General features: G+C 43.7%; 1 protein-coding gene across 1 annotated transcript; it reads left to right on the forward strand.

Moving 5' to 3' along the window:
* The first annotated feature begins 3975 nt into the window (after window positions 1-3975).
* Window positions 3976-44335, forward strand: FBXO28 (F-box protein 28). Its single transcript, XM_089685067.1, has 5 exons — window positions 3976-4156; window positions 23888-23997; window positions 28023-28161; window positions 33404-33599; window positions 39064-44335. Exons 1-5 carry the CDS (start codon window positions 3995-3997, stop codon window positions 39453-39455), a joined length of 999 nt encoding a protein of 332 aa, XP_089541193.1. The 5' UTR covers window positions 3976-3994; the 3' UTR covers window positions 39456-44335.
* The last annotated feature ends 27754 nt before the right edge of the window (window positions 44336-72089 follow it).

The raw sequence follows: 72089 nt of genomic DNA on the forward strand, positions 1-72089 counted from the left end.
GGGCAATCTGGCGCTATCTGGGAGGGGCGCTAACACTATCGGAAGTCGCCAGCGACACTGATACAGTGATCAGTAAAAATTGGTTCACTGATCAGTGACACTGGTGACAGGGCAGTGAAGGGGTTAACTGGGGGGGGGGCGATCAAGGGGTTAAACGGGATTACTGGTGTACTGGCGGGCAAACTTGCGCTATCTGGGAGGGGCGCTAACTCTATCGGAAGTCGCCAGCGACACTGATACAGTGATCAGTAAAAATCGGTTCACTGATCAGTGACACTGGTGACAGGGCAGTTAAGGGGTTAACTGGGGGGGGAGATTAAGGGGTTAAATGGGATTACTGGTGTACTAGTGGGCAATCTGGCACTATCTGGGAGGGGCGCTAACTCTATCGGAAGTCGCCAGCGACACTGATACAGTGATCAGTAAAAATCGCTTCACTGATCAGTGACACTGGTGACAGGGCAGTGAAGGGGTTAACTGGGGGGGGGCGATCAGGGGGTTAAATGTAACCTAGGTGTGTTCTAACTGTTAGTGTAGTGCTTTGTACTCACTTTTACTGTGTCTTCTTCTCTGTCTGGAACGGAATGTGTCCAGGCAGAGAAGAATGACATCATATCCTGCCCTGTGTAAATGTCAACACAGGACAGGATAGGACAGGGACCGATCATCTAATTTCAGCCAGAAATCACTGGCTGAAATCTAATGATTGATCCCTCCTGGATCGAATCGTGTCACCCGCGGGTCGGCGGGAGCGCGCGCGCGCGTGCCCCCTACCCGCGAAAGTGTTGGGAGCGCGGAGCCCGTTTTAAAACATGCTTTTGCGCTCCACTGCCGCCCTGCACATGCATATATACAGTGGCAGGGCGGCAAGCGGTTAAGTTTCTAACCTTTTTTTTAAAATTAACTTTATTGCTATCACATAGGGGACAAATAGTCCTCCATGCCATAACATAATTGTAGTGACAGGCTGTCTAGACGTCAGGGATCTGAGGGCCGGGTTCACACCATAAAAGGTGCGTTCAGGCGCACAGCTTCGCACATTCCTGCGCAGTGTGTTTTTAAGAGCCCATTCATTTCAATGAGCTGATGAACGTGCAAACCTTACGAAGGGCATGGCTTTTAAAATTGTGCTGCACCAATTACATGAAACCATGCGTTTTGGTGGACCCGAACATACCCAAGTTTATGATAGACATGGGGGTGTCATCAACCCCTTGGTGCCGGTGCCTCCCAGCCCTTTAAGGGTTTCAAAAGCCGGGAGGCAGGGCAGGGTTTTAGAGTCAAGTGACCGCCGTGATTCGCTGTCACATGATCGGGAAAGGTCCTGATCGAAAGAGGAGATTGGGACCTTTCCGTGAGTACTGGACATGTGTGCTGGAAGCGCGCAGGGCACGCTCTCTCAGCACATATGTTTTTCTTAATTGCAAACAAATGTGCGGCCGCTCGGTATCAAGGCCCAGACGCCGGGAGGCCGCACATTTGCATGCGGCCGGTGCGAAGAGGTTAAGGATGAATGGTACCTGTGCATGTCTGCAGCTGGCAGCACATTCCCATGTAGAGCGGGAAAATGTGCGATGTTGGGCATTCCTGCACCACAATTGTTGTTACCCGGCCCTAAGAGAACATCAGGAGTCAACAATGCCTTGAAAAAGTATTCATACCTCTTGAAGTTTTCCACATTTTGTCATGTTACAACCAAAAACGTAAATGTATTTTATTGGGATTTTATGTGATAGACCAACACAAAGTGGCACATAATTGTGAAGTGGAAGGAAAAGGAGAAATGGTTTTCAACATTTTTTACAAATAAATATCTGAAAAGTGTGGTGTGCATTTGTATTCAGCTCCCTTCATTCTGATACGCCTAACTAAAATCTAGTGGAACCAATTGCCTTCAGAAGTCACCTAATTAGTAAATAGAGTCCACCTGTGTGTCATTTAATCTCAGTATAAATAAAGCTGTTCTGTGAAGCCCTCAGAGGTTTGTTAGAGAACATTAGGGAACAAACAGCATCATGTGGGGCAAGAAACACACCAGACAGGTCAGGGATAAAGTTGTGGAGAAGTTTAAAGCAGGGTTAGGTTATAAAAAATATCCCAAGCTGTGAACATCTCACAGAGCACTGTTCAATCCATCATCTGAAAATGGAAAGAGTATGGCACAACTGCAAACCTACCAAGACATGGCCATCCACCTAAACTGACAGGCCGGGCAAGGAGAGCATTCATCAGAGAAGCAGCCAAGAGGCCCATGGGAACTCTGGAGGAGCTGCAGAGATCCACAGCTCAGGTGGGAGAATCTGTCCACAGGACAACTATTAGTCGTGCACTCCACAAATCTGGCCTTTATGGGACAGTGGCAAGAAGAAAGCCATTGTTGAAAGAAAGGTATAAGAAGTCCCGTCTGCAGTTTGTGAGAAGTCATGTGGGGGACACAGAAAACACGTGGAAGAATCTGCTCTGGTCAGATGAGACCAAAATTGAATTTTTTGGCCTAAAAGCAAAACGTTATGTGTGGAGGAAAACTAACACTGCACCTCACCCTGAACACACCATCCCCACCGTGAAACATGGTGGTGGCAGCATCATGTTGTGGGGATGCTTTTCTTCAGCAGGGACAGGGAAGCTGGTCAGAGCTGATGGGAAGATGGAGCCAAATACAGGGCAATCGTAGAAGAAAACCTGCAAAGGACTTGAGAATGGGGAGGAGGTTCACCTTCCAGCAGGAAAACGACCCGAAACATACAGCCAGAGCTACAATGGAATGGTTTAGATCAAAGTATATTCATGTGTTAGAATGGTCCAGTCACAGTCCAGACCTAAATCCAATTGAGAATCTGTGGCAAGACTTGAAAATTGCTGTTCACAGACGCTCCCCATCCAATCTGACAGAGCTTGAGCGATTCTGCAAAGAAGAATGGGCAGAAATGTCCCTCTCTAGATGTGCAAAGCTGGTAGAGACATCCGGGGGGTGAATACAAATGCCGCCACACTTTCCAGATATTTATTTGTAAAAAAATTTGAAACCCATTTATCATTTTCCTTCCACTTCACAATTATGTGCCACTTTGTGTTGGTCTATCACATAAAATCCCAATAAAATACATTTACGTTTTTGGTTGCAACATTACAAAATGTGGAACATTTCAAGGGGTATGAATACTTTTTCAAGGCACCGTATGTCTCCTCTGCACTCCATTAACTCCTTGCCCAGCCACAGCAGCCAGGGAAAGTGACAGCAGAATATGGACTGACAAAATCTGTATCACTTCCAGGTTCTTTTTAGAAAGAGGAAAATAGTGAATGTGCATTTGCTGGTCTCCTTCTCCTCTACCCACTGCCGTGTGGGCCCCGGACCAGCAGGTGGGATAGTGGGGTACAGGAAAACATGGCAAGGGGAGGGTTACCTGTTCAGGGGGCTCCATCTTAAAGCCAAATGTTGGTGTGTGTAAACCCCCTTCCCCTGCCACATATCGATGGCAGCAAAAGGACTAAATACAGCATTGGAAGCATTTTGTCAACACTTCCTGTAGTGAGCAAAGCTGCTCTGAGACCTCAATGTTATCATTCCTGCCTGCGTGCTTTACAGAACACCTCCCCCCTATGTCATGAAGATGGGGAGAGGAGGAGGTAGTCTGTAGTCCTAACACACTTTCTGTTCTAGGGTGACAACGTTGCTCCTCCATAGACAAAGTGCACTGAGTGTTGTCACCCCAGGACAGGAAGTGGGTCACTGGCAGGTAAAGGGGAAAAATATGCTGACATAATGTAACTGAGCAGCCAGAAGATGTGAGGGCGGGTAACCCGCCAAATATCTTTATTGGTTTTGTGTTTCCATCTTGTGTCCCCCCATAGAGAAGCCCTCCACAGACAGGGCAGTACGTTCTACCCCCAGACACAACGCAGCCCCGCCCCCTCTGTATTAGGACGGCGGCCGCCTCAGTGGCGGAAGTGACGTCAGCCGGGGGCGGGTGTTTGCGCTGGAGGAAAAAAGATGTCGGCAGCCGGGGAGGAGAGGGGGAGCGAGTGCGGTCCGGGGGGCTCCTCGTCCTCCGGGGGGTCCCAGCAGTGCAGCACTCTGCTCAACCTCCCCATCGTGGCCATCGAGAACATCCTGAACTTCCTGAGCTACGATCAGATCAGCCAACTGCGCCTGGTGAGAGAGGGGAGCCGGCCGGGAGGGGGCGCTGTGCCTGCTTAACCCTTCACTGCATTCCCCTCCCCCCACCTATCTATCCAGGAGCTCAGCCCACTGCACCCCCTCCCCCAATGCCCCGTCAGCTGTCAGGAGGAAGAACCTACTACCCCTTCTTTCCTCATAATAACCCCCGAGACCTGCTCCTCCCCAATGCCCCCTACACCTGTCATGGGGCAATACTTCTCACCCCTCCCCCTCATACCCCTTACAGGAAGCTCTGAACACTGCACCCCCCCACCTGCTGTGCTGTATATTTACCTCCCCTCACCTGCTGTGCTGTATATTTACCCACCTTCATAATACCCTCTGCACCCTCCAGCAGCCAATACTTATCACCCCCCTTCCCATAATACACCCACCTACCACTGACAGAGGTGCACACCCCCACTGCTCTGTATTACCCATCCCCCTTGAATAACCCCCCTGCACCTGCCATAGAAGAGAATATATATTGTCCCAGTTCTGTGTTCCTTACACTTTCCCCTCCCCCTATCTTGCAATCCTTTCTTTCCCACTGTAAAATGTGGACGCCACCTTTTTTCCCCCTTTTATATAGACTGGGGGCTGTGCCCAGAATGTGGCATAGCCTGGGGGGAGGGGCCTGCTTCCTGCAAGTGGCATAACCTGTGGGGAGGGGCCTGTGTGTGGCATAGCCTGGGGGGAGGGGCCTGCTCCCTGCAAGTGGCATAGCCTGGGGGGAGGGGCCTGCTCCCTGCAAGTGGCATAGCCTGGGGGGAGGGGCCTGCACATGGCATAGCCTGGGGGGAGGGGCCTGCACATGGCATAGCCTGGGGGGAGGGGCCTGCACATGGCATAGCCTGGGGGGAGGGGCCTGCACATGGCATAGCCTGGGGGGAGGGGCCTGCACATGGCATAGCCCGGGGGGGGGCCTGCTCCCTGCAAGTGGCATAGCCCGGGGGGAGGGGCCTGCTCCCTGCAAGTGGCATAGCCTGGGGGAGGGGCCTGCAAGTGGCATAGCCTGGGGGGAGGGGCCTGCAAGTGGCATAGCCTGGGGGGAGGGGCCTGCAAGTGGCATAGCCTGGGGGATGGGCCTGCACGTGGCATAGCCTGGGGGGAGGGGCCTGCACGTGGCATAGCCGGGGGGAGGGGCCTGCACGTGGCATATCCTGGGGGGGAAGGGCCTGCACGTGGCATAGCCTGGGAGGAGGGGCCTGCTCCCTGCAAGTGGCATAGCCTGGGGGGAGGGGCCTGCTCCCTGCAAGTGGCATAGCCTGGGGGGAGGGGCCTGCTCCCTGCAAATGGCATAGCCTGGGGGGAGGGGCCTGCACGTGGTGGGGCCTGCACGTGGCATAGCCTGGTGGGAGGGGCCTGCACGTGGCATAGCCGGGGGGAGGGGCCTGCACGTGGCATAGCCAGGGGGAAGGGGCCTGCACGTGGCATAGTCGGGGGGAGGGGCCTGCACGTGGCATAGCCAGGGGGAGGGGCCTGCACGTGGCATAGCCCGGGGGGGAAAGGGGCCTGCTCCCCGCCTGGGGCACAGCCTCGGGGGGAGGCGGCCTGCTCCTCACATGTGGCATAGACTGAGCGCCTTTAGTGGGGTTTATCAGGAAAGTTACTGGCAGAGACAGAATCTGACTAGTAAAGCCTCGCTCCAGTCATTTAACAAAGCATTTGCAACCCAACAACAGTTTTGCCTGTGGTTTGCAATCCCTTTCCTACAATATAGGACATCAAGCTGCAAAAGGTTTGCAAACATTTGTAACCTAATTTCTGGTGTGTTTGCAGTAGTTTTTTTTTTTTATTTCTTTATTTAGGTATCCTGTACACTTTAGAGACTCTGTGACTTTTGTAAAGGGTTCGCTCCTCCCCAGCTATACTCGCCTTATCTGCGCTCCATCACAGCTCATGCCTCCCCAGCCTCTGAAATCCAAGGATGCTAAAAGTAGTAGTGATGTCACTTGACTGGTCCTGTAACAGTTCTTGGGCCTTGCGGGTGGCTAACAAAATGGTAGGAGATGCATACTCGGAAGCACCAGGTATTGTGGATGAAAGCAGGAGTGGTAAGGTGAGTATAGGGTGCTGGGGGAACATTTACAAAGTTACTAACACTTTGGCCTGGATAGGTGGGATGACAATGTTTCTTTAAAGCAGAATTCCACTTAGAATATTTTTTACAATGCAGTGCATGGATCAGCTGCTCGTCTTTTCCAAGGGTGAGGACTAAGCTCATACTCATCTGACCCACCAATCCTATGGAAAACCGCGCTTCCTTTACGGTCCAGGGGTGGACTGTTCCTGTCTGTGGAACGTGCATTGAGCGTGCTGACGTCAGGAACAGCCCAGTTACCTGACCACGGAGGGGGGGAGAAACAAGCCGAAAGGACCGGTCTTGTGCGGGGAGGATGGGCAGGTCAGGTAAGTATATCTTCAATGTCCTGTCCCCTAGAACAAAATGAGCGATTGACCCGTGCAGTGCTGGCACAGCACCTCTGCACGGGCCAAAACATTTTTTCCTGGATTTATGTTTTTAAGAACATTTGTGGCGAGAGAAATACAAGGGTTTGCATTGCTGACATCCTGAGAATACTCAGCTGCCTGGCTGTCTTGACTCAGTGGTTTTAATTCTTACACTGACATGAAAGCAGTATAAATAGTTTTGGCCTTCACAGGCTGCATTGTTGTCCCAAACCAGTGACTTGGAACAAATGTGCAGTTTGCATTTTCAAAAGATCAACAATGGCAGCCTAACAATCCTACATCATTCTCTTGGTTTCCTTTATGGTGATCCTATCATAATAGACGGCCATTGCTGACTTTTCCCTTTAAGTTTCATACGGCTATCTAGCTGGCCCTTCCACTTCCATTTGTTGATACAATAACCAGGAACAGGCACAGGCTTTTATTTATTTTTGTGAACATTTGGACAACTAGCATTTTCAGGTCAACAGCGACCATCCACAGGCTTACTTTAAAGGATAAATTCTCCTTTGTAAAAAAAAAAAAATTAAAAAATGCACATCTTTTTGTAGGTAAAAAAAAATGTACAGTTATTTTTTTTAGTAGCCTGTTTCACATCTACAATCAGCAGATTGTGGGTGCAATCTCAGGCTCCTGCAGATTGTCAGTGTAGCAGGCAGGCAGTTACTGAATGACAGGAAGCATCGGTAAACTGCCTAGAGTGCTCATCAGCGCCACGGTAGTTCATTGAGCACTGCAAGCTGTCAGTCGCAATGGCCGATGTTGGTTGTAGTTCTCCCATTCACAGAACTGTGTGAATGAATGACATGGCTGGGTAGGTGAAGCTTCGCGTGGCCACGGTGGTTTTTTTTTTTTTTTTCCTAAATTGTAACAGCAGGTGTGGGGAGAAGATTCCCTGCCCGCTGTGACAACAGGGGATTTGTGAGGTGTGGGGGCTGCTGCATCAGTAACATGTTGCATGTTACACCCTGAATACAGGTGTAACATGTTAGAACCTTTGAACTTATTTAAAGTAGAACTATGACCTTCCACTAAAAAATGTTGCACAGTAAGTACATCTGCACTTGCGTTTCCTTAGTCCTGCAAACGTCCACAAATACCTGTTTCTGCCAGTGAAATCCATCTAATTCAGCTTCCTGTGATGGAGTGGCAACTATGCTTCACTGCTCCTGAATTCAGAGCAGGGTTGTCGCATTTATGTAGGCTTCTCCTGCTTGTTGAATTGACAGCACTGCCTCTGTAGCGGAAATTTTCCACTGTGAGCTGCAGTGTCTGGGAGGAGGAGTGTGTGAGATGCAAATCTGTGACTGAATTTGAAATTTGTTTAGTTTCTTGTAGTGGAGCCTTTAGATTGTGGTGGAGAAACTGTGGCCCTCCAGCTGTAGCGGAACTACAAGTCCCATCATGCCTCTGGGGAATCATGCTTGTGGCCATGAGTCTTGCAGTGTGTCATGGGACATGTAGTTCCACAAGAGCTGGAGGGCTGCAGTTTTCCCACCCCTGCATATGTCCTTTAGGAAGTAGCCTTGAGCAGCCAATGTGGTGGATAATGAATCAAGCTGTGATCTGCAGTAAATCTGCCTCATTTCTCCAGTTTTCAGCTACTGTTCTGCAGAGTTAAAGGATAAGTTCATCTTTGGGAACAAGTTATATGCTTCACCCGTTTTTAGGAGACCTGCATGGCATCGGTGATCTACGGATCGCTGGTGCAATGCTTTTCAGAATCCTGTAGACAAAAATAATAAATGCACATTTTTTTTTTACCTGCAAAAAAATGTGCATTTATTATTTTTGTCTAAAAGGTCAACTTATCCTTTAATATATCCTCCCCCTCCTTCCACAATATGTTTGCCCTTTTCCCCAGAATTATGACTCCTGAGATGAAATTCATAGGCATGACTAATATTACTACATCATTTCCTTTTATCCTCCTAATAAGGTCTCCTTTGGAGGGATCAGCCAGCCGTCTCGGGTGAAGGTGTACTAAGGGTCTCTTCACACGGGCACCATCACATTTTTGTGACTGATGAATGTGGATTCAGATTACATCAGTTTGCACAACTGTCTTCAGTTCAGTTTACATCAGTTTATATTCATTTAAATCTACATCAGCCTACATCTGCTTTTGCATCAATTTTTTGTTAAGCCCCGATCACGGGCTGGGCTCCATTTATATCAGCAGGAGATCTGTCCACTGATCAGAGCAAAGCAGGCAGATGACACTTCCCTGTCTGCTCTGTTTATGCAGAGGGGACACATACACAAGCCCTTCTGCTGTATGGGCAGCCTGGTGTAAACAGACTCCGCAGTCTATTTACACCCAACTACCCTCTGATCCGCCTGAAGTGTTTTGTTTTTTTTTCAATCGGATTGGAGGTAGGTGGGTGTAAAGGGGCACAAGTCCTTTTACACCCACCAGTCTATAGGGATGAATGGAGGGTCCGATATGGTCCGCCTGAAATACTGACAGGAAGACCTGATCAGACCCTTTGTGCGAAAGGGGCCTTCATTGTTGCAGAAACAAATCAGGTGACAAAAGTATAAACAAAAAATGTTCCTTTCCATAAAAATGGACATAAAGGGATATAAATGGATAGCGTTCGTTTACATCCTTCAGATCTGTCTAAATGGAAAAGGACCTGCCTTGTTCTGGTTAAAAAGAAAGACACAAATGTAAATGGATCACCATCCATTTACATCCGCCTACCCTGGACGTACATTGTAGTTCTGTCTGGATCTGTCTGAAAAACTGACTGAACACCCTTGTGAAAGGGCCCGTAGAGGTCTGCGTAGTAATGGTCGTGGAAATGTATCAAATTTGTTGCAATGCCCTGCAAAACAGTAGCCATGAGATAGATTTATGCAGGCCATAGACGGGTCAAAAACCGTCCGTTTAAAAAAAAAAAAAAAAAACTAAAAATCGGTCGTCCAATAGGCCGACATTACCACCATAGGTAAAAAAAATCAGCCAATTTTCGGCCCGTCTACGGTCAGCATTTAATTACGTCTGTCCCTTGCAGAGAGCTCCACTATTATATTTGACATGAAAAAGTATTGCGGTTGCAACAATGTATCCATTTTGGATACAGATGTTTTTATTCGCATACAAATAGATACATTGTTGCAACCGCAATATTTTTTCATGTCAAATATAATAGTAGTCTGGAATTCTTCTTTTTCATCTTCGTCTTTTTCCTTTTTCTTCTTCTTGCAGGCCACGGCTCGTGTGCAGATTTTTTATCGGTAAAACGATCGGCCGATTTGCCCATCATCGCCGGAAAAATCGGCCGATCAGCAAAATTGGCCAATTTTTTTCCAACTTTACCGATTAAAAAAAAAAAATGTGCCAAAACCCCAAAAAACGGCTGACCAATTAACCCACTAACGGTGCAAAAATTGGCTGATTTTTTTTTTTTTCTGGCCGAAAAATCGGCTGATTTTCAACCCGTCTATGGCCTGCATAAGGTTTGGTTCACACTACTGCAACCCACGATGTGACTTTCCCTGGTGACTTCGGTACGACTTTGATGCGCAATTTTCATGCTATGTAACTTTGTTAGGGTAATCTTCCTGTAATGTCAGATTCAGATCCCATCAATATAGATGAGGATCCAAATTGGAAGTGTCTTCTATTAAAGTCTATGGGCACAAGTTGAATAGAAGTCGCCTTGAAATAGTACAGGAACCTTTTCTAAAGTTGTAAAGGAGTGGCTTCAGTAGTGCTAATTAAGACAGTTCTCATTGACTAACATGGGATTTCACTTGTCATGTGCCTCGGGGTCTCACAAGTTGGATCCTAAGTTGCTGCAGTGTGAAGTGAGCTTAAGGGCTTGTTTACACCAGATGCAGTCAAGTGCATTTTTAAACCCAGTAAGCATGCATATGTAAGAATGTGTATTTCACTGAGTCTCCATAGTTTCCATGATTGTGCTTTCTGTGCATTAAAAAAAGAAGTAGCGCACGTTGCATTTTTTGCACGAAGAAACATCACAAACTCCTGTAGATGCAATTCCTTGAAGGAAAAAAATTGCACCTCAAACACACTGCAAATATGACAAAAATGAACCACAATTAGGGCTTGTTCCCGCTAGCTTTGCTCTTCGACAGGCAGTGAGGAGTCGATGTATTGCATTGCATGTGGTTGCGGGGCGCTTGCAGAACAGCCCCATTCACTTGAATGGACTTTGCTCAGCTGGCGTTATGCCCACCGAAAGCAACGGGACATAATTCCTGCCTGTGTACACCACCTGCTGCTGTAGCTAAAGGGAGAGTGTTTAAAAATGCGGCTCAACCGCTAGTGTGAACAAGTCCTAAAAACGCATGTAAAGGAATATACAGAATTGCACATTGAATGCAGTAAATGTAGTATTGCAGATTGATTCATATGCCCATCTGCTACTCAGAAATAGCACTTCTATAAATCATGCCGCTCACCACTACGGCCAGGGCACACCCCTTGTAGTTTGCTTATTGGTGACTACAGAAGTGCACGTTGCTGCAGTAAAGTGTATGTTGGTGCAATGGCAGTGAATGCAGAAAAGTGGCAGGGACAAGAGACGTTATTTATTATTATACAGGATTTATATAGCGCCAACAGTTTGCTCAGCGCTTTACAATATAACGGGAGACAATACAGCAACAATACAGTTCAATACAAGAGGGATAGGAGGGCCCTGATCCTTGGAGCTTACAATCTAGGAGACTCTTACTCTTTGATTTCCCCACCCCGGTGATGTAATTCTGGTGTGACGGGTTAATGGAGCCAACGGAGCTGTGACAAGCATTTCACAAGAGTGCCTGACTATTGCCAGCCATAGATGGTTTGAAAATTGGCCGATTTTTCATCCGAAAGATTAATTGGCCGATTTTCGCACTGTTAGTGGGTTAATTGGTCGGCTGGTTTTGGGGTTTTTTGCACTTTTGGATTATCGATCATGTTGGAAAATTTGTGGAAAACGACCGATTTTCACGGCAATGATGGCCAAATTGTCTTATCGTTTTAACGAAAAAAATGTACGCATGAGCCGTGACCTAAAAGAAGGAACAGAAGTTTTGGCTGTTATATGGGGTGAACTTTATGACTTGGTCGGCCGATTTTTGTAATCGTTGGTGGTTACGTCGGTTTAACGAACGACCGATTTTTCGTTTGTTCGAAAAAATGTGCGGTTTTCGAGCCGTCTATGGCCTGCATATGTCTGCCCTTTACACCCAGCTCCTCCATTCATGAAAGCCATACTACTACATCTTCTAGGAATGAAACAAGGTCTACGAATGGAGGACTCATGGATGATTGATTGAAAGGTCCACCTCCTCCATTCGTAGGGGCTGTAGTACCAGTTTTTATGAATGGAGGAGCGGGGTGGAAAGGGCGGGCATAGTCAGGCACTCTTGATGAGTGCCTGTCACAGCTCTGTCAGCTCCAATAACCCCCCCCCCCCCACACCGGAAGACTGTGGTATCAGGGATGGGAAAGTTGGAGGAGCAGGATTTCTACAAAAAGAGGAGAAAGCAGTACGGCATTCACATGGCATCAATCAAAAGTAATGTCCCTTGTGCTGATTTTTTTTGGGGGGGACTGAGGTTTTAAGTGAAAAACATCCATAAGTACAGTGCTAAATCCACAACTAATGTTTTCAAATCTTGCCGAGCTGACTGTCCAGGAGTGCAGGGAAGTGTTTGCAAGCACACCAAACTGTTACAAATGAGAGACATTCAAACTAATAAATCCACCTCACTGTGTTTTACTCTCTCTGAACCTTGCCTCTATTTTTGCAGAAGGGTGACTGCAGGAGGGGAGAGGCATTCTGCCACCCCCCCAACTCTGGGTTTTTCACCTTATCTCACCTTTCACTAAATCCTATTCCCCCATCCCCAGAGTTTCTATCCATGAGGCGCTCCATTACACAAAGCAGGGGCTAATGGACTGCATCTACCTATATCTGTGCACAATGTATGCTACAAAATTTGATCTGCACAATCTTTCCCTCCCATGACATACAAAATACATGACTAGGGCATCACGTTTATGTCCTGAACAGCATCTTTAATCCTAGCATTGTTAGACCGTTCCAAGCAAGATACAATATTGCAGGGCAGTCCTTTGCAAATGAAAAAGGCACCAAAGTTTTCTGCTCAAAGACAAAATTGCACTTTTAGAATTCTTTCACATTTGTCGTGGAGTTTGGTGCCCTCTGAAAAGAAGTCTGTTTGGATCACTTTTCAGAGAGTATTTAACAGGCGGTGAGGTGGTTATTGCTTCCTTACCTATAACTACCACACAGCAATCGCTTGCACTGCACATGGTTACAGCACTGCTCCATTGAACTCAGTGGGAGAGGTTTACAAAAAGTGATGCTTGTCAAACTCTGCACCTTGATTTAAAAAAAATGCAGTGGCATGTGAACAGCTCTGTCTGGCTGTTATTTTACAGTTTGGGTGAGGGGGTGCTAAAACTGTGATTCAGCCTTTCGTTTTTACCGGCCCCTGATTGCGCATCTGAAAGAGACCTAACTCTGCACCCGAAATGAAAATGCTTAAAAACATTGTGGCTGCAGCATATGAACAAACCCTGTCTGGTTCCTAGTTTACAGTTTGGGCGGGCAGCAAAATCGTGGCTCAGTTGCTTGTTTTCTCTTTCTCTGAAAGGGACCCTTTAATATAAGGACCAGTTCATACCTTTTTACTGAACCACACAGGAACATAGTCCATATTCCTGTGTGATTCAGTGCAGTGCGTTTTTTTGGTTTTTTTTGGGGTTTTTTTCAGCCCAATGATATGAATGGACTGGATCGCACCAAAAGTAGTGCATGCGCTACTTTTAAAAACGCACTGCAACCTGATCTCATGGTAATGTGGTACTGTGCAATCTGGTAAAATCTGACACACGTACACTTAGTCTGTTTTGATCGCGGTGCAGGAAACGCACACAGAATGTTTCCCAAACCGTGTTCTGGTGTGAATGAGGTCTAAATGAAAATAGGTAACAGAACTTCAAATTTATAAAGTTCTACATTACATGTGATTTCTTTTTTTCTTTTTCTTCTTCTTAAACCACTTCTAGATTGTATGTGACTCGATGAACCACTCGGTTTTTTTCTGCCGTCTCTTTTCTGTTTCAAAATGTCACTCATGTGAATTTAATATTCAATAACATTGTAATGTTTTATCTTTGAATGGAAGATCTCTGTGCAATCCCCATTAGTAGGACAGCAGCATAAAGTGAGAACAATAGTGCAGGAATGTTGCCCAATGTCTCCTACAACATCCACAGCTCCCTTTTATCCTTTTATTGGTATAGTATGGGAGGATGTATACCCGGCCTCATCTAGAATGGCAGCATGCAGCTCCTTCAGTTAGAAGACACCCAGGTAGCCTCTGTCCTTGCAGCATCTGTAGAAAGATACACAGCAGGCTGTCATTGTTCCTATTTCTGAAATGGGGACATCTTTGAAGGGACCTCTGATACCGCTGCAGAGGGGGCTGAAATTACTGCACTTTCCTTTTCAGGCTCCAACGCAGTAAGAATTCCCATTGCCCTGTTTTTTATCCCAGGGGTAGTGTCTCTGCAGTTATAGGGATATTTTCATCAATTATTTTATTTCAACAAGTAAGATGATTTACCCCAGTTGTTTTCCCTGCAGTAGGCTGCGGTGAGGTTGGTGCCTGTAATGCACCCAAAAGTAATCGTCATTTTTAACGGTACATTCACACTTGCAAATGCACCCTGATGGCGATTACATGCGAGAAACCCCAGAGGACGTTCCTGCGATTAGCTGAGTGTAGGCAGCTCCATTGAAATCAATGGGGGGCTGCTGACTCTCGCAGCTAATCTTCTCCTCTTGCATGTGATCGCTGCTTGAGTGGTTACATTTGAATGGGTGAGATTAGCTGCAGGAGCGATCAGCCACCCCATTGCTTTCATTGGAGCTACCTACTCTCAGCTGATCTAAGGAAGCCCCGGTGGGATTCTCACATGTGATCACCAGTAGGGTGTATTCACAGGGTGAACCCTAAAGGCCATTTTCACTTTTGCAGTCAAATTTGAGAAACCCCTCCCTATATTTTTTTGCTCCTATTCACAGCACAAATATTTTATCTTTCAATATTTTTATTGAAAAATTGGTATACACAGAAATAGAAACATTGCCCACCTACATGGTGAGATGGGGTGAATATACATATTCATAAAATTTATAGGCACGTGAAAAAACATTAGTTGATGATGTTGTAAACAGGAAACACCAAATCCCCACAGGGTAGCAAATGTTCCATCAGTCAGTAAACATAGGCAGTTCCATATAGATTTAACAACAATAAGAAAACCAAAAAAGAAGAAAAAGGATTAAAAATAAAATAATCGAAAGAAAAGATCCAGGATAAGTCAGGGGGGAGAAGGGTAGAGAAGAAGATTAAAAAAAAAAAGGGAGCGAGAGAGGGTCAGCCGTGGTATTAAGTAATAGAGATCTATCTGATCCGTGGTTCCCACGTCACCTCAAATCTAGAAGCATCATTATTGACAATGCTGGTATGTTTATCGTTTATCCTTACTAACAATATTTGAAATAATTCTTACTTTTCTTGTTGTTTTAAAGCAAGTTTATACAAGCTGGTGGGATTAGAGGTACAAACCTGGGGAAAGGAAAGCTAGGTGGGCATTTATGTTAGTAAAAAGGTGTCCAGCATTTTTTTTTTTTTATTTTTTTTTACGTTATTGCTATGTGAACTGAAACCTGTAATGAATAATAAAGTAGGTGTTATCCTGATTTGGCAGAAAAAGTAGAAATACACTTTAAAGATAGCATCATGCTATAGCACTGTGCCAGCTTCTTAGCTTCAGGCAACTTCAAAGTGGATTAGATGGTTTTCATCTCTTGCTTATTGGCAGTGTGCGTGTGACATTTTCTATTTTTTTGTGGAAAGGGCAGTTGTATGCATGTAAACTGCCTCCCCAAACAGTGGAACATGTACAATGTGCAGGGCCCATGGGTCCAAATGTAAACAATTTTGCACTTAATGTTGAATTACACTTCCAAAGCAAATTCAAGCATTTGGATCTCCAGGAGCACTATTTCCAAATGTGCAGGTATGCATAGCATTATGGTACATGTACTCAGCAGAGCGATCCCCTCCAACAGTGCTGCTCTCTGTCGCCGGTGCTTTCATCTTCACCTGGTCATCTTCTGGGTTTGGATTCTTCAGCCATCTTGATTGGCTGGGACGGAATGACGCAACTCTCATTCATGCGCACAGGAGTTGCTTCATCACAGAACAAATTCATGCTGAGACTGTGCACTGAGCTGCGCATGCGTGGTGCAATGTACAATTTAGAAAAAAGTGCTGAGAGACAGACCTACAGTTACTTGTAATAAAAAAACCAAAAAAAAACCAAAAGCCTACCTTAATAAAAAGGCTTTACATCTGCTTATGACACACACTTGCCTGCATCTTAAACTTCAGAGTGTTTTTGTATCATTGGCTTCAGTGAATGGTTCTCCCCAAGGAGCTTGCTGTTTATACTGATTGCTTCTTTCATAGAGAGGGATGCTTCTGCATTTAAATCACTTTATATGTATGCATGCAGTCACAAAGTACCTTTTCTGTTGGAAGAATGATGCAGAAGACCCATATTCATACAAATGCACTGCAGTGAATGAAAATGCACTTGAAGCGGAACTACACTGTATGTGAGCACCACAAACCAAAAGTGCTAATTTTTTTTTTTAATTCAAAGCAAACTCGCCCATCCATCTATGTGTCCATGCTTTTATTTTGCTGAAAATCACATTGAACCCCCCCCCCCTCCCCCTCCCAGCACTTCTGGCCGTGGCCATCTTGAGTAAGGGCAGATGATTCAAGTAGCATTTACTTCCTGCAATCCATCTGCCCAGGCAGGCAGGTGGGTGTGCTTAGCTGAGAAAACCCTTCCTGGGATGTATAACATCATATGCCTAGAAACCAGGAAGTGACTAAAGAAATGTAAACAATTTAAAACGAATAAATATACATTCCTATCTATTTGCTAATGCTAGCAGCATAAGGATTCAAAATAGTCCATGTTGATTTAGAGAATGAAGTTCTGCTTTAACCTGGGCCTTTGAGGGTTAAAACCTGGGAGCTGCCATTGCTGACTTGATTTTTAGAGCAAATCTGTGCTCTGGACAAGCAGGGCAAAGAAAAGGGCATCCTGTGCCTGTAGTTACCATAGATGGGAACGTGTCGGGTTAGAAATATATGTGCTGCCATTGGTGACAGCCAAGCTCTATAGAGCAATTGGAAGCCCAGGAGCTCCTGAGCTTAACACTGGGGGGGGCTCTGACGGTCACTGACAACCCGTGGTTCCAGCACTAGTGCCAGAAGGCGCCTGCAGAGACTGCCTGCCATTTTAAACCATGTTTGGGCAAATAGCCATTCTCATCCAACGTTTTGAAATTAACTCAAGGCAGATATAAAACGAGTAATGAAGTGTGTCCATTATTCCAGGGAGGCCACTAAATACAATTTCTGTAGTAGGTATAACCACAAATGTGTTATTTCAGACAGAGGAGTTGAAACTCTCTACAGACTTGTGAAGGGATGGGCACTGCTCAGCTGACCCCAGGAGTCCAGTATTGAGGAATGGCCTCAGCCGCCATTCTGGCTACGCCCGCTGACGCATTTCACCCTGCTTGGTCACAGAGGGACTTCATCCTGGACTGTGTCCAGAGCCAATCGCTGCACGGGTAATTACATGCAAGTGGCTGCAACTAGCTGTGGGAGTTGGCAGCCTCTCATTACTTTCAATGGGACTGCCTCCTGCAGCTAATTGTAGGAACTCCTGCTGGGCTCTCGCATGTAATCAGGGTGTGTTCGTAGGTATTGTATGAATGCACCCTTTAACTGCAACAAGAAAATTTCAGGTCACAAACCTGGCTTTGCTGTCTGGCAGGTCTGTACATTTCAGGACTGGATAGACACAAATCACAGATCCTTTGGCAGATAAAACCTCTCCTGTCTTGATTTTTCAAATCTGCATTTGACTCTTTTACCAGACGTTCTTTAGGTAGTAGAGTACCTTGGTGACAGCCCTGGAGCCTGCTCATTAACAGGACGTCAGCAGACGCATTGCCCATGACTTAGTCCTTGCAGGTTTCTTTTAGGATTTACATGGTTTTTCCACTCCGCTTTGGCATTCTTTTGCTTTCAGCTGAGTTTCCTCCTGAAACTGGTGTGGGTGTTCCAGCTGTGTTGCAGTCATTTAATTGGCCTTCAGCTGCCAGTTATGAAATAATGGAGAGGGCCATTCTGTCAATTGAGTTTTAGAAGAGAATATTAGGGATTTACTGAGGTTACTAAGCTTAAAGCAAGTCTGATGTATGGCTTAGCAGAGGAAAGGTTTCATCAGGTCTACATCACAATACAGACCAAATAGGCGATACTTTAAAATGCAGGCAGGGTCATATGTTCCTATTGAATAGCGATTTCTTATACTTCAGCCCAGACAATATGATTTCATGGGAAGTACTAAATTGCTGTAAAGTACTGCCCTGCACACAGTCTGGCTGTTCTTCTATGTAAGCCGGAGATGCACCTCTATAATTCTGATGTATTAGCTGTATTAATCCTCTGGTGAATGTAGAGGTTGATGGTATCGGTGATCCCTGCGCCCTGAGCCGGAGATTGATTGGATCTGCAGTAGGTACGGCTCTTCTCTTACCTCCCTGTCTCTAGCCGCACAATGGATTCATTCATAATACAGCTGATGCAGCGCTTTGCTGATTTGATTATGGCAAGCATGACAAATTGATCTTGAATTCTGAGTCGGTCAGTTGGTCTAAGAGCATGCAGGATCTTTTTAAAGAACATCTGCTAGTATAGCAGCCTATGGATTTCAGACGGCAAGCATCTGCTAATCTTTTCCATGAAATATGAGTCTACATACAGACTTTGCTTTGCTTGTTTAGTCGGAGAGAGAGTACTCTGGCCACAGGCTTCTCGGACTAATGTCTGATCAGCAAAGCAAAAATCACAGCTGCAAACACATTACGTGTTGTCATGTAAAGGCACCCCAGCCAATTATGGGTCCTAACTGTAAACTATGTAAGCCAGTCTCTTGTGATAAAACATGGTAAATAAATTGTGAGCAGGCACGTCTTTGAGGTTGCACCAACCTTTGTAAGGTACAGCTGAAGCTGAAAACCACCCCCAATGTTTTTGCATGAAGTCCAACAAAGCAAAAAACAATAGCTGCTCATATTTAAAGTGATTGTAAAGGTAATTTTTTTTTTTTTAAATGACAAACATGTCATACCTTCCTGCACTGTGGAGTGGTTTTGCACAGGCAGCCAGATCCTCTTCTAAGGTCCTCCTCAGGCACGCCTGGCCCTTCCATTCTGCCAAGTGCCCCCAGAGCAAGCAGTTTGCTATGGGGGCACCTGAGCAGGCTTTCCCCCTTTCTGCTGCTGTGTGTCTCGGCCCTTCCCCCCCACTCTCTCCTCACTGGCTGTGATTGAATGTAGTGAGAGCCAGTGGTTCCCGCTACTGTTTCTGGTAATGAGGAGGGAGAGACCCAGTACAACTGGGGCTGTCATGCACATCGCTGGATCAAGATGGGGCTCAGGTAGATAGAGGGGTTGTTAAAAAAAAAAAAAAAAAAAAATTGAGCTTTTATAACCACTTTAAAACTAGCAGTAAAGTTGCACCTGGGCAGGGCACTGCACAGAACAATACAGAAGTGCCTTGCCATGACAGTGTGGCTTCACATGCATTTCCAAAGAGCATACACTTGGCTTTTTTGCTCTTCCACCACTCTATCTGGAGTGAGGGAATATACATTGATTTAAGTTGCTGGAGTCATGGCTTAGACAAGGCTATGTACTCTGTATGACAGCGCTGATTGACCCAATGCTGTCAAGTGCTCCTCTATACCTGGAAGTATTTTGTGTTTTATTTGGGTAACAGTACTTAAACAGAATGGTGGTGGAATGAATGGTACGTGTATGCTGAGGGTACAAGATGTAAAGGTTAACTTCAAAAAAAAAAAATAAATGCGCTTTTTTCACATGTAAAAAAAAATATGCATTTACTATTTTTTTTTTTTTCTTTGTAGGAGCCTGAAAAGCATTACAGATCGTCTGTGCGATGCAGGGCTCCTGCAGACTGTCAGTGTAAGCTGTCTGCTCGTATGAGCAGTCTGTTACTAAAATGACAGGAGGAATCGGACTATGAGAGCACTCAACAGAGCATTGAGTCCACTGAGAACTACAGGCCATCAGCTGCAAAGGCTATCGGTACTTGTCGTTCACTCATTCATAGAACTCTGTGAATCGGTGACAGTTGTGTGGGTGCAGAGAGAAGATCCACAGCCTGCTATCACGGGGGGGGGGGGGGGGGGGGAGCGGGGAATGGTTGTCAGAGTACAGCAGGAGCGAAACATACATGTTCCATTCTGAAAACAGGTGGAACATGTTCCCAAAGGTGAACTTATCCTTTAAAGCAAACTTGTTGCTTGGCGAATTGTAGGTTTACTAAAATAAGAAAAAAAACTATCATGAGAGAAGGGCAGTCATTGCGGATTGTCTTCTCTTTCCTGGTTATGTTGACCCTCTGGCTTTAAAGTAGAACTCCTGCTGAAAATAATAAAATAAAAATTAATAGCCTATTAAAAGACAAAATAACAAATACAGCTTTTGCTGCAGTATTCACCTTCAGTATTTTTTGCTGGATGTTGTCCTCACTCTGATAGCCAGCGTCATTTAACCCACTTCTCTGAATCCAGGTCATCCTGGACCCGCTCCTAGACTGTGACTGGACAATGAATGGAGAGAAGAGCAACAGAGAGATGATCTCATCACTGTGCTATTTGTCTCCTCCTCAACCTGCTTGCCAACACATGAGCTGATTGGCTCCTTGTGCTGCTTCTTCTTGATAAGGTCCATCCCTGCCGTACGGGGACTGCAAGAGGCCAATACAAGGACAAAGTTAGGGACTTGCACCTATCGTATTAACAAAAAACGTTTTTGATAAAACCAATAAACTATTGGAACAGAAGAAGATTTTAAAGGAAAGGTACAAACAAGTATAACATCCACTTCTTGCTTTACTGTGGCTGATCAGAAAAGGTTACAAGTAGGTTGCAAGAAAAGAAAAACACAAAAGGGTGCACTCTCCTTGTGCATTACCATTGTAACAAATGAATTTATTAAACACATAAGTGGATACTCACAAAAAGATATTGAAAACAGACTTGGAGCCAAATTTATCAATCCCACACAATGGGGGTTCTGTGGTACAACTGCCCAGTTGGATTTGTTGATGCGTTTCGGGAGTCGCACTCCCTTCCTCAAAGCTTCAGCCATTCCAACCGGGCAATTGTACCACAGGACCCCCATTGTGTGGGATTGCTACATTTGGCTCCATGTCTGTTTTCAAAATCTTTTTGTAAGTATCCACTTGTTACATTTTTAATAAATTAATTTGTTACAACGGTAATGCACGAGCAGAGTGCATCCTTTTGTGTTTTTTCTTTTGTTAGTACCAAGATTCCCTGATCTTTAGGGGCTTCACCTCAAAAAGTGACAGACACCATTTTTCACTGTGGAGCAGGAAGATTTGAGCGCTGGTGACTTTTTTATTTTGGTAGGTTGCAAGAAACAGCTAACAGTCTGAAATGAACATCATTTATTTAAGCAAATAACAAAACTAGGTCCCCTATGAGAATTGGGGACATCAAGTACTCTACTGTTGTAATATTCCAAAAAAATAAGGATTTTTGTCAAAACCAATCATATAATATAATCAACTATGTCCTGTATGGCTCTGTGGATTCCCACCAACCCCCCCCCGTCCATAGTAGGGGGAAGGGAAATCTCACAGGGCTATTAGTTACCTGACTCTTCAATAAGCATAATAAAGAAGAAGGCAAAAGGATGTGGTAGGGGGGAGGAAGCGAAGAAAAGTAGTAGTGAAGGTGTGTACCCTCTATTCACGATATATGAATCCCTCCATCCCTATCAAGGGATTTGAGAGATATTTTATCCAGGGATCCCAGGTTTTCTCTAAGTAGGCCATCCTATTGTGGAGAATGGTGACCCATACGTCCATTGATCATTATCCACGTCAGTTTAGCCTTTAGAAGTCCAAAGGGGACCATAGGGGATTTCCATGACCGGACAATGGAGATTCTGGCAGCAGTGAATATGAAGGTAATCGGGCATCTCACATGTCTTGGTATTCCCTTCACCGGTCTCCCCAAGAGGGCCTTCTGTGGGGTCTTAATGAGATTCACCTGGGTAAGTGAATATATAAAATTATATGTGCGCATCCAAAACTGCTTTATTTGTGACAGGTCCACCATGTATGGAGGACTGTTCCCTCCTGTCTGCAACTGGGAAGCTCCCTGTACTGTGGACGCCAGGTGGGCTGATACTAAATACCACCATAGAAAAGATTTTATTATTTGCCTTGAATGTGTCATGATATGATTTAAAGTTAAATTGCGCCAGTTTACCCCATTCCGCTGTGTCCATTGTTTCCTTTAGATTTCGCTCCCATCTTTCCATATAGGGTAGTTTAATGGGGTCCTCATGCCATAATTCTTGGCGCAGGACATAGAATTCCAGGTCTGCCTCTGGCTTTCATCCACATCATGTGGCTAATTGTGGTAGATGGGCTGATTCTAGTTGCATCCACAAAGGGTTTGCATGTTGGGATTGGAAACGGACCAATGGAGCCAGTTGTGCCACGTAAAAGTATTTAAACAAATCTGGAACTCCCAACCCCTCCTTTTTCATTTTGGGATGACAAGTGTACTTCTGTTCACTCTGGGTCTTTTGTACCCCCAAATAAATTTTAGTACCTTTTTGTTGAAAAAGATGCAAGTCTGACCTATTAATCAAGATCAGTAGAGCGTGGAAAATATACAGAATTCTTGGCAAAATGTTAATTTTCACCGAGTACAGCCTACCGAACCATGAGGTGGGATGTAGGTTCCATTTGGATAGGTCATCCTGTAACTTGCATAGGGGCGGGTAATGCTTGCTGTATAGAGTGTCAATGGAAGGAGTTAATAAGATTCCCAGATAGGGAAGTGTATCCGCTTGTGGTAGGGAATGAATCATGCGGTCATTTAACATTAGGTTGAGAGCTGGGGATTTAGTATGTTTGACTTTAAGGCCTGAAATTGCCCTACATTTTGATAGGTCACTGTACAGGTTGGGTATTGAGGTGATTGGAGATGTTAGGAGCATTAAGAGGTCATCGTCAAATAGAGCAGACTTGTGTTCCCTGTCTCCTCATGGTATACCCTGAATGTTTGGGTTTTTTCTTAGTTTAATAGCCAGGGGCTCCAATGCCAAAAAAAATAGTATAAGGGACAGGGGGCAGCCCTGCTGAGTGCCTCTATGAATGGAGAGGTAGTCCGAGCTGTACCCCTTGAATGACAATCTGGCCCACATGATCGATGTATAATATGTCTTGTCAGGTTTTCAATCTGTGACTGCATTGGGGATGTGCTGTATTTCTTATACTTCTGTCACTTTGATGCCCAGAGAGAAAATAGGTATTCGGGTGTCATCAGTACAGAAAATCATTGACCGCAATAAAGAACTGTGTTTTTTCACTTTTGTCTGTGTCCTTGTTGGAAAGACTACCAGTCCCGTTCTGTCCTGATCATGAAGAGAAATCTCCCTATTAGGGACATAAATGGCAACAGAAAAAAAAACTGTCAGAGGCACTAACCTTTCCTTGCTCAATTCAAAACATATCATTTTGGAGTCGGGCCTTAAAGTAGTAAAGCAGGGAGGTCAGTATGACAGCCCAGCATCGTCAGGAGAGATTGGCAGTACAACATTTCTAGTTACTGTTTCATTAGTTCCTAGGCACTTCTCCATAGCCATAGTTTCCATACACATCACTGAGAACCACTAACAAGCCTGAAACTGTTGTATGAAGTGTGAAATAAATGGTTGTTTAATAGGTTGGGTATGGGCTGTAGACCAGAGGTTCAGGATGCTCCATTGACCAATAAATTGCATGGTTCCAACCATTATTCTAAAGTGAGGTGCCCCCAACCCACTTTTGTCTTTTTTTGTGCATTGAAAACGAAATTACAAAGATTTAGGCTCTACTGTGCTCTTTTGGTACCTTTCAACCTATCTCACTTTTAAAAATGTCCTTTTTTTTTTTTTTTTTTATTCCTTGTGGAGCTGGGAAAATTTGGAGGATTCCAGCACTGGTTAGTTCCTAGTATGCTTACATGTGCTCTTTGTGTTGTAGGTGTGTAAGCGTATGGATTTGGAGTGTCAGCGCATGCTCAACCAAGGATTCCTGCGGGTGGAACGCTACCACAGCCTATGTCAAAAACAAGTCAAAGCACAGCTGCCCAGGTGTGTACTTGCTGTATTGCTTTAGGATGCGATTGTTAAAGCCTAGCTCACTTTAAATAGTTTGTTTAGGCCAAGCTTGAATTCTATGAGCAGTGCTTAGCCTGACTCGATTTTGTTATGGCAGCAAACTGGAAGTCCCCATACTGCTGCTGGAACACAGGTCTTTATACTGAATGTAGATGATGCTACGTATAGTTTATACAGTGCTGACTGGATGCGTCAAAGCTGGCCAGGACTACAGGAATACACCGCAGATAAATAGTTAAAGGTATATAATGTGGAAACTGCCATTGCTTACCTCTCCTTCTGAAAATGACAGTTGCCTGGCTAGGAATTTAAAGTAGAACTAAAGGCAAACCCTTTTTTTTTCTTTTCTTCTTTTTTTTCTTCTTCATTATGGATAGAGTAAGGCAAGGTTATAACCCCTGTAAGGTTCATTTTTGACATGTGTCCCATTTCCATTTCCCTTAATTTCCTGTCCCATAGCCAAAACAGAAAGTGAGAGGAAATCCTTCCAAAGTGAGGGAATCCCTGGTTGTCACTAGGGTCACCAGAGCTCATGTCCCCATTGGAAGGTATCCCCAACATTATTCTGGGGACAACCCAAAATTTGGGATTTGTTTTTTACTTTCACATTTGGCGATAATGGTAAATGAGACTAAGAGGGTGAATCTCTAGGGACACAGACCGCAAATAAAACAATGAATGTTAGTGAATCACTTGTGATGCAATGCATGTGCATTGGAGGTCCATTGGATTGGTACGTTGGGGTGCCATTTAAATTTAATAGCAGCAAAACCTGCTAATGTAAGTAATGGGTGTAACCTGTGCATTACTGCAATGCAAAAGTGGGATTTTAAAAATCAAGCATTAATAGAATGGCAAGATACAGAATACTATCATGACACAGTACATAACATGAGTCAACGTAAAAGTGACTGCGATGCGAAACAGCACCAGTATAATGATTTCCATAGCAAGGACACACAGTAGCGTCGCGAGGTAAAGCATGAAGTTGTAAGACAGACAGGATTATAAGTAAAATATGAAATATACAATAAGGCAAGCAGACACCACATATAATCAGCCAGAGAAAGAAAGGTGTGTGTGGTGGGGGGGGGTGAATAATGCTAGTGGAGCATAGTGGCAGGCAATAAGTGAAACCACAAAGAGTGCATTAAACTCCCTTTCCGTACCTCATATTACGGTATGTTAGAATGAGCATGTTAATCAATATAAGGATCACACACATGTATGCAAAAGTGTGATTTAAATCTTAACATTTAACCTTTTCCCATGCTATCCAAAAATCCTGTTAAAATTAAAAAATTACCTGTTCTTTTCTTTTTTTTTTTTTTTTTTATCAAATACTTTTTTCTTAAGCTTTATTGACGTGAATATACAATGACATTTTTACTTGTACAAGAATATTTCCAGCATAGGACTTTTACAAATGCATACGACAGTGTTAGTGTGTTCATTACATGTAAACAGTTAACAAAACAAATAACCAAATAGAAATACAAACTCCATATGGCCAGTTACAATGGTAATCCTAGAGCAGGACAACAGTCCTAAGTTACTCCAAAGCATATTTACTCATGTGAGAGTGAATTGCCCTTTTACAGTCTCCCTTAATAACTGGCCCTGTTGACTTACAGTAAGGACCATGAAAGAAATAAAAGGGTAATATCTAAAGAAGCCTGTCCATAATCAACTGAGGGGGATATAAACCTGGGGTTTCCTAAATAGTCATACATTTCCTGGCATTATGTTTATTTCTCATGGATCAGTGTGGAGTGCACCTGGCCAATCCATTGTTGTAGAGGTGTAAGGAGACAGCGAGAATTGAGTTATTAATTTATTAGCAACAAAAAGAACTCTTAATATTGCAATAAATATAGGGGGTGTAAACATTTTCTCATCCAAGTCTCCCAGGAGACAAACAGGATCTTGTGGTAAGGGAGTATTAAATATTGAGGATATTGTTTGTAAAACTGTTGTCTAGTATCTGAAAAGCTGCGGGCATCTCCACAACATATGTATTAAAGAATAAGCTCACCTTCAAAAACCTTCATTTTTTGTAAAAAATGCACATCTTTTTGTAGGTAAAAAAAATGTGCATATATTTGTTTTAACTAGGAGCCTAGAAAGCATTGCACCCTCGATTAGCAGATTGCAGGTGCCATGCAGGACTATTGCAGACTTGTCAGTGTACCTCTCTGCTTGTACCTCGTACACACTGGCAGGAAGAACCAATGAGCTACCACCTTGCTCAACGGCGCAGTGGTAGTTCATTGAGAACTACAAGCTGACAGCCGCAAAGGCTGTTGGTACTTGTAGTTTTCCATTCACAGAATTCTGTGAACGAATGAGGCATTTTCTTTTTAAATAGCGCAAGCTTGTGGGGCTAGAAGATCCCCCTGCTAGCTGTTACTAGATGCAGTGGAGAGGGCGGCGGCTTCGGGAGTGGGAACATGTTATGTGTTCTACCCTAAAAATGGGTGAAACATGTTCCTAAAGGTGAACTTATCCTTTAAATCCTGCTCGTCTTTATTGCATTTGGAACAGATGGGGGAGTCGTGTCTTCCCCAGGAAGAATAATTGCAGCAATTTCTGTGAATTGGATAAAGTAGTGGGATGGAATCCAAAACTGCTTCCTATTTCTCTCCCTCCAGTTCACCTACATCTGTCTTCCATTTCCTCCTGCGAGGTAAGCCAGCAGGATCTTGGGCTAGGGTTAGGAGACAGGCATAAATGTGTGAAATCCCTTTTACTAGTTTCTGACATTGCATCCTAGAATAATTGTGTTTCTTCTAGTATCAAGGTACTATGGAGGGCTTGAGTGTTAAGGGCGTGGTGCAACTGTGAATATTTGTAGAAGTTCTGTGATTATTCCCAGACTATAATTGGGCAATGAACCGAATACCCATTGCCTGCCAGGGGAGAACCCTTCTAGTTTAGCAAGTTCCACATAGCTACAGCTACGCCACAGTAGACTGCCACTCAGCCCCTAACCTGCAAGCTCAATTAGAGATATGTCCAAATTGTTACTAACAAGGATACCGTAGGGCAATTTTGTGGAACAGAAGGAACAATCATTTCTAAATGCGACATTGCCATTAGGTCTGTGTAATAGTGGAGTAGTAACTTACTTATGGAGTCCATAATATCCACCACATCCCAACCGATCAGATGTTGAAATTGGGCAGCTATGGAATAAATCCTATTGTTTGATCTGCTAAACCACCTTGATCTTTATTGTACGGTAGTAAGTTTAATTCTGGCCTCTTGCCTTTTTTCTAAATGAGCTCCCTGAAATGTGCATCTATATGAACAAACTATTTTCATGGTATCCAAATGGACAAATTATGGCGTATGTAAAGTAATTGTGGTGCCCAGAACATTGTGATCAAAAAACTCCTCTGACTACTGATAAGGGTGATTTACACCAGCTCAAGCATTTCTGTTTAAAGGAGTGTAGGATAGGCTGGAGGTTCAGACCTACATACGTCTGAAGGTTAGAGGTAACTCCCAACAATTTTAACGAATGGGAAAACAGTACCCATTTCTGCTAGACTATTGTTCAATCTGTCTTCTGGAGTATTCCTTTTCAACCACTAGATGTCCTTCGTGTTCCACCTTCAGTCACGCCCAGTATTATTTAACCAACCTTGAGCCCAGGTTCATGGACCTGCTCCCATCCTATGACTGGAAAGTGAAAGGAGAAGCAGCACAGTGATGGGCTCATCTCATTCTGCTTTTGCTTTCAATTAGCTGGATTTGTCAGCACATGAACAGAAGGGCCTCTTGTGCTGCTTCTCCTTCCTACAGTCTAGTCTCTGCTTTAAAGGAATTACAAGAGGCTGATACCAAGTCCAGATTCAGATAATTATGCTGCTTTTTTTTAAGGAATTCAGTTAATCTTTACAGAGCTGCAAATAATTTGTCTTTTTACCTTGGGACCATTCTGTTTAGCCCCTTAGTCACGTGTATTTGCATCTAACTATGTGACTTTTGCACAGGAGGGAATCGGAGAGGCGGAATCACTCACTGGCACGCCATGCCGACATCCTGGCTGCGGTCGAGACTAGGCTTTCCTTACTCAACATGACATTTATGAAATATGTGGACTCTAATCTTTGTTGTTTTATTCCTGGGAAGGTGAGAAGTTAGTTATATAAATGTTGTGGGATTTGTTTTTGTTTTTTTGTGGGGGTTTGTTGTTGTTTTTTGTTTACAACCACTTTAGGAATTACAGCTGAAATTCAGGCAAAGAGTGGTATAAACCGCTAAGATACAAATATGACATTTGCCAAATGACTTGTATTTTTGTCAATTGAGTTTAAGATTTAAATAGGGTATACATTTACTTTATGTGCACCAAATGCCTTTGCAAACCCAAATATTATATAAAAATGTTGATGAATACATCTTTGTGCTGCACATACATATTTCCCTGTGTGGTCCCTACTAGGTCTGAAACTAGCTTTTCAGAAGAAGACGTGCATATATGGAAGGAGCGCCAGACCAGAAAATAGGAGTCCAAATTCATTTATTGATATTGTGTTAAAAGGCATCCAATTCGTTTTGGGCTTGACCCCTGAAATGCATTGGCTGTCTTTTAACACAATATCAATAAATTAAATTGCACTGTCTTATTTATTTAGTCAGGTGCTCCTTCCATACATGCACATCTTCTTTTGGTAACCTGCTGGAGTACCCACTGGAGGGTAGCCTTGTCTGTTGTGAGCAGCCTAACCTGAGCCAGCGGGCTCTTCAAATGTTTTCTGCCCTCTCACTACCTTGTTTAAACTCGCATCAGTCCCAGCGCCTCTCTTGGATTCCCTTCTTTTTTTACATTTAAACTAGCTTTTAGCCCCAGTCAAGCGATCTTGAGGATACCCCGAGTACTGCTTTTTTCACCGAAATAAATGGCTCACATGCGCAGTAAGCAGTGGCTACTTTTGGAGTAAAGGCTGTGCGATTCTGAGCGGGGCACTCAATGAAAGTTGCTGGATCCGGGTTAAAGTTAAGCATAACACCTAGTGGGGAGGAGAAAGAGGGAAAAAAAAATTCTGTTTAATTAAAAGACTCTCTTGCGATTTGAAAAAAAAGGCTTTAATACATGCCTGTCCCAAAAGCCTTGACACCGATGTTTGCTGTCTTGAACCGCTTACCTTGCTAACAGCCTACATCTGACACTTACTGAATTGTTCAATGTCTAGTTCCATGCTGCTTGCTGTGGTTTTTTCCACTAGTCCCTACGTCCTCACAGCAAGACATTGAGGATCATCAGAAGGACTGCTAAGTATTAAAGTGTATCTAAACCTGAGAACAAAGATGTGATATATTACAGCTGTCCTGTCCTTGGATGTGGTGGCTACATTTTTTTACTCGTTTATCCTGCCAGTAAGTCCTACTTTAACAAACCCAGCCTTCCCACAAAAGTAGAATTTAGAGTGTTAAGACAAACCATTTATTGACAGGAGTGCTTACAGTGGTCAGTTTTTAGCCATTTACTTGAAACCCCCCCCCCCCCCCCTAGCACCCCTCCTGTTTCTTTAGTTACTTCCTTGTTCTAAGCCTAGGCAGATTATGCCACACATCCCTGGTGCTTCAGGAGAAAAGGGAGGTTTCTTAGCTCTGCCAATGCCTGAGCTAAGGGCAAATGGATTTCAGGGAGTAAATGGTACCTGCCCTTACTCAAAATGGCCGCTGCCAGAAATACCAGGGGGTGTTTTTCAAAATTGATTCTCAGCAAAATAAAGCACGGAGAGACATGTATGGATGGGTGAGTTTGCTTTGAATATTAACCATAAATTAAATGGCATATTTGGTTTGTGGTGCTCCAATGTGGTGGCGTTCCTCTTTAAGTTCTAGTTTGTTAGTGACTTGGGTAAAGCCTAGGTAAATCTACTTGTCTAACACTACCCTTTCTACAGGCTGACAATGCTGCTGTCCCAAGGGTGCCTACTCTGCTCCTCCATAGTTACAGTGGAGGAAGGACTACTGCCACCCTAGGACAGGAAGTGTGCTCCTGGCAGGATCACCAGCTATTTTCTACACTTGCTGAAAATGTACTTGGGCTGCATTAAGGAAAACAAATTTAGCCACCACATTTAAGGGCTGGAAAGCTGCAATATAATACATTTTTTGTTATTGGGTTTTGATATGCTTTAAAGCAGATTTTTAATCTGCTTTTATCCCTCCTTTCCCCTCTCATCAAAATGCCAATTACTTTTTTTTTTCCTAAATAAAATGTGTTTTCATTATATACCGTTTTTTGCACATATCAAAATGCCTTGATGAATATATCTCATTCTGGAGTGCTCATTTCTAGGCGGGCTGTATTTGCATGTAGACCACGTTAGGCAATGCCCACATGTTGTTGTGCTGAGCCTCCATGATTGAGAGAACTGAATTGGACAGCACAGTGGCTAAATGGTTATCACTTCCGCCTGGCAGTACTAGGGTTGTTGGTTCATATCCCAACTACGGCACCACCTGCCTGGAGTTTGCATGTTCTCCCTGTGCCTGCGTGGGTTTCCTCCGGGTACTCCGGTTTCCTCCCACACTCCAAAGACATGCTAGTAGGTGAATTGGCTCCTGTCTAAATTGGCCCTAGTATGTGTATGTATGAATGTGAGTTAGTGACCTTAGATTGTATGCCCCTTGAGGATTAGGGACTGATGTGTGTACTATATATGATATATGTGTGTGTGTGTGTGTGTGTGTGTGTGTGTGTGTGTGTGTGTGTGTGTGTGTGTGTGTGTGTGTGTGTGTGTGTGTGTGTGTGTGTGTGTGTGTGTGTGTGTGTGTGTGTGTGTGTGTGTGTGTGTGTGTGTGTGTGTAAAGTGCTGCGTAAATTGACGGTGCTATATAAGTACCTGAAATAAATAAATCTAACAAATAAAAAGGACAGGCTGAGAAGAAACGGGCTGAATATCCTCCAGCTAGGAAATGAAGCAGATTGTATCTGACTTGTTGCAGCTTCTAATGCACACTGTGAGAAGCTCAGTATGTCGTGAAATCATAGTTAGGTATTTCTGTACTGGGAGGGGAGGAGCCTGTACAGCTGTGCAAGATTGAAGGTGGTAAGGCCTGAGTTCAGTTTGAAGCCATTTCTGTGCAGGCTGGCATTTTGTGACTAAGCTGCTTTACGGGAAATGGTGCTATGATAACTTGTCTGTTCATGTGAAAGGCCCATCAATGAGCACATCTTCAAACAAAATGAAATGGATCACTTTCTCTTTTTTGATGCATGAACAATATGCTCAAGGTGTTTGTCAAACAGGTCTGGCTCCTTACTGTGAAGAGCAGGTGGCTCCTCTGCAGATTTGCCAGCATGTCCTGAAATAATGACTCTCTATGTATGCGGTTTACTTTAATGATCACTAGGTGTCACTCTTGAAGCACCGCTTATTCTAAGCTATGACAACATGAAGGAAAAATTGCTGCTAGTAACCTTATGTGGTCAGTGCTTATTGTTGTCTTTGGAATTTTTATTAAACAGTCTGGAAATTTATCGTTTTGGCCACACTCTTTATTTTACACACTACAGATCCTTTTAAAGGGACCAGGCTGGGTTCCTACACAAATGCAAATGACACTACTATGCCTATTATTAGGTTACTAATACCTCTGACAGCTCTTGTCTCCTACCTTCCTTCTGTGCCGGAATTGCAGCCTCCATAAGACTTTTAGGCATTTATCACTTCTGAGAGTGTCACATGGCTTGTCTCCCCTCTCTGCCTCTCCCCATTACTGGCACCATCCTACAAACCCTTTGTTGTTGCTCTGTCTTGTGTGTCCATCACCATGTGTGCCAGGGATGCCGGTATTCTACAGTCCAGAAAGCGTTGAGCCTTGCGAAGGCTGAAATGCTGAAGCAGAGAGGGGGCAAACGCTACTCAACGAGGTTTCAGTTTACTTCTCTTGTAGGGGAATACGATTTGTATTTGTTTAGGGATCTATTAAAAGGACAAAACCGCAAAGGCACAGAAAAAAATTAAGCATCTTAAAGTGGAGCTCCCCCCGGAAGGGGAAGCCCCACTTGTTTTCACCCTCTACTGCCATGTTTGGCACGTTTTGCGCGGGGATGGGTGGGTTAGAGGGGGGGCAGATACCTGGTACCCCTCCTTCCCCCCACAGTTTTCTGGGAAGCTTCACTGGACCCAGAAGACTACAGGACCATGCGCAGTAGGAAACCAGCTGTGAAGCCTCCAGTTTCCCTTACTTGCTATTGCTATGTCTACGCCAGGAACCCGGAGGCTAATTAAGAACTAGCCTTGGTGAGAACAGTGCTGGACCCCTGGACAGGTATTGTCCTATTAAAACTCAGCAGTATTCGTAGCTGCTGACTTTCAATTTTTTTTGAGGGGAGCCTGGAGCTCCTCTTTTTAAATTCTTTTTTTTTTCCTGATAAAAATTTTTGTTTATTAGCAATGTGCCTATGAACTTTCTGTAAATTTACTGCGTCAGGAAGAGTCTAGCAGAGCCCCCTCCCTCCTGCAATGTCATAGCTCTGATAGTCTTCGGGGGGCTGCAGGCATCACATCTAGCATGATGTCACCCAGCAGTGTTTGGATGTCTGCAGAAGTGAGGTTTTTACAGGTAAATAAAATGCCTACAATAATGCACCTTAAAACTTATGGGAATATTTTTTTCTTAAATTGTCTGCTGACAAATCCAGCATTGTTGTTTGCTAAAAAAAAAAATCAAATGTTGAATATTGTTCATCCCATGTTAAATACCCACTTTGTATGTACCATTAAAGTGATATGAAAGGCTGTTTTTTTTCTCTTTCATACTTGCCTGCTCCATGCAAAGGTTTTACACAGGGCTGCCCTATTCTCCTCTTCTTGGGTCCCCTGCCAGAGCTCCTGCCCCTCCCCCCTGCGGAGTGCCCCCAATAGCCAATCAGGTGTTCATGCTTGCTCCCTAGCCCCGCTCTGTGTTTATAAGTAAGGTTAAAAAGCTTCAGCCTTTACAACCAATTTAAGCATCAGAGCCAGAGGCTGCTGACTTTATACTCTGTACACACAGAATTCAAAAGAAGGCTCCTGCCAAGTCCCTCACCCCTGACCAACACTGTTCTGATGCTGGGACCCAGAATCATATAAGCAGCAGGTGTCAAAACAAAGTGTTGTGAATACCTGTCAGTTTTAAAACTGAGCCACCAGTTATTTTTTAATGGTCCTTTGGGGGAAGTGAAGTCCAGTGCTGCAAACTTAAATCCCTGTCCTCTGATGCAGTGTGAGTGTCCTTACAGTGCAGTGACAACTAAGAAAAGGCCAATTCTAGCACTTCTCACATCATACTAGCTAGTCATGTGCTCATATTATGCCATGCAGAAAACATGGAACTTGCTAATCATCTCTAATGATGAATGTTCTCCTTTCAGGTTATCGATGAAATCTACAGTGTGCTGCGGTATGTCAATTCTACGAGATCCCCACAGCGGGCTCACGAGGTTCTGCAGGAATTGCGGGATATTTCGTCTATGGCAATGGAATATTTTGATGAGAAGATAGTTCCCATACTTAAAAAGAAGTTGCCGGGTTCGGAAGTGTCAGGTCGACTTATGGGCTCTCCTCCAGGTACTGTCTTTCTGTGATTATACTCTGAATAGCAGGGAGAGGGAATTTGGGTTTTAATGGGGCAATATCCACCCTGGTTTGACAGTCAGCCATTGTCAGTAAATGCTGGTTGTGTCTGCCATCATTAATCCAAATTCCTACATCCTTTTGACATTGTGAGCCAAGATCAATTGTCATTCAGTGTCTCTAAACATCTCAAAGGCACCAAACTCTTCTACAACCCTAAACTTCTTATTGCGACTGTTTACTTAATGGAGAATTATTATTATACAGGACTTATATAGCGCCAACAGCGCTTTACATTATGGAGGGAGACAGTACAGTAACAATACAGTTCAATACAAGAGGGATTAGAGGGCCCTGCTCCTTGGAGCTTACAATCTAGGAGGGAGGGGATAGTGGTACAAGAGGTAATTAGCTGTGGGGGATGGAGTGGTAGGAAGAGTAGAGGGTTCCAGTATTAGCTGGGGTCGGGGTAGGCTTCCCTGAAGAGATGGGTTTTCAGAGTGCGCCTAAAAGTGAGCAGAGTAGGCGATAGCCTGATAGACTGGGGTAGGGAGTTCCAGAGGATGGGTAAAGCCCTTGAGAAATCCTGGCTTGGGAGGAGGAGACAAGGGAGCTAGAGAGTAGGAGGTCTTGCAAGGAGCGGAGAGTACGGTTTGGGTGGTATTTAGAGACAAGGTCGGTGATGTAATTAGGGGCAGTGTTATGAACGGCTTTGTACGTCAGTGTTAGTGTTTTGAATTTTATCCGTTGGGCAATTGGGAGCCAGTGGAGGGATTGGCAGAGAGGAGTGTTTTTGGGTACCAGCGGTTAAGAGGCGCTCAGAGCGGAATATTGGGTTAGATTTGCTGACTTGACATAGGGTAAATAGATGGGAGTGAATTGTAAAATAGCTTAAAGCTAAATTATAGGCATTTAGTGAAAGAAAATGCTAATTAACCACTTCAAGTCCGGACACTTTCACCACCCTCCAGTCCAGGCCAGCTTTCAGCACTATCACTTTTTGAGTGATAATTACTCAACACTGTACCCATATGAAATTTTTTTTTGAGACAGATGGTTTTCTTTTGGTGATCTTTGATTTTTCACCACTGGGCTTTTTGTACTTTTTGCTATATAAATTAAATACTAAGCAAAAAAAAGTCAATATTTTTTTGTTAAAAAGCCACAAATCTTTTTTCATAAATCTAGGCCAAAATATATTTTGCTTCCTTTTTTTGGGTAAAAATAATCCAAAACTGTGTGTATTATTTAGTCTGTGTGAAAGTTAGATTCTACAAACTATGGGATATATATCTGAAAATTGATCAGTGCTGGACGCTGGTACAGGTTATGGGGCTGATCAGGACACTGGCATAGGGTATGGCGCTGATCAGGACACCGGTATAGGGTATGGCGCTGATCAGGACACTGGTAATGGGGTATGGCGGTGTTATTGTGAGCAATGGGACAGATGACAAGGGCTGGCTGCATTGTTTATTAGGACTACACTGGGGCAGTGATCAGGGACACTGGGCTGGATGGCACTGCAGTCTGAGAGTGTCCATGCAGCTTGACAGGCTGCTGTACACTCACAGGGTGCAGCATCAGTTCTTTCTGCTCTCACAGTGAGAGCAGAGAGAACTGATGCTTGCTTTTAGCTTTCCATTGTTATTTATGTGATTGCTGTGATTGGACACAGCAATCACGTGATAAAATACCATGTGATCACCCGTACACTGCAGTAATGTCATCCGCTGTGTCTGGGTGACACATGGATCGTTGGGTTCCTGGGTGTGTGCTCTGTGAGCCACGCAGGAGCCACCAATGTGGGCTGACATACAGGTACATTAGCCCGCATTGACAGTGCTTCCTGCCCGCCGTTTTATAGGCTGTGGGTGGAAGGGAAGCAGTTAATTTAGGTCATTTATATTTACTTTTATGAAGATGGTGTGAATACCTGAATATGTTTTCATATAACCTTCAAGTTATATGGTATACTGCAGCAATGAGAGAGGGACAGCACTAGCAGCCAATCAGGCTTTTCAGCAGTGCACACATACTTGTATTGGAGAGATGAGTGGTGTATAAATGTCTTTCTGCTCCTTTATTGTCCAGTCAGCAGACTGGGGGTTTGTTCTTGACCAAGCTGTGCTGCTTGGCATGGACACTTGTTTCATGAAGTTTGTGGAACAGACTTACAAATCCCATGGCAGGTAAAGTAGTCTCTGTATATTGGTGCTCCATATTTGAAGCCTGTACCCAGAAGCTTCATAAGAATGAATTGAGAATACAGCTATGTAATCTGGTCAGCGATCAGGACAGATGAGTATAAGACTGAGAGGTGGTCTGAGGGAAGATTACTAAAGTTGCAGTTATAGCAGGTACAATAAGTATGGAACACGTCACCATTTTTTTCAGTAAATCTATATTTAAAAGGTGTTATTGTCATAAAATTTGCACCACATAATGGTAACAACCCATGCAATCCAGACATACAGAGAAACCAAAACAAGTTCAGAAATTAAGTTATGTGTAATAAAATGGAATGACACAGGGAAAAAGTATTGAACACATGAAGAAAGGGAGGTACAAAAAGGCATGGAAAGCCAAGACTGTAGAAGAGGATGAAAGAACGAGTGCACAAACCTTGCGCATTACCTCGATAAACACTGACTTATTTTATTTAGGAAATATACTCACAAAAGTGACGGTAAAACAGACACAAGTTAGCCATAATCCACACAGGGCTACAGGTAAATCCACTGAACTGCTTTAATACTGACACTCAGTGGGTGAATGTTTCCTTGCTATGGGAACTCTGCTATACTGAAGTTTCTATCTGCCAAACCCAGCTCTGATGAAGAAGGGAGTGCCCTTCGAAACGCGTTAGCTTCTATTCCCCCCCCTCCCCTTTGGATTTACCTGTAACCCTGTGTGGATTATGGCTAATTTATGCCTGTTTTACTGTCACTTTTGTGAGTATATTTCCTGAATAAAATAAAATTGGTCACTATTTATCAAGGTAATGTGCAAGGTTTGTGCGCTCTCTTTCATCCTCTTCTACAGTTTTATCAAGCTTCCCCAGCTTCATGATAGAGTTGCACAACCTCTGATCACCAGCAGATGAACACGCTGTTTATTACTAATGCCCGTTTGATCTGAGTCTTTGAATGCAGGAGATAATGGATCTATGGAAAGCCAAGACACCAGCTGAAATCCATCAGTAATTAGAAAGCAATCCTGCCCCTGGTCAGTGCAAATTAATATCAGCTGGTCCAGTCCCAACTGATGGCCTATAAAAAGGTGTCTCATTATCAAGGTGTCACTCAAGAAACATCTCATGATGGGTAAAAGCAAAGAACTCTCTCAGAACCTTCACAACCTTATTGTTTCAAAACATACAGATGTCATTGGTTACAGAAGGATTTCTAAACTTCTGAATATTCTCGCAAGATTTCTGACAGAGGAGTGAAAAGAATTATTAGAAGAGTTGTGCAAGAGATAAGGAGAACTTGTGGAGATCTTCAGAAAGACCTGGAATTAGCAGGTACAAATGTTTCAAAGAAAGTAATGCACTGAACCGCCATGGCCTGTATGCACGCTCACCACACAGGACTCCATTGCTGAAGAAAAAACATGTTGAAGCGCATTTAAAATTTGCTGCACAACAGTTAGACAAGCCTGTGAAATACTGGGAGAATATAGTCTGGTCAGATGAGACCAACATTGAACTCTTTGGATGTCATAATACACACCATGTTTGGAAGTCAAATGGCACTGCACATCACCCCAAAAACACCATATCAACAGTGACGTTTTGGAGGTGGGAACATTCTGATGTGGGGCTGTTTTTCAGCATACGGTACTGGAAAGCATCCTATCATTGAAAGAAAGATGAATGGTAAAATGTACCAAGACATTCTTGATAAAAATCTGCTGCCATCTACCAGGATGATGAAGATGGAATGATGGTGGACATTTCAGCAAGACAATGATCCCAAACACAAAGCCAAGGGAATGCTCAGTCGGTTTCAAAGAGAGAAACTAAAGCTGCTAGAATGGCCCAGCCAATCACCTGGCTGGAATCCAATAAAAAATCTTTGGAAAGAACTGACAGAGTTCATAGAACTGGCCCACGGAACCTTCTAGGTTTGAAGACTGTGTGGAAAAATGTGCCAAAGTCACACTTAAGCAATGCATGTGACTAGTTCCTGCATACAGGAGGAGTCTTGTAGCGGTCATTACCCACAGAGGATTTTGTACCAAATATTAAGTAAATTTCAGTTGTCGTATACTTTTTCCCGGTGTCATTCCATTTTATTACACACAACTCAATTTCTGAATGTATTTGTTTTGGTCTCTTTGTATGTATGAATTGCATGGGTTGTTACCGACATGTGGTGAAACTTTCAGGTCAATAGCACCTTTAGAAATATATTTACTGAGGAAAATGGTGACGTGTTCAATACTTATTTTGCCCGCTGTGTAAGCTGAACTCCAGCAGGTAAATAATAAGTATGGCCAGCACTTTTCTTCCTTTTGCTGTTAGTTGATATCAGAGTTGTTCCACGGTCTGGCAGGATCACAACCATATTGTCGAGGAACTTCCCACCTGCTTGATTGACACTTGATTCTGGCTCTCATTGCTCAGCTAAGAGCTAAAGCAATCTGCACCCTCCCCTCATTAGCCAGGAGCTCCAGTGAGTGCTGGAGGGACAGAGCAAAGAGCGGTGACTGACAGGCTCTGCTCCAGAAAGACCGATAAATGAGCGGTCATGTGATCACTCATCTCTCAGGCTTAGAGCCAGTGTGGGGACAGCTGCAGGATCAGACTGATACTGCAGCATGGGGGTGAGTATGATCGATAATGATCACCATAAGAGTCCATTAAATTTGTGAGTGAGGGGGCACACAGGCAGGGAGCACAGAGCACTTATCGCCTTCTGGATGTGAAAGGGATTTTTGTCCACTTGTCGATTTCACATTTAGGACTTTGGTTCACAATTTTTTGTTGTGTTCATTATTATCGCATGTTTTTCATGTAATATAACATACATTGAGGCAGCACTCCTGCTATTTTGTGTATTATGGAGGTGAATATCTATATATTTTTTTTTTTTTTTTCCAACCCCAAACTTCTTTTTAAAAAACTAAAAAATGCATCCACTCTGAATTCAGTAGTACATCCTTAACCACTTCAGCTCCGGTGATGTACCTGTATGTCGCTGGACTTTGAGTGGTTATACCACAATGATGCAGACAGACACAAGCATCATTCCAGTATCCTTTTTTTAGTGCTGTAGAACTGGCATTAGCCTTACAATAGGGTATCAGCAGTTTTTATCCAGAATGATCCCCTGCAACTCCTTCCAGCTGAAGTAACCCATAGAAATAGAACCTTTTTCTGAATCACTAGTTCATGAATTAGGTGAAGTTTTATTAGATTGATAAGTCATCATGATTTTCTGTAATTCTGCAGTTCCAGGCCCCTCCACCACACTAAGCACGATTCAGCTGCTCTCCAAGCAAAATCCCTCAAGACAGGAAGTGACAAAACTGACACAGCAGGTGAAAGCCAATGGAGCTGGTATGACAGTCCTCAGGCGGGAAGTGTCTGAGCTACGCACCAAGGTACAAGAGCAGCAGAAACAGCTACAAGACCAGGACCAGAAACTGCTAGAACAGACCCAAATCATAGGCGAGCAGAACGTGCGACTTGCTGAACTGGAGCACAAACTGCGCGAGGTCATGGAGAGGGCTGTTGGCAATCCTGGAACAAGCCCGCGTGAGGACTCCCCTCAAAAAAGGAAGAAAGTAGCTGAAGTTGCGGACTGTCCTAGGAAATCAAAGCGCCTTCGAACCAGGAAGTGAACACGACTGGACTGTTTAGCGGCATGGTTTCTGAACTGGGCCCTGGTTGGCAACCAAGGTGTAACCGATCAGCAGTGTTTGGTATAGGTTCCACTTTTTCCCTTCCATGCGGTTAAATGCCACTACAAAACAAGCACCTTGCAGGCTATGCTATAGTTTAATTGGGTATTTTGCAGCCAGTGGGAGGTAGGTTACAACAGAAATATATCTTCTCCCTCCCCCAAGGATTTACACACTGCCGTAACTGGAAGTGTCACTGTGCACTAATCTTAACACTAGCAAACACGCTTTATATGTAGTGAATGACGTTACCATATTTAATGAGGGGTCCTTCATTTTGCATTACAGCTAGCTATGTGCTCCAGCTAAAACTTTGTATTTTTTATTTAGGTTTGATAAATTAATATGGACCTGTACCTTTTTGGAAGCTGTGTCCATAAGTCATAGGAAGAGAGCAAAGGACTAGTAAACGGTAGTGCTTGTGGCCCCTTCATCTGATATTTTCTCCATTGCTGACTTACCATGTCCTGCTCGGCACTGTGTCTGTCTGTGTAGGGGCAGCCATGTTTGTAGATGAGCAGGGCTTTGCTTTCTCATGTCTGAGCTGTCTCCCTGATGGCTGGTGATGTAATGATCAGGTCTTGCAGGTCCTCAGGTACAGCTTCCCCTCCAGCAAGGACAACAATGAGCAGCACAGTAGTGTCCTCACCATATCTTATTTCAAAGATGGTAAATCTAGCAATTAGAGGCAGCAGTGCCTTAAATGATCTCCCACAGAAGATATAAAGCTGTAGACACACTTGCTTACCTGGAGACCAAAGGTAGATTTTCTTTTTTTTTTTTTTCAGGGTGTTCCTTGGGCACAACATTTATTGATGATATAGTATAGCAAATTTTCACTTTTCAAGGTTCCGGTCCACTTCAATTAGGGAAAGGGTTAATGTGTCTAAAGTTTAAAAGCTGTGTCTTCGTGGGGTTTTGCCCCACTTCCTGTCCTGACGCCAGACACTTTAACAGGAAGCAAGGGTAAATATTCACGGTGGGAACACGGACAGCGTTTAACATCTGGAGGAGGTTCTGTTCCTTGCACTACTGAAAATAGTTTTGGCTGGAGCCGGCCTTTAAAGGGATTCTGGCACAAAGAAGTTAAGTCTGTAAGAAACCTCTGCCGTAAGCTGCCAGGCTGCAACTGGGCTGGCTGATTTTGGTGGTGCAGTCAAAGCAAAGTGGCCCAAAAGTAGCACAACACTAGTTCAATGATTATTACAGTAATGGGTAAAAGGACAGTCCACCTGTGGTTCATCCATTTTATCCCCTAGCAGAAGCATTACGGCAGATTCCCCCTTAGATGACAAAGTGAGTTGTTCATATCATCTATATGGCCTCTCCGATGTATAAGTATGTGTGTAGCTGAAGGGCCTCCTCATGCCTTACCAGTACTGACCCTCATTTGTGATGTGTAAGAAGTGCTATGCCCCCTGCCCCACCTCACTAGACCTTTCCTGCTGTCCACCAGTTGCTTTGGCTAACTAGGATCTGCACCACAGTGGACACTCACAGGCAATGGTAGGTCTTTGACCGATCTCCATTCATCTGCATTTAGGAGTGAGGTCATGGACCTGGCTGTACTTACTAGCAGGGCAGAGTGAATCTCAAAAGTGGGTAAATAGAATTGTAAATTCTTTGGTGGGTTAAACTAGATATACCTATGTCTTTAGCTGTTTAACTGTAATTCTTAATGAATCTCAATGGATTTGCCCATATTTCCTTTTAAAAAAAAAAAAAAAGACCCTCCAGCCAAACCTGTTGAGTTTTGGTTCAATATATGAAGAAAAGCCTTGACCTCTGGCCATACTCCCAGCATAACATGAATGCACTCTCCCTTGGTCACAAACCAGCGCATGCACAGGGTGCTGTTTATCCCTCTGTTGCAGCAGCGGCTGAACTCGTGTCCGTTTGAGAGCAAGGAAGAGCACTCATTCCTGTTATGCTGGGGGGGTGCTCAACAATAGGACAGTCCAGCTTCTGTGCCAAGACTGGGTGGTTCTGTTAGGTTGTTAGTTTTTTTTTTTTTTTTTTAACACTTTGGGGAGACAGATTGGCCTAAGGGTATGCAATGCAAACAAAGTCCCCAATTAGGCACACAGGGCATCTGAAAAAGCCCCTCTAAACTGCTGGCAGGAAAAAGCTGCCTACTGCACATGTGTTAGTTTAAATGCATTCTATTGGCCAGAATATTAATTTATTCTGGCCATTGTAATGTATTTACACGCATATGTTTTACGCAAATGGCGTTTATTTCACCTGGAACATTCCGCTCAAGAATGTGCATCTGGTGGAGCTTTTTTCTGCCTGCCTGCTCCACTTCTAATATGGCTGTGTGTGCATGGACCAATAGGCTCACATAGAGGTGCTTTTACGGGCTAAATGAAAAAACCCATTACCTGCAAAAGCTCTGTGTGCATGAGACCTTAATATGCTGGACTTTGCTTCTTTTTTTTCCCCTAACCCTACTGGGACCCCTCCAGTGCACAATCATTTAAAAAGGAAGGAAAAAAAAAGGCAAACTTGGCCTTTAAAGTATAACTTAAAGCAAAAATGTTTTTTTTTTAGTTTTGGGTTGAGTGGCGATGGATTTGAATGGCTATTAGGTTTGTATATCTGTCTGTGCCACTGTTAGGGAGATTCACCTTCTTTATTTGTCCTGTTTACCATTCTTGTTGAAAGTGAAAGTAAAGTAAATCCCAAATTTTGGGTTGTTCCCAAAACAGTAATAGAGGGGAAATCTTCCAATGGGGACACTAATTCTGGTGACCTTGGTGGCTCCAAATTTGCAGGGATTTCACCTCACTGCCTATATTGGCGATGGGACAGGAAGTGAAGGTGCAACTCCCCAATGGGACAGAGATCGCAAAAAAAAAAAATGACAGGGGTTATAACCCTTTCTTACTCTATCCAAAATGAAAAAAATTGCCTATAGTTCTACTTTAAATATCATGATTAGAAACTTAACCTCAACTCCATTGACATTTGCAGTGGTTACGTTCAAGGGCAGACCTTGATGCAGGCTAGTCAGGTTCTTTGTAAAATAGGTTCTCTCCAGTTCAACCCATTTTTATTAATGTCTCAAATACCCCATGGTTAAAATAAATAGACCTGTCTAGGTGGTCACTTTTTTTTTCCAATTTAGAGCCATCCCCTCCTTCATGGTTTTGCTACAAAAAAGGGGATCAGAACCCATTTAAAGGGGAAATGCCTGTTAGTGTGTTATGTGTGACTGTATTCTGAAAGACCTTGACTGATAACGCGTTGTGTCACGGAGGCCTAAGTGGAGCGCAGCGTGGCGTCACAGAGGCCTAAGTGGTGCGCAGCGTGGCGTCACGGAGGCCTAAGTGGAGCGCGGCGTCACGGAGGCCTAAGTGGAGCGCGGCGTCACGGAGGCCTAAGTGGAGCGCGGCGTCACGGAGGCCTAAGTGGAGCGCAGCGTGGCGTCACGGAGGCCTAAGTGGTGCGCAGCGTGGCGTCACGGAGGCCTAAGTGGAGCGCGGCGTCACGGAGGCCTAAGTGGAGCGCGGCGTCACGGAGGCCTAAGTGGAGCGCGGCGTCACGGAGGCCTAAGTGGAGCGCGGCGTCACGGAGGCCTAAGTGGAGCGCGGCGTCACGGAGGCCTAAGTGGAGCGCGGCGTCACGGAGGCCTAAGTGGAGCGCAGCGTGGCGTCACGGAGGCCTAAGTGGAGCGCAGCTTGGCATCACGGAGGCCTAAGTGGAGCACAGCACATAAGGTATTGAAGTGCATGGCAGATGTAACATTTATATTCCTTGAGTGCAGTTTCATCAACACAGCAGTTGGGTTCAAATTCATTATAATGCTGATAAATTGCACCTTGTACAAGGGATCCACTTGGGGTTCCAAATTCTACTGTTGCAGTAAATTGACAACCTTTGTGTCATCAGCCTGCTTCCTGCATTTGTGCCTTTGTGTACTGATATAACAATGGCACAGTCTCAAATCTTCTGCAACAACTGATCCTGCATATTTCTGATGTGGCATAGCCTGGGGTTAAGTTCAGGGGACGCTTAGGACATATTGCCTTTGCACTTGATTTCAGCCCCTTCCTCCTTCATGGCATAATTTGGCCAGCTTTGCCTTCCCTGTGCAGCAAACCACAATACAGGAACATGCAAATATGTTTCCTGCACCCCTCTTTTAGACTACTAGTAATGGCAGAGGCAGCCATTTTATGTTTTGTAATGTTGCTAGTTTCTAGCATGCCTGCTGCAATAATTTGGATCAAAAAATGGCTGCCTCAGATCTGGCCCCGTACATCAAAGAGCTTGTGAGAAGCGTTGAATCAAGTCAGGTTACGAATGAGGCTAGATGACAGGTGCACTTTACCTCCACCTCCCCTTCCCAAAATACATCACCCACCCCACATTCCTGACAGAGCAGCTCCACTACATTACAAATGGCTTGTTACCTTACAAGCATGTCATGACCAGGTTACAAAGAGATCGAGCAGATAGGACACTGGTTTATACTTTGTATATGATATGCTTAGCCTTTTTAAGTGTTGTTTTATGTTTTCCGTTTCTTACTGGTAACCTAACTCCTCAGTGCCTACTTTTCCTGTTAGCGGATCCGTAACACCCAGACGTCGGACTGTTAGAGGTTTTCAGATTCTTTCTCTGGTTCTACATGGAGCGAGACAACAAAGGAACTGTATGTGTGACCCTGTCTCTTTAATTTGAGTTCGATGCTGGGGCACTGGTTTATCATTACCAATGTCTGAAAAGCCAGTCTTTGTAAAACATCACTTAGACTTGAATTGTGTATACACAGTATATATAAATATCCGTATAAATAAATATAATATACCTTTTTTCTTCCCCTTTGTGATTGACATGTCTGTTCATATGCTCTTTGCTGGTTTTGTATGCAAAATTGCACTCCCAGGTTTCACTGTACCTTTACAAGACTTTGTACAGATTAGATGTGTGTTTAATGCCTGTTTATATTTGTGGAGACATTCAAAAGGCCTGAAACTCAATGCTATCACTCAGTATACACTCTAGAATAACCCCCTTCATGCTTGTCTGGCATCTATGTAAAAGGTTATGTAGGGAGTGGTGGAAGAGCTGGACCAGAATGGACAATTAGGCTCTGCCTCAGTCAGGAGTTCTTTACTGAGATCACATACCCTATAGCAGGGGTGTCAAACTGGTGGCCCTCCATCTGTTGCAAAACTACAAGTCCCATCATGCCTCTGCCTTTGGGAGTCATGCTTGTAACTGTCAATCTTGCAATGCCTTATGGGACTTGTAGTTTGGCAACAGCTGGAGGGCCGCCAGTTTGACACCCGTGCCCTATAGGATACAATTTTAGTCCTTATTGTTGAGGTTCGTCCCTGATTTCTTTACAGCATACTGTGTTGGACCACCACAAGGTCTCTAGCAGTGGCTCCCTGAACCTGCCCAGACCTCCTAAAACCTACCAGCCTTTACTGTCCTAAGTCTTCTGCCTTGAATGGACCTGCTCTCTGCAATAGCCTACAGTGATGCAGAAGGGTACCAATGTTATATCATCAGTCTTGCTGTGAATTATTAAGCACTACCTTCCTGGCCTGATGACATCTAAAAAAGGGGAATAAAATGCAAAAAGAACAGAGGTGGGACAGGTGTATAATAACTCCTAATGTAGATGATACTATAACTCTCTTGTATTAAAAGAGGTATAGACTACAGAGAGAGAGAGATATTACCCCGGTACAAATCATTAGTAAGACATCATCTGGAATATGCAGTTCAGTTTTGGGCACCAATTCGCAAAAAGAACATTGGGGAACTGGAGAAAGTACAGAGAAGGGCAACCAAACTGATAAGAGGCATGGAGGAGCTCAGCTATGAGGAAAGATTAGAGGAACTGAATTTATTCTCTCTTGAGAAGAGGAGATTAAGGGGGGATATGATCAACATGTATAAATACATCAGTGGTTCATATAGTGAACTCGGTTTAGAGCTATTCACCCTGAGGTCATCACAGAGGACAAGGGGGCACTCATTACGTCTGGAGGAAAAGAAATGTAATCTCCAAACATGGAAAGGTTTCTTCACAGTGAGAGCTGTGAAAATGTGAAATAGACTCCCTCAAGAGTTGGTTCTGGCCAGCTCAGTGGATTGCTTTAAAAAAAAGTCCTGGATTCTTTCCTAGATACACAGAATATAACTGGATACTAACATTTATAGGTAAAGTTGATCCAGGAAATATCTGTTTGCCTCTCCGGAGATCAGGAAGGAATTTGTTTCCCTGCAGGAGCAAACTGGATCATGCTTTGCTGGGGTTTTTGCCTTCCTCTGGATCAACTGTGGGTGTAGGATTATAACTTTTTTTTTTTTAATGGTTGAACTGGAAGGACTTTTGTCTTTGTTTCAGTCAGACTCACTATGTATAACTATAAAAATGAAATGGTTCCCACTATATTATCAGAAATACAAATATTTTTATTAAGACATAAAAAATCTACTATACTCTCACAAACAATAGTAAGGGCCCGTTCACACCACAGTCTGCATTCTCTAGGTGCTTTTATGCAGACTCATTTTTTCTGCATTCCAGTGAGTTTTTTTCCCCTTCAACCCGATTGAAGACGTGTGTTTCAGTGAGTTTGTGTTTTGCTGTGTTCCATACAGCAAAAAAATGCAACATATTCTACTGTTGTTGACTGCACTAGTGTGAACTTTGGCCATTGGAATCCATGTTAACCACTTGCCTTCCAGAGGATTTACCCCCCTTCCTGACCAGGCCATTTTTTGCGAAACGGCGCTGTGCTACTTTACCTGACAATTGCGTGGTCATGCAACACTGCACCCATTTGCAATTTTCTTTCCTTTTCCCACAAATGGAGCTTTCTGTTAGTGGTATTTGATCACCTGTCTGTTTTTTTTAATGCTGTAAACAAAAAATGACCGACCATTTTGACTTTTTGCTATAAAACATATCCAGTAAAAAAAATTTTAAAAATAAAATTTCATCATAAATTTAGGCTAAAATGTACTCTACATGTCAGATAAAAATTCCGGTATTGGGATTTTTTTTTTAGCAATTTAATTTTTTATACTAGTAATGGTGGTAATCAGAGACTTATTGCGGGACTGCAGTGGGCATTCTAACACTGGGGGGAACTGTCACTGACATCCCCAGTGACACTAATACAGTGATCAGTGCTAATAAAAAGCTACTAATGACGCTGCGCAGAAATGGGTTAACATCTGGGGCATTAACTGTTGTTTTACAGTGTGCTGTGCTTTACTGTGTAAGCACGCTGCTTTGTATTGCTTTGCTCGCAGAGCAATGCAAAGCAGCATGCTGGAGCTGACAGAGATCTGTATTGTTTACGGACCTTTCCCCCATCAGGGATACTCGGCGATCACCAGGTGTCAGCGGAGAAACACCGGGTGGGACCCAAGGATCGACAGCTGAAGCCACCAACGGCAGCGTGGGTAGGGTGTGCTCGCTCCCCCTACCCCGAAATGCAAAATCATGGATATATACACTTTGCACAGCTCTGTAGCAGTAGTTCTGCTATAGGGCGGTCAGGAAGCGGGTAAACCTTGTCTGTGTGTTTTTGATGCAGAATAAAAACACGCTGGACTGCATCTGGTGAGAGCCAGCTCTAAGAAAATAAATGTAATAGGAAAATCAAATTAAACCACCACCACGAACTGAGCAACATTGCCACAGACAACCACACAAGTATACCACAGTACTGATTGCTTTATATACTGTGTATTGGACCTGAAGAAGTCAGAGGATTGTTTTGTCAAGACCGACTGGTGGTTTGCCTGTGCTTCTGGCATACATGTCATTTTTGTATCTGACTGTAAGTATAATATATGGACTGAATTTGCCTGAAAGGTCATACGCTTGTCTAGCTATTGGAGTCTAGCACTGATGAGTAGTGATTGATTACACTGGCTGTTGCATCCCTTGAAAAAACTGTCTGTTTGCTGGGGATGACTCTGTACTTAGGAGAAGAATTGCATTAACCTCCCTAGCGGTCTAATTATGTCCGTATTTCTGTGCTCAAAGCGGTACTTTTTTTGCATGGAAATGTCGCTTTTTTTTTTTATTGCAGGCCTGTAATTTTTAGGAATAACTCACTGAAATCTGTCCGAACAAGAGTCTAGTAAACATCCCGGGTATAATAAAATTTGAAACCCAAAATCATAAATGATAATTTAATAAATAATCATAAAAAATAATATAATAAATTTAATTCAATAATATAATCAAACCAAAAACCCTGAAATTTGAAATATGGCGCGAAGTTCGTACATCACTGAGCAAAGTTGCAAAATCGTTTTTAGTGTCTGATGAAGAATTTCCCCACAAATCATTATCACTTAATTCTGCAAATGGTTCTGATTTACTATCGCTGTTCTCTAGCTGGTCTAAAACCACTTTTGACCTAAAGGGACGCTTTTTGGACGCCATGGACATTTCTCAGTTTCCAGGTAGAAAGAACAGTAAAAATGCAGGCAGGGCGCAGGACAAAGCAATCGGGACAAAATGTATGTGAAATGGGTTGAAACAGCAATGTTTTGCTATGTGATTTTAGTGTATTTAGTGAATGTCACTTTTTGACATTTTTAAATTTCCTGCTGTTTCTGTCCGGTACATCCCGACGTCACAGGGAACGGACCCCGGAAGACAGATGCCGGCATCCGCCGGAGGAGGTGGCCGGGGATGCTGCAGGGGGGACATCGCGGGAGTGAAGGACAAGGTAAGTGCAGAAGGGATCCCAGAGCAACGCTGCAAGGTATTCCCCAGTGTAGCTCGGGGTTACCACTTGTGCTGAAACTTTTTACCCCGAGCTACACTCGGGAATACCGCCAGGGAGGTTAAAAGCGAATCTGCAGATTACAGATATACTGGCCAGAATTCAAGAAGCTCTATGGCCACAGCATGGACAATCATAGATAAGTGACACACACTTTGGATATCACACAAGTTCAGTAACTGACCACTATGCTACTGTCATGCCTAGACTGATGAATTAATCGTTTGTATTCAAGAAAGACTCTTAATATGTGCAGTAAAATGTAAGTCTGGCCAGATCGCATTTGTAGAATGTTGTTCTTTCCAGAGACTTCACACAGTGTACCCACGGTTCTCATGCAGGTTCGCTGTGCTTTCCCACTTAGACTTCTAATTATTTCTGTGGTTTTGGTTCGTTTTTCTGAAAATGCACCAAAATTCTTGCATGCAGGGACATAATCAAAGTCTATGGGAAAGCACAGCTAGCCTGTGTGAAAACTGTTGGTTCACTGTGCTGCACCTGTGTTTTGTCCAAATTGCAGCAGATTAGTGTGATGCTGGCCTTACACCTGTAGCATTTAGTAGAGAGGCACCAATATATATATCGGCGGCCGAAAACGGTGTTATCTGCATTTTGCCGATAGGAAAAAAAGTGCCAATAGATGCAAAGTCACGTCTCATAGACTTTCATGCAAAAACACCCTCTAGTGACTTAAACGCAAAATCGCGTCTCGTACACCGTTCAAAGTCGTGTCCCATAGACTCTAATGGAAAATTGTGTCTCAGAGGCTTTCATGCAAAGTTGCTTCCCCTTATGCTCTAATGCAGGGGTGTCAAACTGGCGGCCCTCCAGCTGTTGTGAAACTACAAGTCCCATCATGCCTCTGCCTTTGGGAGTCATGCTTGCAACTGTCAATCATGGGACTTGTAGTTTGGCAACAGCTGGAGGACCGCCAGTTTGACACCTGTGCTCTAATGCAAAAATGACCCTTAGTGGCTTCAATGCAAAATTACCAGTCACATTAATTACATTTTTAAAAACTCCAATTCCGTTTTGGTTTATGGCCAAGTCCATCCTGAATTTTTGGTTTCAGCACCAGAATTTTCATTTCGACGGACCACTAGAGTTTAGTTCAGACAAGAAAGTTTAAAATCACTTATGCAACCTTTCCATGGTGCCTTCATGGACTGATATGGAATTACTTTTTGTCCAACCATGGCGATTTCTCGATTTTTGGAGAATGAATGTTCTCCTTCCAGATTAACTTTATCAAGTGCATGCGCAAAAGACTAGAAATTTGTTTGTTCTCGTTAGATTGAATAAAAATGTTACATCCTTCTCGTCCTTTTTTTTTTTTGATAGCACTGGTCGAAACCGATTGCTGAATCACCCCTCTTAATTAACTAAATGAATGTTCTGTCACTTTTGTAACAAAATTCTACAGGTGTAATGCCAACTTAAAGGACAAGATTGGGCTTTTATAAAAAAAAAAAAGCATACCTCAATGCTGCAGCAACGTTCCCACGTCGGCCAATGTGGGAAGGCCAAGCCAGCTGTTAATCAGGCAATGGGGTGGATTCCAGTGCAATTATTGAATACTTGAATTCGAAAAAGGATCACCCCCTCATAAAAATGACTTGTAAGCTCAATCAGGTGTAGCTAATCACCTTCTCAATGGCACATAAAGCCATTTGACTTTCAACTGAGATCAGCTGTTGGTCATTTTGATTAGTTCAGCATGAAAAGAGCTTTTCTGGAGCATTTCAGTCCCTGATAGTGCAAGTGAAGCAAATAATTACCTACAGGTGGCAAGGCACTGTCAAAAGATCTCCAGGATAAAGTTGTGGACAGGCACAAGTCAGGTGATGGATACAAAAAAATGTCAAATGCTTAGAAGCAGAGTGAAGTATACTTTTAAGAAGTGGAAGGTATTTGGTAGAACACAGATCCTCCCTGGATCAGGACGTCGCTCCAAAGTGGATGAAAGAGTCAGGAGAAAACTGTTCAGAGAGGCTACCAAGAGGCCTACAGGAACTGTGAAACAGCTGCAGGAATACAACAATATCACAAATTCTCCACAAATATGGCTTGTATGGGAGGGTTGCAAGAAAAAAGCCGCTCCTCAAGAAAGGTCACATGCAGTCACAAGGTTTACCTTCCAACATGACAATGACCCAAAGCACACAGCAAGAATGACCACATAGTGGTTAAAGGAGAAAAAGGTGAATGTCCTTGCATGCCCTAGTCAGAGTCCAGACTTAAACCTCATTGAAAATCTGTGGGATGACTTGAAGATTGCAGTCCACAAACGGTCACCATCAAATTTAACTGAACTTGAGAAGTTCTGCAAAGATTGCAAAGTCTAGATGTGCAAAGTTAGTAGAGACATATCCCAACCAACTAAAGGCTGGACTAAAAGCAGAAGGTGGTTCAACAAAATACTGACACAAGGGGGTGATCCTTTTTCCAACTCTATGATTCTGTTTTTGATTTTTTTTTTTTTTTTTCCTGACATGTTGGTGTTATATCTTTCACTTGGATGTTACAAGTTGCACTGAGTAAATATAACTAAATAAAATAAAAACTGTGTCTGTCTCCATTTCAGGCTGCAAAGCAACAAAATGTGATTTTTTTTCTATACCAACTGTAAAGCAGGCAGTACTGTGGTATGCGTGTTTGCATGTGTGGTTTTCCAGGTCAACATTGCTCAGTTTTATTTGGAAAAAGTCCGTGGTGGTGTTTTAATTTGAGTGGTATTCTGCTGATTGATATTACAGTACATTTTTACGTTTTAATAAAAATATTTGTATTTTTGACAATACAGTGGGAAACATTTCTTTTTTTCCAGTTATTTGATTAATACAGTTCCGCATGTCTGTATATTTAAAGCAGAGTTCCGCTCACCCTGTCAAAAAATAAACGTCAGCAGCTACAAAAACTAGCTGCTGACTATTAAAAAACAGTCACTTACCTGTCCCTCGGTCCCGCGGTGTGTCCCCCAGCAGCTCGTTTCACCGGCCGTCCTGTATTCCTGGAGGCCGGCATCTTCAGTGTGGGCACCCGGGTGTGACAGCTTGCGGCTTCATAGCCGGATACCCACTGTGCATGCGCGAGTAACGCTGCGCTTTATGAATGGTCCTGTAGTCTTCTGGGACCTGTCATGTGTTCCAAAAGACTACAGTGAGGACACCTTCCATTTCTGATCGCCTAGGCGATCAGACTGGAAGTGGGAGCGGGTACCTGTCAAATTCAGGTACCCGCTCTCCACCCCCCAAAGGTTGCAATCCTTAATGGGGAGCAGGGGAGCAGTCCTTAAAGCGGAACTTCCCCTTTTGGGTGGAGCTCTGCTTTAAGGTGTTAAACATTTTGAAAAGTGAGCTTTTATAATATTACTACCTAACCTAGATGAACTGGCCTTTTCATCCATCTCAGTGTATGGTGGCATTTTTATAACATATGTTTTGTTAATTTGTATCCAAAGGTATTCTGTCCTTGCTACAAATGCAAACAAGTGTATGTAAATACAACTTTACATGAATCTTCAGAGTATACATAGGCAAATGGGAAACTTTGCATCCTGTGAATGCCCAGTTCAGGTAGGTGATCCAGACTTTTGCACAGCAGAGACAAACACTGGGATCTCTGATCTGGAAGAACCGGTCTTGATTAGATTAATGCAAGAATCAAATATTTAATTTTAAATTTTTGTTTCTTTTCAGGCTTGTGTATGATTTATATTTGCCTTCTTAAAGAGGATATAAACAAAAAAAAACCCCAAAAACACTGACACCTAGGATTTTTTTTTTTAAACAATTGACGTTTATTCATAAAAATCAGAACATATGAACATCAATGAACTACAAAAAAGCTTTGCATGTTATGAAGTCATGTAGTACACGGTAACAAATGTTGGCTTCTGGAAAAGCTCAATAGTATAATCAGAGCAGTGGTCTACATGAGGCATTCACAAATTGAAACGTTTATAAATTACAGGCACAAACATCAAATCTGACATAAGAAAGTGCATGAACAGAACAATGAAATTTGGCAGAGAAAGAAAGAGAACAGCAATCGTAAGAACAGATCCAATTCTGCAGGCGGTGTCAAGTATCCACCAGCGTGACAGGCACTTCGACAAATAGAAAAATGTTATTCGCCCAGCAGCCCTCTCGCCTAGGATTTTTATGATCGAGAAGAAGAGATACTATTAGTCTCTGTTGTCATAAACCCTTCTCTGTGCCAGTCAGTGATAATGTACACTAAGCCTAGCATGCTCCAAACTTTATGGCACTCCCTCTGCTGTGATGATGTGACTCCCTTGTGTATGTGCACAAGTAACATCATCACGGCTCAGGCCAAGCAAGTGTCTGTAGAGTCCAAGCTTGGAAGGAAGACTGTGAGACGATGGAAATGCTCATATCAGCAGAATGCACTGACACTGCAGCGCTGGAGGGGGTTGTTTGACAGGCAAGTCTGCCATAATGTGCAGGACACACTAGTATATTATACCATAATGATCTTGAGGGACCTTTCTTATTCTTGTATCCAGAGGCTGAATTCTGTTTTAGTTAGCTTTACCTACAGGTGAAACTCGAAAAATTAGAATATCGTGCAAAAGTTCATTTATTTCAGTAATGCAACTTAACCACTTCCAGACCGGACACTTTTACCCCCTTCCTGACCAGGGCGATTTTCAGCTTTCAGTGCTATCACACTTTGAATGACGATTGCGCGGTCATGCAACACTGTACTCATATGAATTTTTTACCATTTTTTTGAGACAGATAAAGCTTTATTTTGGTGGTATTTATTCACCGCTGGGATTTTTATTTTTTTTGCTATGTAAATGAAAAAGTCCAAAAATTTTGAAAAAAAGTGTTTTTTTTATCAAATTTTGCAAATAAATAATATTTCATCATAAATCTTGGCCAACATTTATTCCGTTATCTTTTTAGTAAAAAAAAAATCCAAATTAGTTTATAACCAAAAATTATAATTTTAAACATTTTTTTTTTTACATTTTTATTTTATTTTTTTATATATTTTTTTTTTTTTTACATACTGTCACCCTAGCAGTACAGTGTCACCATGGTGACACTGTACTACTTGTGGGGGGTGATGAAGTTTTTGGTTTTTTTTTTTTTTTTTACACTGATTGCTTTTACACCCATATAGGATGTAAAAGCAATCATTTCTCTTTCTCTCTGGCTGAATTCTTGCACTCATTGAGAAGTACTGAGTGAGCTGTGATTGGTCACAGCTTGTCACATGGTACAAGGCTGTTGTGAATAGCCTTGTACCATGTGACCTCTGTGATCATTCACGGATTTCACACGTAGTAAGCAATGGTGTCACAAGTGACATCTTGCTTACTACTTTGCATGTGATCACTGATTGCCCAATCAGTGATCACATGATCGGGACCTCGTACAGAGGTCCCGTCCGACGATCGGTGTTTCACTGTGTCCGGAGCACACAGCGGGCACCGTATCGCGGTGCAGCGCGCTCCCAGGGAGCGCGCACAAGCAGGGGGCGGGGAGGCCATTTATAAATGGCCACCCGACCCTGCAGTGCCACCGTCCGGCCGTTTATATGCAACGGCTGGTCGGGAAGTGGTTAAAAGGTGAAACTAATATATGAGATAGACTCATTACATGCAAAGCAAGATAGTTCAAGCCGTGATTTGTCATAATAGTGATGATTATGGCTTACAGCTCATGAAAACCCCAAATCCACAATCTCAGAAAATTAGAATATTGTGAAAAGGTGCAATATTCTCGGCTCAAAGTGTCCCAATCAGCTAATTAAGCCATAACACCTGAAAAGGGTTCCTGAGCCTTTAAATGGTCTTTCAGTCTGGTTCAGTAGGAATCACAATCATGGGAAAGACTGCTGACCTGACAGTTGTGCAGAAAACCATCATTGACACCCTCCATAAGGAGGGAAAGCCTCAAAAGGTAATTGCAAAAGAAGTTGGATGTTCCCAAAGTGCTGTATCAAAGCACATTAATAGAATGTTATGTGGAAGGGAAAAGTGTGGAAGAAAAAGGTGCACAAGCAGCAGGGATGACCGCAGCCTGGAGAGGATTGTCAGGAAAAGGCCATTCAAAAGTGTTGGGGACTTTCACAAGGAGTGGACTGAGGCTGGAGTCGGTGCATCAAAAGCCACCACACACAGACGGATCCTGGACATGGGCTTCAAATGTCATATTCCTCATGTCAATCCACTCCTGAACAACAAACGTCAGAAGCGTCTTACCTGGGCTAAAGAAAAACAGACCTGGTCTGTTGCTCAGTGGTCCAAAGTCCTCTTTTCTGATGAGAGCAACTTTTGCATCTCATTTGGAAACCAAGGACCCAGAGTATGGAGGAAGAATGGAGAGGCACACACTGCAAGATGCTTGAAGTCCGGTGTGAAGTTTTCACAGTCTGTGTTGATTTGGGGAGCCATGTCATCTGCTGGTGTTGATCCACTGTGCTTCATTAAGTCCAGGGTCAATGCAGCCGTCTACCAGGAGATTTTGGAGCACTTCATGCTTCCTTCCACAGACGAGCTTTATGGGGATGCTGACTTCATTTTCCAGCAGGACTTGGCACCTGCCCACACTGCCAAAAGCACCAAAACCTGGTTCAATGACCGTGGGATTACTGTGCTTGATTGGCCAGCAAACTCACCTGACCTGAACCCCATAGAGAATCTATGGGGCATTGCCAAGAGAAAGATGAGAGACATGAGACTGAACAATGCAGAAGAGCTAAAGGCTGCTATTGAAGCATCCTGGTCTTCCATAACACCTCAGCAGTGCCACAGGCTGATAGCTTCCATGCCACGCCGCATTGAGGCAGTAATTGCTGAAAAAGAGGCCCAAACCAAGTACTGAGTACATATGCATGCGTCTACTTTTCAGAGGTCCGATATTGTTCTATGTACAATCCTTGTTTTATTGATTGCATGTAATATTCTAATTTTCTGAGATTGTGGATTTGGGGTTTTCATGAGCTGTAAGCCATAATCATCACAATTATGACAAATCACGGCTTGAACTATCTTGCTTTGCATGTAATGAGTCTATCTCATATGTTAGTTTCATCTTTTAAGTTGCATTACTGAAATAAATGAACTTTTCCATGATATTCTAATTTTTCGAGTTTCACCTGTACTTTGTAACTTTTCAGTAAGAAAGTCAGCAATCAGTGGTCTGTAGAAGTCTGATATTTGCCTCCTTTCTAAAGCAACTTTCACTTTTTTTTCAAAGCTGAACAGTGCAATGCAAGCAATTAAAGCATATATAAACTCCCACCTTGTAAAACAACTCAGTTTAAAATAGAAATGAAAGACAAAACATTTGTGTATAGATATAAAAAACAGTTTATAAGTTTTATAAGTGATCACATACCCTCTAAGCTAGTTCTGCAGCTAGGAAAGGAGAAACAGCAGCACACTGATCTTTCCAGTGAATGGCTGTGTGGCAGTGGGAGGGGTGGCAGAAGTCTAATCATTGGGGGAGAGGTGAGTAATAAGTGCTTGCTTTGCACGGAATGCCACTATTCAACTAAAAAATATAGAGAAAAATTACACGTTATTACCGCCATTTTGTGAAACAGATTAGGAAAAAGACATCCAAGAGGCGCTGGGACTAAGTTTATACAAAGAAGTAAGAGGAGAGCACACTGGCTCAGGTTATTCTGCTCACACAAACTGGACTTGCCTCCTGTGGTTACCCAGCAGGTTAGCAATAAAAGCCTGAACTGATGGAAGAAATGCCAGACCAATTGATGAGTCCAAATTAAATTATTAGTTTACATTAAAAGACAACCAACGAGTTTCAAGAGTCATAAAAACCTTGTTGTTCCTCAGAACTTTGGTTGAACTAAGAAACTTGAATGGACTCAAAATAGGGCTTTCCTTTGTGAGTCTACGTAGGGAAGCTAATTGTTGGACTAGGAGTTACTAGCCAGCAGCAATCCCATAAGCATTTAATATAAAGGTTAGCTTCCCTGCATAGACTCACACAGGAAAGCCCTATTCAGACTCCATTCCAGGTTTTAATTATAACCAAAGCCCTGAAGAAGGGGGAAGGTCTTCTGATGTCTGAAACATGTTGACTGTTTTTAGTGTAAACCAATACATTTGTTTGCACTCCTTTATCATTTGGTCTGGTGCTCCTTCCATTGGTGCATTTTTTTCTAGTACTGTGGAAAAATTGGATTTTTTTGTACATACCTGTAAAATCCATTTCTTGGAGTACACCATGAACACAGAGCAGTCTATTCATGACTATGGGGGTTATATGCCACCTATAGGTGAATGGACACTGGCAGATCAATCAAACAGGAAGTCCTTCCCTATATAAACCCTCCTACACAGGAAGTACTTCAGTTTTGGTAGCAAGCAATGAAAATTCCAGAAAGAGGGGAGGGACGTCTGTGTCCCGTGACATACTCCAAGAAATGGATTTTAAAGGTAAGTATGTAGAAAAAAATCTAATATTCTTTATTGTACATCATGTCCTAAAGCAATGAAAACTTTGAGGATGTGATACCATAATAACCACCACCATCAATCTCAAAGGTCCTACTCAGCCATACGTGACAAGCTACGGCCAAAGGCAAAATCTTCCATGGTAAAACTAGATCCACCTGGTAAAACCTTGTGAATGTATGAACCAAAGGCCTAGCAAACCTGAGCCATTGATGCCTGATGTCAGATAGCCCAAGATGCCCCCACGCTCCTGGTAGAGTGAGCTCTCACCCAAAAAGGTGGGACCTTATCCTTCAAACCATAGGCCTGATTGACTGACTGGTGTATCAAATGAGAAATAGTTGATCTGAAAGCTGCCTGTCCGTTCTGGGGCCTTCTGGCACCACCAACCAGGATTCCTGAACTGTGCTGCCAAACTCAAGTAAATCCTGACAACCCGAACTACTTTCAGAGTATGCAGTGATCTTTCCCCTGCCAACTGTGAACTAGGAAAAAAGAAAGGCAAGACATTATCCTTATTCAAGTGAAAACTAGAAACCAGTCTACAGTAGGTAAGAAGATGGATGAGGATGCAATAATCACCTTATCATGATGCAAGACCAAGAATGGCTCCTTACAAGACACTTTGAACTCTTCCTGCCAAAGTGATAGTAATCTAAAAAGCCATCTTTCGAATCAAAGGATTAAGTTTCTTTAATTGGTTCAAAAGGTGGCTTCTGCATGGACAGCCAAGACCAAGTTCAAGTCCCATGGACACAAGGGGGGCCTGACAGACGGGACCATCCGTGTTACACCCTGCACGAAGTACGAATCAAGGAGTAAAGAAAACAACAGTCTCTGGGAAAAAAATGGATAGAGCTGAAATATGACCTTTAACGGTACTTAAGGTCAATTTAATGCAGTTTATGCAAGTATGCATTTAAGTATGTATGAACGTATGCAGTGTATGCATTGAAGTATGCATGTACATATGCAGTGTATGCATTGAAGTATGCATGTACGTATGCAGTGTATGCGGTCAAACCTTCTGGTAAGAGGCCAATTCTTTTGGGTGGAAGGTGATGGTATTCTTTCTGCATCAGGCTTTTTTCTTTATGCACCAGCTTCTGCCTTCATATGTGGATCCCATATGGACTTTGCTGCCACTTGTGTACATTTATTATTACTTTTTTTTTGCTATTAAGATGCATGTATAGATAGCAGGTAAAGATGGGGGCTTTGAAGTATGACGGAGCACAGGTGATTTTTTTTGTGTGTGTGGGGGGGGTTTAAACTACCTCTGGCCACCAATGCTTGTAGAATTGCTTTTCAAAGATGATTGTGGTGGGTGGAAGGGAGGGTCAGGAGGTTACTGCATGCAATGCCCACCACTGCAACACTGTGATTTGAACTGACACAATATTAAACAAAGGAAACATGCCATGTCTGTGTGTCTGGACTGCACTAGGCAAGGCTGCCTAAATGTATGAACAGGCCCTTAAAGTGTCATTCTACTTCTGCTGATCAATATAATCCTCTCTAAGCCAATTAGACCGATCTACCATTACCTTATGACCACTGACAGCAGTGGCATATCATCCATGGGTGCAAGGTGTTCACTGAACACAGGCCCGGGAGGAGGTGGCACTGTGCTCTGACCCACACTGCACCCATGGATGGTCCGTCCCTGGTTGGTGCCTCCTGCAGGACACTTTTGACAGTTGTGGTGATTGGCGCGGCGATGGGGGGCAGTTAAAAACACTGATCACCCTGTATGGCTTTCATTGAAGCAGTTGAAAGCTTCTCCTCTTCATTCAGTGGATTTTAGCTGCTTCACTGAAACCAATACAGGGAGATCAGTGCTTGTAACTGCCCCCAATGCTGCACCCATCACCACCGACTGTCCACCACATTTATCTTCCTTTCTGGGCCCCCCTCATCCCTCTGCAACACTGACAGCTTCCCTCCTCTCCTCTCCCACTGGCTCCTGCGGTGCATGTGTCAGGATGGAGAACAGAGGAAGGGGCCGGTAAATATATAATTTATTGTTCCCTTCCTTTTCTAAATGAGTCAGTAATCGGCACCGACTCTGTCCATTCATAACTTAAGCATTGTAAATGGGAAACCGAAGATAAAATGTCTTTATTCCAGATAATACACAGGATGCAGGGAAATAGTTGACCGGTTTCACACGATTTCAGTGCCTATTCAGATGAATTATGAATATGCACTGAAATTGTGTGAAACTGGGCAACCATTTCCCTGTATCCTGTGTATTGTCAACTGTAAAAAAGACATTTTATTAAAAAGTAATTAAAACATTAAATTTTAAAACATAATAGAAAATTAAATTAAAGAAAAAAAATACTGACAATGTCCACTGCCCCCCTTCCCAAAGCACTGTGAAAAAAATTATTTAAAAAAATGTAAAAATAAAATGAATACATTTGTCAAACAAAACAACCTAATAATAATTAACTACTGACACCGTCTACTACCCTCCTGGCACATACTACCCAACACCATAAACTCCGCACTCCTCTCCTGCACATAATACGCACTGCCATACACTCCACTCCTCTCCTGCACATAATACGCACTGCCATACACTCCACTCCTCTCCTGCACACAATACGCACTGCCATACACTCCACTCCTCTCCTGCACATAATACGCACTGCCATGCACTCCACTCCTCTGCTGCACATACTACCCACCGCTATGCACTCCACTCCTCTCCTGCACATAATACGCACTGCCATACACTCCACTCCTCTCCTGCACATAATACGCACTGCCATACACTCCACTCCTCTCCTGCACATAATACGCACTGCCATGCACTCCACTCCTCTGCTGCACATACTACCCACCGCTATGCACTCCTCACTGTATATTCCCTATTTAACATTACCTCATTCTGCACTATGTACGGTAAGTCATCTCAGACTCTATTTAACCACATGCTCCTTAAACCACACCCATTATTTAGTGCAAATTAAACCATGCCCACGTTTCATCGTGGCACGCTCTGCATGCCACATTTTATTTTTCCTTACATCTTCCAGAGTGGTCCCTTACATCCTCCAGAGTAGCCCCTTTGTAGTACTAAGGGGGCACTTGGAGGATAAAAGAGGGCACTCTGGAGGATCTAAGGGGGCACTAAGGCAGTACTTAGTACTTCCAGGGTGTCCTCTAGATCCTCCAGAGTGTCTCCTTCGATCCTTTAGAGTGCCCCCTTACATTCTCCAGAGGGGCCCATTAAGTCAATCAGAGTGCCCCCTTAGTAGTACTAAAAGGGCACTTGGAGGATGAAATGGGGCATTCTGAAGGCTCTAAGGGGGCACTCTAGTGGTACTAACTTAGTACCTCCAGAGTGCCCCCTTAGATCCTTCAGAGTGCCCCCTTAGTACTACTGTACTAAGGGGGCACTCTGAAGGATATAAAGGGGCACTCTGCTAGTCCTCTCTGTGCCACAGACATTCACCCTCCTAGCTCCTAGTCTATGTTCCTATGACAACTATACCTCTAGATGACTGTGTCTCCTTGTTGGCATCACTTCCTGCAGCAGGTGTCCTCCATCTTTGTAGTGGAGTGCAGGGAGGAGTTCTACACATACATCAGCCTGAGCCCCAGGACCGGACGCCATGTCCTCCTCCACCATTCAAGTGAGCCTGGCACCCTCTGCCGCTATCTTTCCAGCTGGGGATCAGGGCTCCCACACACTGCCACTGCTGAACCCACCTCTGCCACCTAAGCAGCAGCAGCAGTGAGGCAGTTTTGAGCCAACACTACAACACAGTCATATGTTAAATGGGCACTCTTCTCCTTTAGTGGGCATATACGCACAGGAGAAAGGTGCCTAGTATTTACAACACAGAGTGGTCCCCTTCCCACTGTCTTGCCCCCCCCCCCTTCCCACAGTGGCGGAATGCCAGGGCCTGGTCGCAAATGCAACCTTTACGACCCTGGTAGTTTCATCACTGATATCCTGCTGTCACAAGATATCCTGCTCCCCACACAGCACACTCTGGAGCTGAAATCCATTTCCCTTACACACAGACATGATCTGAAGAGTGTACAGCTGGCTACTGTGTTTAGTTCTGACCTGTGAAAATCTAACATCAGAATGGCCAGTAGCTGTGTGTAAGGGAACCAGTTGGGAAGAAGGAGGTCTTAGTGCTGTGCTCAAGCTGTATAACCGTGCGGGGATTGGAGACTGCTGGCAAGACATCAGGAGTGGTGGAGGGCCACAATCTCATCATTGCTGCTGCTTATGTGGGTGGGATGTGTTCTGCCTTCCTTTCTATTCATCCCACGTGATCGGAGCAGTACACATCCCGTCCACACAAGCAGCAAATGCCCTGCCTTGTTGGGTTCTCCCCAGGGGTGGACTGACACCTCATGTGGCCCCCGGGCAATAGAGGATCATGGGGCCACTGTGTCCTTGCCCAAACTCAATAAAGCCTATGAAAAAGGTACCAGGGGCATCTCATGGGGCCCCCTACTGACCCCGGGCCTTCGGGCAGTGCCCAAGTTTCCAAATGGTCAGTCCGCCCCTGGTTCTCCCTTAGCCTCTGCAAAGTGCCAGAGGAGCTGGACCACTGAGCAATGGAAGAAGGTGGCCTAGTCTGATGAATCACATTTTATTTTAAATCATGTGGACGACTGTGTGTGTGTGTCACTTACCTGGAGAAGAGATGGCACCAGGATGCAGTATGGGATGAAGGCAAGCCTGCGAAAGCATTGTGATGCTTTGGGCAATGTCTGCCAAGAAACCTTGGGTCCTGCCATTCACATGAATGTTACTTGAATTGTACTACCTACCTACCTACCATTTCTATGAAGTACACCCCTTCATAGAAATGGTAAACCCTGATGGCAGTGGCCTCTTTCAGCAGGATATTGTGCCCTGCCATACTGCAAAAATGGTTCAAGAATGGTTTGAGAATGGATTTCAGCCTTTGAGCTGCATATGATATAATAGTAACCAGTACCATTTCAACTCTCTTTACAGGGGATCATGGTGCCTTACTGTATTGGTATATCCAGAGATCTAATTAGCACAGACATCTGGATATGATTTCTTTTCATATACACTATATAATCAAACGTTTGTGGATCCCTGATAATCTCACATACTACAGTATATGGCAAAAATGATGTAACACCCCCTCCTAATTATTGATTGCCGGTGTTTCCAAAGAAGATTCTTGATAATGTTACAGCATACAAAGAAATATTAAACAACTGTGTGCTTCCAACCTTGTGATGACAGTTTTAGGATGTGACTGTGCCAAAAAGTCAGATCCAAAACGATATGGTTTGATGAGCTTGGTGTGGAGGAACCTGAGTTGCCTTCACATAGCCTTAACCTCAACCCTATTGAAAATCTTTGGGATATACTCAAATGCCTATTACGTGCCAGACCTTCTTGTTCAACATCAGTACTAGGCCTCACAAATGCTCTTTTTACTAAATAGGCAAAATGTCCACAGACACGCTTTCCAGTGGAATCTGCTATAGCCCCAAAGTGTTGCTCAGTTGTGTATCAATGCTCATGGTTTTGGAATGGCATATTTAGCAAACTCGTATATTGTAGGTGTGATGGTCAGGTGTCCACAAACATTTGATCACATAGTGTATAATGAATAATGAGACAATTCGATCCATCATACAGTATCCATAACTGGTTATTTGAACAGCAATATCTTATAATAAGACTGAAATATTTCTGTGTCACCGCAATGTATGGTATATGTGTATTGTTTGTTACATTATTAAAGGCTAAGTTCACTTTTTTTTTTTTAAATAAAATCCAGCTCCCGTATGCACCAATATTCCATTAATGTACCTCAGTTGAAAAATATACAAGCGCTCTTTGATCTGGAGAGCAAGGCCTTACCTTAGCCCTTGGTTTCTTAGAAAGCCTTTTCAATTCCTGGAATGTAGACAGAGGACACAGAAGCCAGTAGGACCCCAGAAGCATATTACCAGCTGATCTTATTAGCACACACATCCTGTACTGACCTCATTAGTACACACCCTTCACCCATCAACTTCATCTGACTGAGGTTGCATCCATCTAGGTAAGTATAAATGTTTTTTTTTTTTATTTCTGAACTTCTCTTTTAATATAAATTATATGATTTAAAAAAAGAATGGTTTTAGGAACACAACAGCAAGTTTGAGGTGTTGACTTGACCTCCAAATTCTCCAAACTCAATCCATTGAGCATCTGTGGGATGTGCTGAAAAAACAAGTCTTATCCATGGAGGCCCCATCTTGCAACTTCCAGGGCTTAAAGGATCTGTTACTGACAACTTTGTGGCTGCAATGCAAAAAAAAAAAAAAAAGAATAAAGACTATGTAAACCCAACATATTTCAAATCATATTCCTAATATGTGCCTGCTGTACCATGTACTTGTATGTAAAAGTATCCTGTTCTCTTTGTATTGCTTCCTTTGTGTGAAATACCTAGTGTTCCTGCCAGTCCCTCTGCTTTCCTATTAATGACTGACCACACTAGGCATGAGAGCACAGTGTGGTCAGTTTTCTGGCTGTGCTGGGAGCTAATCCAACGATCAGGCTTGTGCTGATATGCCTGCTCCCTGCACAGCCACTCAAAGGTAAGATCAGTGTACAGCTGTTTCTCATCCCCCAGCTCTTAAAGCAGAGCTCCACCCAAAAGGGGAAGTTCTGCTTTAAGGACTGGTCCCCAGCTCCCCATTAAGGATTGGCACCTATAGAGAGAGCGGGGGGGGGAGCGGGTACCTGAAATTGACAGGTACCTACTCCCACTTCCTCTGTGATCGGAAGCGGAAGTTAACCCCACCCCCCGTAGTTTTCTGTGACAGGTCCCAGAAGACTACAGGACCATCCATAAAGCGCAGCGTTACGCATGCGCAGAGAGCACCCAGCTGTGAAGCTGCAAGCTATCACAGCCAGGTGCCCATACTGAAGATTCTGGCACCGGGAACACAGGGCGGCTGGTGAAACAGGCTGCGGGGGGGGAGGGGGGAGACACACACCACGGCATCGAGGGACAGTTAAGTGTCCGTTTTTTTTAAAAGTCAGCAGCTACAGTTTTTGTTGAGAAAAAAATGTTTTTTCTATTTTCACTGGAAGTCCACTTTAAGCAGCTGAGTACAGAGGGTATGTGATCACTTATAAATAAAAGGCCAAAAAAAAGTATTTATAATGCTTTTTTTTTCCTTATTTATTTATAATTTTTTATATGTGCAGTATATACAAATGTTTTGCTTTTCATTTCTGAATGGGTTGTTTTACAAGGTGAGGGAATACACATACTTTTAGCCTGGGTTCACATATATGAAGTGTGGTACATTGCATTCCTGTGCAAATCACATGCGATTTGTGTGCGGTGCGATTGGAGCCATACATTTTGTATGGCTCTAATCGCACCACACCCGCACCAAAAACTTGGAGGACCCTTCTTTTGATCCGCACTAAAATCGGATCGCGTGGGTATTCACACCTATAATTCTGCACATCACACTGCGTTTTATGGACCGCTTTCAGGGTGTTGTTAACTTAACATACACACCCGCATACACGTTCGCATGAACGGGGTGCGATTCTGATGCGAATTCGAACTGAAAACGCTGCAAATTCCACACCGCATCAGTGTGAACCCGGGCTTAAGAAGTTCTTTTTTTTTTTCACAAAAAGTAGAATGTGCTTTACAAAAGATGCCTTTTTTCCAGTGGAGTGTAGACACTGAATGTTTTCAACCACTTAACCTGCAGTTTGATGAATACCCCCAGGGCTGATGAGCACATATTTACATCCCTGCATAGTCGAGCGCTAAAACAATCAAAACAAGTATTGTACACACTGAATTTATAGGTCTGCGCTAACTTTTGGAACATTCTCGGAGCAAAATGTCTTCTGGCCAAGACTTGTGTACACAGCTATAATTATTTCTATATTTAGGGCAACATAGTTCCTTGAGCCTGATTATAGACTTTAACCTCCAGTTTATAAATATATTTTAGTTTTGGCATCTGGCATCACTATGTACAATGGAACCTTCTGTAACTTTACAAATCTGCAAGAATAAATTCCTGATATGTCAAAATATAAAGCAACAGTATAATTTTTCAAAAAAACCTTTAAAAAGCTGTCCTTGCGTTCCAGTCTATTGCCTAGGCTGAGATGATGTCATCAGTCTGCTACTGGAGGGAGAAAGCATTTCTTCAGTCTCCTCTACCCCAGTGATCAGACTGACACATTGTAACTTTGCAGAAAGTCACAAGGAGAAGGGCTGATCTGTGTCAGATATTTGTGAACACCAGGATTTACATGATTGTTTCATCTCTGTGTTGGCATCTGACGCCAGGGTGACCCTGCATGATGCCTAAACAAAGATGATCCCATTTTTCAGGAGAGAAAACCTAGGTGGAGTACTGTGACCTCTGTGAGAGGTAAAATACACATTTCTAAGCATGCTCTTAACATGAAAACACGTGTCTGATGCTTGTCCACGTTAAGGCTCATTCACACTACTGTGATGCGTTATTAACGTGCATTATCCTAAGACAATTCATTTGAATGTATCTCATGATGCACCAAAAATGGCGCATGTATTATTTCTGGCAGCACGCCACAACGCATGTCCATCGACATTTGTATTTTATCAAAGGAAGCTCAGTGTTTCCCCAGTTGGTGTGGGGACAGAATCTCTGTGAAACTGAGTAGCCTGCAGTCTGTACAGAGGCCTGCTCCTAACAGACATCCAACAAGGTAAGAAATATTTCCTGACGCCAACATGACAGCATGCATGTGATATAGCTCCGCCCCTATCACCACCCACAGGACCTGTTGAAATCTATAAAAGGAAAGCAATAGCAACCTCCTCCATTCTCCTTTTAGTCCTCAAGATCTACACCTGCAAGACGGTGATGTTGTGATAAGGCCCTACCTGCCAACTGAGTTGGAGTCCGTCTGGGTTCAGCCTCTCCCAGGCGCAGTCCCACATCTCAGGTTGCTAATACACCAACAAGGTGGGGAGCCCCTTCTGGTGGTCTTTTGCTGCTGAGGAGTTCTCCAACTAGAGCAGACTTTCTCAACCAGGGTGCCCAGGGACCCAGGGGTGCCTTGAGGTTTCTTCAAAGGTGCCTTGGCAAAATGCCTAAACATTGACCAAAACGTATACAAGCCAGCGGGTGGAACAAGCCTGCCTTTTAGTTACACAAAGCCACAGGTTTTCATTGGGCACCATTACAACCTTCTAGCTGCCAGTATCCTGACAACCAATGACATCATCAGTTGATAAGGAGGATGTGAGCTGCCTGCACAGCATCCTAGTTTGACCCTCCCCTGCCCCTCTCCATCAGTGCTGGGGTCACATCAGCTCAGTGATGGAGATAAACTGAGGGAGAGGAGAAACCATGGAATACTAGTCAGTACCAGTGTGCAAAAGTGTATTTGCTGTGGAAGAATAAATCATCTCTAACGTTGGGTGCCCTACATGTGTGGATGTTGCTGCATTATATAAAATTAGAATAGTTTTTCACATTTTAGAATGGGGTCCCCTTTTAAAATTATGGACAGTCTTGAGGCACCCCATTTTAGAATTATGTTCATAATTTTAAAGGGTGCCTCAGGACTGTCCATAATTTTAAAGGGTGCCTTGACTGAAAAAAGGTTGAGAAACATTGAACTAGAGACATCAGAAGCTCATGTGGTGCGCCTGAGCTGGTGTTTGAATGCTAGTCCATGCTGCATGTGTTTCTCAGCACCCCTGAGCTGAATCTGGGTGCTGCCTTTTTCTTTTCTCCCACAGGTGTGCTACTCCTTTTTGTTTTTCCTCACTTGCCACTACCTTCGTTAGGTTTTGTCATTTTTCCATTTGTGGGAATAATTTGAGGTTTTTCTTTTTGTCAGCAGGTTTTTCCTTTCACATCTGGCACTCCCTGTGACCGGCATGCGTGCATGATCCAGTTTGGGTTTTGTGGCTGTTTCCAGTGTCATGGCCGTCTATGGCGTCCATGTTAGGGTTGCTACCTCATCCCTTTAAAATCGGACACATATTAATTACACAGGTTCTGAGGCTAATTTAATGGAGATAAGGCACTAAGTGAGTTTAATTACCACCTTAATCAGCCATGGAACCTGTGTAATTGATATGTGTTCGGTTTTAAAGGGATGAGGTGGCAACCCTAGGCCATGTGTACACTGTGCAGAGGGCCTCTTTTAGCAGCCATCTTTATTGCATGTCCAGGCATATATGAGGTGAGTTTACACTGGAAACACCTTCTGGTTTCCTTGCTTATGCTGCAGGTGAATGGGGGAGGAGGGTGGTGATTCAGGCACATGTCTATGATCTGTCTGCCTTTTTCTCTGAGTCTCTTTCATCTTACTTCCTGCGCAGTGCTGACATCCTTGCTCCAACATGAGCCTTCTGCCACATAACTAAGAACTCCATGTGCTCAGGTAGGGACCATCAGTGTGGTAAGTAAGAAGAGGAAAAAGAGTGACTGAACGTGGCATTTGTCTTCTGGTGCAATCTAGCCTGCTCTCACTCTTCCTTAAGATCAAGTTAAAAGAGCATTGCCATGTCATGACAAGTCCGGTGTGGACAGTGGCTCATCCAGCCCCACAGGTCTCGCCCAGGATGTGCATGAAGTTCTCAGTGAGTGTCAGCATTCCTCCTCCTCTGAACGCTAATGGCGACAAAAGGGTAAGAAGTGCTTGGCCTGCGGCGATGACCTATAACCAGACTAACATGTTTGTGGATATTGCTGCTGAGACCTCTCAAAGGGCAATGGACTCTGAAATCCAGCAAATCATTGTCCTTTATGGGCAAGTAGTTAATGAGTCTCTAACAGAGCTCTCCAGCCACTTATGCCAGCAGACTCTGGCCACAACGTCAAGGACACAAGCCTGCAGATGAGTTCACTTAGCCATCCTAACCAAGGAGGCCCTGAGCCCATCACAGCCATCTTTATTCCAAGATCTGAGGGTGCCCTTATTAAAACCATTCACCCCTGCCTTACACCTTCACCAGAGGTAGAAGATTGATTGTCCTCCTTGAAGAGGCTAAGCAGGTTCGAGTGTCTCTTGGGTCCAGTCAGTCATTAGGGCCTGGAATGGGATGGCCAAGATGACTGCCTTTGAAGTCAGAACATACTTCATATTTTCAAGACACGGCCTTCCATGCTCCTTGATGAACGGAAGGGTGAAAAGCCTAATTCAAGAGGAGTGGCAGGAGTGGTATGATGTTTGCATAAGTAAGCAGTGGCAAAATGTTACCCTAACCAGGAGGAATATGCTGCTTCTCTGTTCAAAAGAATGGCACTGCAACGTGCTAATGCACTTAACATGCATTACAGTAACACACACATTACAGCACTGCACCCCACTACAAAGGGTGTGGACACTACCATTATGCATTGCACACAGTGGGTTCCTGACTGCCATATAACTGTGTTTTATAGAGCAGCACACATCCTTGGAATGTTGAACACTATTTATTGGTCACAAGTTACATGTGCATCCCAATACTAAGCACCATTCTAAGAGTAATCAGTGGTTAGTTTGATCTTCCTCCTCATTAGAGGTCAAAGCTCCGGTGAGTTCTCTCTGCTAGTTTTGCCCACTCTACATTCCAGGACTCAAGCTCCTTTTACCAGAATGGAAAACTTCAGGAGTGGATAGAAGGGTGTGCAAGGGCATCTTTCTGAAGGGCTCACAGCCATGGTCCTTTCCATTCCCTTCCCTTCCCTTCATCCTGTACAGGAGTCTTGTTGATGGAAGACCCCCCCCCCCGTCTAGTGTGGTGGGGGCCAGTGGGGCTGGTCTGTGAGTGCCTTCTACGGTAAAATTCTGTTACTTTTTTCTTCATCCCGACCAGAATAGCACATTCTGCTCAGGAAGTGGATGTCCTCTTTCAGTACATCAATATTATACGACTGCAGAGGGCAATGATTCTAAGTCCTCCCTCAGAGCGGTTTACAGGCTTTTATTCTTCTTGGTGTCTCCTATGAAGGAGACTGAAGACCGGTGTTAAATTTAAAAAAAAAATGAAGTCTCGGTGGGAGATGGACATTTCGAGTTTGTGTACCTTCCTTTTAAGGTTCTCCACCTCATTGGTGATTTTTTATGGAGGTCCTAATCTCTGTGTAGCCCCTCTGAGGAAATGGGGGTGCTTCGAATCTATCATTACTTCAGTCAGTCAGTATTCTACTTTTGACTCAGAGTCCAGTTGACCCACTAGTTCAAAAGAGGATTCTTCTGGCCAGCCTGAGAAATTTTGGCTGAATAGGAGGTGTCAAGACAGTTGGAGAAGACCTAACTAGTCATTGATACAGAGGCCCAGTTCAATACTCAAGTGAGTACTTTTCTCCTCCTTCTTAGAATGAGCCAAGCAGTTGTTAGCTTCTCATTGCAGGGGCCTCAAACAATATTGGATTCTCTGGACATTCCAAAGAATTTTCTTTTTACAAAGCAGAAGGCAACACTTGAGCTGATTCAAAGTGCTTCTCAGATGCGCAAGAGCCTTTGGTGGTGGGTATGTCAGGGGACCCTCACTTGATCCTGTGAGGTAGGTTCATTATCCTGGACCATTGTCACTACTGTTGCTAGTGCTACAGGGTGGATCGCCACCTGCAGTAGTCTCAGAACACAAGACAGGTGGAGTTTACCTGTCAATAGGGTAGTCTCCAATGTACAGAAAATCCATGCAGTTGGGATAACCCTTTGTGCGCCAGCTCCTCGCATTCAAGCCTGACTGGGTATTCTGCATGAGGTCAACACAGCAGCAGGGTCATACATTCAGAAACAAGGGAGAACTGATTAAATGTTCCAATAGAAGTGTAACTATCATGTCCTTGACCAACTGTAATCTTCAGGGGCTATGGGTGGTGTACCTTCTGGATGCCCAGGATGTGGAAAGGGACTATTGTGCCAGGGGTTTTTTGGCTCCCAATGATTGGGTCTTTAATCAGAAGATCTTGCCCATATCTCTCCAAGTATGGGGCTTCCTCAGCTGTAACTAGTTGAATCTCCATCAATTCACAGGGTGCCTCAGTAGTTGGCAGAGGAAGTGGATGCTTTCTTTCACCCAAGAATTAGTCACCTAGCAGATGCCTTTTCTCTACTGCCTTTGGTCATGAAGTTCCAGGGGAGACTGTTTTCTGAGAGTCCCACTGTGATAGCAAGCATGCCTGATTGACCCGCTGGCCTTGAATTTACACTAGCCATGGAGCTTAGTCTGGACCAAGCACTTCAGCTACCAGTGTTTCCACAACACCTGTTCAGGGATGGAGGACTTGGACCATCCTCTGGCAGTGGTAAACCCTGGCTAAGTTCCAGGAAAGACATCAGCACAAGCTTTTTTCCCCCAAGTCTGGTACAGGTTCTTAGTCTTCGCAGCTGAACAGAATTTTGATCCTCACAACCTCGAGGATGACCGGTGGCTATCATTTCTTCACATGGATCTAGATTTGGGATTCAGCCTAGTTCTGTAAGGGCTCAAATTTCAGCTTTCATCAAGAAAAATGGGTGTGTGAGCTGCCAGGGGAATGCTTCAGGAGGTCGGTCCTGAGACTTTGCCCTGAGGAGGAATAGTATTCCCAGGTAGGATTTTTGTTTTCTGGTCTTGATTTTCCTTGCTAGGACTCTGTTTGCACCAACAGAAGGCAGTCCTCAGTGGGACATCACTCAAGAGGCAGTGTCCCTCAATAACATCCGGTGATAAGCACAGGGAGCAGAGTTTTGAGTCACTTGGGGTTACAGAGTGCTACACTTTATTTGTTCCAGACAGGCTGGAGTCTATACCACTCACACACCTTCTGTCCCCAGGTGGCTTTTGTTTTCATCTTACAAAAAAAGTGTCGCTTTCATCTTTTTCAGCAGAAACAGCACCTAACCTACACAAGCTGGGTGTACCAAGTGTCTAAAATGCCTACCTTCAAGCTGCTTATTAGTTTAAATCTTCTAGAAGGTTGTTCATATTTTCATAGTAAAACCTTGTCATCTTGCAGTGTGAAGATCGAGAAAACATACAATGCGGCCAGCCAAGAGCCTCCAGAAGTAGAAGAGGCTCATTTTACGTCTTTAAGTTCGGGGAAGAGCATGCAAACTGTCTATGGAAACATCTGCAAAGCAGCAGGCTGGTTTCTGCAGTGCACCTGCCTCAGGCGCTACAGGGAAGATCCAGGGGCTTGTACGTCAATGGACTTTAACAGAATGATGGTCCAGGCTTCCATGTCCATTGTAATAAAGTTTTATTATACATTTTTGGCCCTCCCTGTTTAGCTCATTAGTTATCACATGTATGCTGCCGTGTTGGTATCAGGAAAATGGAAAATTGTACCAAACACTTACTGTAATATTCCTTTCCTGACACCAGTCCATGGCAGCAAACAAACCCTCCCTTCTCTTTTGATCTTATTACTTTTAGAGAATGGGGAAGGTTGCTCATGCTTTCCTTTTATAGCTTTAAAGAGGTCCTGTGGGTGGATATAGGGGCTAAGCTATATCACACTTATACTGCCATGGATTGGCATCAGGAAAAGAAAATTACGGTATTTGAGACAAATTTCTGTTTTTAAAAGGTGTACTGTGTTCATGGGATCACATAACAAACATATAGTGGGGATTTCTCAAATTTGACTCCAAATGTGTAAATACACTTTAACCTCCCTGGCGGTATTCCCGAGTGTAGCTCGGGGTAAAGTTTCAGTACCAAAAGCGGTAACCCCGAGCTACACTCAGGCTTACCATGCGGCGCTGCTCACTTACCTTGTCCTGCGCTCCCGCGATGTCCCTCCTGCAGCATCCCCTGTAATGTCTTCCGGCGGATGCTGGCATCTGGGCTCCGTCCCCTGCGACGCCAGGGAGTACGGGGGACGGAACTGCGGGAAATTTGAAAATGACAAAAAGTGACATTCACTAAATTCACTAAAATCACATAGTAAAACATTACTGTATCAAACCATTTCACATACATTTTGTCCCGAGTGCTTTGTCCTCTGCCCTTACTGCATTTTTACTGTTCTTTCTGCCTGGAAACTGAGAAACGTCCATGGCGTCCAAAAAGCGTCCCTTTAGGTCAAAAGCGGTTTTAGACCAGCATGAGAACAGCGATAGTAAATTAGAACTACTTGCAGAATTGAGTAATAATGATTCGTGGGGAAATTCGTCATCAGACACTGAAAACAATTCTGCGACTTTGCTCAGTGATGTGCGAACTTGGCACTCTATTTCAAATTTCAGTGTTTTTGGTTTGATTATATTATTGAATTAAATTTATTATTATAATATTATTTTTTATGATTATTTATTAAATTATAATTTATGATTTTGTGTTTCAAATTTTAACATACCCG

This window comes from Staurois parvus, unplaced genomic scaffold (genome assembly GCF_062004578.1).
Source record: "Staurois parvus isolate SC_StPar_1 unplaced genomic scaffold, SC_StPar_1.0 ptg000362l, whole genome shotgun sequence".
NCBI classification, from domain to species: domain Eukaryota; kingdom Metazoa; phylum Chordata; class Amphibia; order Anura; family Ranidae; genus Staurois; species Staurois parvus.

Coding starts and splice junctions, on each gene's coding strand:
- FBXO28 (XM_089685067.1), top strand. CDS start 3,995: ATGTCGGCAGCCGGGGAGGAGAGGGGGAGCGAGTGCGGTCCGGGGGGC. Junction 23,998..28,022: donor GTCAAAGCACAGCTGCCCAG/GTGTGTACTTGC, acceptor ACTTTTGCACAG/GAGGGAATCGGAGAGGCGGA. Junction 28,162..33,403: donor GTTGTTTTATTCCTGGGAAG/GTGAGAAGTTAG, acceptor TTCTCCTTTCAG/GTTATCGATGAAATCTACAG.